The 72,089-nt window shown below is 41.3% G+C and overlaps 2 protein-coding genes across 3 annotated transcripts; one reads left to right on the forward strand and one right to left on the reverse strand.

The window, feature by feature from the left end:
- The first annotated feature begins 15,140 nt into the window (after nucleotides 1-15,140).
- Nucleotides 15,141-46,908, forward strand: LOC147883769 (transcription regulator/ zinc ion binding protein). 2 transcript variants are annotated; one of them, XM_087398647.1, is made up of 6 exons: nucleotides 15,141-15,210; nucleotides 22,227-22,877; nucleotides 22,978-23,076; nucleotides 37,537-38,094; nucleotides 45,645-45,998; nucleotides 46,271-46,908. In XM_087398647.1, the coding sequence occupies exons 2-6, from the start codon at nucleotides 22,230-22,232 to the stop codon at nucleotides 46,544-46,546; spliced, it is 1,935 nt and encodes a 644-aa protein (XP_087254773.1). In that variant the 5' UTR covers nucleotides 15,141-15,210; nucleotides 22,227-22,229; the 3' UTR covers nucleotides 46,547-46,908. The 2 variants fall into 2 exon arrangements, with proteins under 2 accessions (XP_087254773.1, XP_087254772.1); XM_087398646.1 differs by lacking the exon at nucleotides 15,141-15,210 and adding an exon at nucleotides 15,279-15,639.
- A 15,425-nt stretch (nucleotides 46,909-62,333) lies between these two features.
- Nucleotides 62,334-65,407, reverse strand: LOC147883770 (pentatricopeptide repeat-containing protein At1g11290, chloroplastic-like). Its single transcript, XM_087398063.1, has one exon. It carries the CDS (start codon nucleotides 65,267-65,269, stop codon nucleotides 63,062-63,064), a length of 2,208 nt encoding a protein of 735 aa, XP_087254189.1. The 5' UTR covers nucleotides 65,270-65,407; the 3' UTR covers nucleotides 62,334-63,061.
- Nucleotides 65,408-72,089: the final 6,682 nt, after the last annotated feature.

A 72,089-nucleotide genomic window follows, 5' to 3' on the forward strand; every position in this document is an offset into this window, starting at 1 on the left:
TCTAATGCTATCGGTGCGAAGGATGGTGAGTAATATCTAGCTCCCTGTGTCTTCATGGACATGTTGAGAGGTCTGAAGGCTCATCGTTTGTACTCGCAGCTGGACTTGTCTCTTGTTTCGCTAATTGTCTGCTGGACGTATTTGTGTGCCTGTGGACCCTTCTTGGGTGAAGAGGACTCAGAGGGAGGGGCCAAGCATCTACAAAGTGCCCATGAAAAGTTTGAAGTCAGGTTTCGAAGCAGTGACTTCCCAAGCTTGCTCCAAGGGTGAGTCAGTGATTGGATATCTTTTTTGTTGTGTTGTGGTTTCGTTCGATTTGTATCAGTGCTCACAAGCTCTGCTCATGTCTTGTGGCGGCACATGCTTGATGGCATGAAAATCTTGCAAATGTTAGTGCGAAAGATCTTGCGGCACAGAGAAACGCCTACGCATTTAAAATGCAAGATAACGTTTTACATAGGGCCTCCCCTATGAAGAAATCCAGTGTAGGATCGACTATGTTGGGCTGCAAGGGCAACGATGACAACCATGAATTGTTCCCATATTCTATCAAGGATGCAAATCTTCTTGATAATTGGAGTACTTGTCGTGGACAAATACGATGATTCGTAACTAGTATAGTTCATTTTTGTCGTGAGTGTCGAGGGAGCAGTCGGGATTGTATCACGAAAGTCCTCCTGGGAAGAATTTTGGTTGGTGATGAATGTTATATGCAGCAAATATTGTTTCTATACACCGAGCACATCCGTTCTGTCTTGAATTGGATCACGTTCTGAGAGAGAGCATGCATTGCATTGGCAAAAATGCATTTGTAGTCCACTGCTACTACCGGGTGACTCTAGCAACACCCAACCAAAAACCAAAATGCACTAAACACTCGTAAACCAACATCCAACCGTTCACATCAGTTTCTTTGGTTTTTAATTAATTGCATACACACACCAAGGAAAAAACCCATGCACTTCATCTTGCTATAACATAGAATGCATAATTACTGGCTCCATGATCTGCACCATGTAATGCCCCTCACATATTCATAAATGTTTGTTGTTATATCCAGCACCTGGAAGCCCATTGCCAGAAAACGAGAGCATGCTAGAGAACGACAACAAGGCGGCAAAGAATACTCTGCAAGAGATTCCCAGTAACTCAAGGGCATTGGTACCATCGAATCATAGAGTGGGTCATTCCAATGCACTCCCAATCTTAAAATAGCCGAGCTATCGGAGTATATGAACCATTGGTTTGCATTTAAGGGACATGTAGTGGCCAAATATGGAACTTACAAAGCAAGGGATGCGACGTACGCCACGTAAATGCATGTGGACCTCCCCGATTCAGATTGTTATGAGACAGTGACCCTTCCTATTCCTCACAACTACGTTTTCCATTTGAAGGACATTCAGGAGAAACCCCCAACATCAAGACCAAAGCCAGAAATGTGCCAATGGTTGGCCCTACCTTCTAGTCATAGCCTAGATTAGAAACCTGCCATCCGAATCCAGAGAGAAGCCTTTCGTGAAGCCTACCCTCAGATACTACTGTAAGGACAAAAATAGTGAGCGAATAGCATATATGAGATGTTTTCTGTGACGTACATCACAATCCCTCCATCAACAAACTCTTGGATCAAACGTGATAAAATGGGTAGACGATCTACTAAGCGAGACAACTACGATCACATAGACATTATTAGGTGCAACACATCTCTTTCTTAACAAAAAACAAGAGCATGGAAGGGCATTACTATCGTGTGATCCTCATGATTTGGATCATTTGCTACTATATTTTGTTCAGATGCAGAAATATCTAGGTCAATCTTTACCCAAGTTTGGAGTAGCAAGACTGATAGATTATATGCCATGAAAAATCCACAGAGCATTGGCTTATAACTTCAATGAAACTTATTGCAATATTACCATTAGTAGGAGAGGAATGGGGAGAGTAATTTGGGATACATTAATAAGAAAAGATCAAATATTTATCATTGAATATGGGAAAAAGAAGGCTCAAAAGCATGTTGAGATGAATACATTTCTTGAATCCTAAAGTTCTGTTTTTAAATTTGTTACAAAGTGATTCAAATAATGAGGTTCTATCTCAACTATTATTAGATATTAATGAGGCATTAAGTATAGAAGAATTAGAGAGAGCAAGAATAGCATGAATAGAATGCAAACACAAGTGGACTTTAGAGGGGGAGACACTATATATTTCCTCAAGTTTATGAAGGAAAGGAAACTACACTATTCTCAATAGATAGACTTCAAATTGAGAGTGGGCAGCTAATACAAATAGATGGGATATCGCAAAATTGGTTTATTAGACATTTGAGGAATGATTACAATAGATATCATTGAGAGGATTGCAAATTGGGAGGATGTATGTAAATGAATGTTGGAGCATTTGGATGCTATGCTTTTATGATGGAATGTCAATAAATTTTCATAGCCTTTCACTAATGGCCTAAGGTCGAATGGCTTGACTTGGATAGCTAGCCATGATAAAGGTATTTGTGTTCAATGAAGTTGGATAAAGAACAAATCCACATCATCACAAATGGCATAACCTTGTATAGTACAAAAAATCCAATCAAAGGAACTATTAAAATAGTCAATGCCTCTTGTGAACTCCTCATATACCATGTCAACACAACATCTTAAAAGCCTATGCCAAATGTTTGCAACTCTCTTCTTTTGTTACGTCTATGATTGGAATTTGTAAGGTTTTGAGGTATTCCAAGGATGAGTTGAGGGTATTTGAATAAATTTGTAATGGAACGAAGGGGTGGAAAAGGATGCAAGGATTAGGAGAGTGAACCCTACAACCCTCGGGTCTATATTTTTTTTCTAAGTAGAGCATGCTTTTTTTTTTGCTCCAATCCAAAAAGTTCAATTTGTCTTTTCTCACTCGTTTTTCTCACAAAGGTAACAAAGCCTTCCCATACACATACCGTACTTACGTGATCCATGGACGAAGCCGATGTACTTAGAGGAGCAAATGGGCAAGTGAGCATCTTGGATGTAAGGCTCTTAAGGTAGAGAAGGAATGGAATCCTACAAAGAATTGAGCTTGGCATGTGCCCAACAAGGTGTATTGTCAATCCATAGACTATCTACAGTTGTGGCATAGCTACAGGTGGTACAAAATGCTTAGCGAAGGGGAGTGAGGGTGGAGGGCATCGCCATTGCAAGCACATGAAGTAGCATGAAGTTGGGAGGGCAGAACCATTCTTGAGTACTACAAATGGAATTCCCTTAGCATGCTCACGATTCTATCTTGGTCGCCTGAACCTTTTATTTTCGTACAACCTAAACAAGCTGAACAAAGTTCCAGTGGCCTGCCTTGGAGATCTAAAATGAAAAATACGGCATAGCAAGGAAAAGAGAGTAGGAGAGAAAGAGAGAGAGACTCACCAGAACAAAAAAGAAATGATACTAACTAAAAGTGACAACAAATTATCTAGAATTTAGAAAAATACACAAATCCCAATTTTCATTTCTATTGAAAAGCCTTTAGTAAGACCTCCACCTACAGCGGCAGGCCAAAAACAAAAAAGAAAAAAAAGGATTTTGTTTTTGGTGAAATTTGTTATTGGCATGCCAAAGGCAAGTCTCTAAGCATTACTTTTGTGGTCTTCTATCTATGAGGATTACAAAAATTCAAGCGATTGTGTTCGAGCAAGCCTACATAGTCAAATTTAGCACTGGAGTTCATTTATCAATGTTGCAAAAGTAGTTGTAAATGAGAATAGCTTAGGAGATGGTTGGAGGCAATTGGTAAGGATAGTATGGAGCTTATAGGAAGGATTGACTCTCCAAAAATTTGGGAATCCCAAAAGGTTAAAGCTTGAGGAACCTTACTCATATTGCATTAAGGCTCAAGTGTATATCTACCAAAAACTCTCTTGAGTGGTGATAGCATGCTAAAAAGAGGTTTTGAGAAGAAGAGAGTCTCACTAGAGGAGCTAGACTCACTAATCAAAAGATCTTTAAAAAATGGTAATTAATGCTTGTTGACTATCATTTTGGTGGTGTTGTCCAAAATTAATATCTTTTCTTTTCTTTGCTTATCAAGTTTTGGCATTAATCTACAATTTAAAAGTGTTGAGTGTAAAGAAAAATGAAGAAAGATTCAACAAAAACAACAAAAAAGAATGAATGAAAGAAAAGGAACCAAGAAGAGAAAGAGAACACTAACTAAGTCCTAAGTTCTCTTCACTTGGGAGAAGGAGAGAAGACCTTGGAGCAAAGAACTTGTCCCTTTTTCAGAAAAGCCTAAGAAAGGGATCTCAAAATTCTTATGTGTCTAAATGGCAACTCAAGGGGAGAGAGAGTTACTCCTTAACCATTGATTTAGGAAAATAAGAGGGATTACCACTTGTGAGCCTCCCAACATGGTTTCTAGACAAACTCATAAAGAAATTGGGTATAGGGTTTTGAGGGAACTCTTTGCTAGCCCTAAGCCTTAATCCCTAGATAAGAAAGTGGATGAGGGAGTGACCCATTGTGTTACATTCTAGGCTAGCCATGGGTTGCCAAACAGCTAACCCCAGGGTTAGGGGAGACCCTAAAGGGTGAGTAAATTAGCCTAATATTGAAGCACCTAGGCCTAATGTTAAGAAATGCCATCTAGAATAGAGATCAAAGGGGTAAGAGATATTTGTATGACTGCTTAAACAATAGGCATTCATTAATCAATATCTAGATCATGGATCTTGGCAGTAGACCTCTATGTACTTTCTTATGAGCTAGAAGTGCTCTATGGTAGGTTGTGAAGCTCAAAATGGTGACTTATGTCATTTGATTCTTAGTCTCTAATTTGGTTGAGATGATTGCAGTATAGCTAACATGAGGTAGTAGTCATTTTTGTGGTATTAGACTAGGTCTAAGAGAATAGAGTAGAACAAAGGTAGTTTTTGTTGTGAGTGGTTGTAATTTTCTTGAGTTGTTCCAATTTATTGCATATGAGCTTTGACACACACGATGTGCTCATGGTTAAACACTCACAATGGTACATAGATAAGACACTCTTAATGGTACATGGGTAAGCTTCCACACAAAGCACCAAACAATCTCCAGCATAGAGCTCTTCACAGTCAAATCATTTGGATAATGAGTGGAAAGAGAACCTGCTTCCATCATTTACTGCCAAAGGGTGTGTTTAGTATATAATTATGATTCTCACCTCATTAGTGTTGAGAGAATAGAACCAAATACGTCATGTCCAATATGATTAGACTCTACAATCTAATCATACACATTTGTAGGTAAGACCTTAGCACACGACACTTTTTATCTATATCAATATATATTGATTCTAGTGATTTATATCCATCACATTCATGTGTGAATGCATTGTGGCATGTATCTTTGCATTCTTTTCAAGATACGAGAGCTTCATATTGAGTACTTACCTCTTGCAAATATGCATGATCACTATTACTAAACTTGTGTTGTGTATCTACATCTAATGTGATAGTAGATGGAGTTGCATACCCCTAGATCACTTTTTCCACGATGACTATGCGGTATTATCCCACATTATATGATGGATATTACTCTATTGTAGCGGGGGATATTTTTTTGCGAGATTTGCATGCAAGCTTTTTCATTTTTTTGCGAGCTTTTAAAGTTGTGAATGGAAAAGACATGAAAAGGAACACTAAAAACATACACCTTTGTGAGCTTAAGGGTACTCTCGCTATCTTTATTTGAGCCTAAAAAGTAAGAATTTTGTGTAGTGGAAAAAAAAGAAATGAAATTGGGGGACCCATAAAGCTCGTTCTATCCAATTCCCTCTAAAACAACATTTTGTAGCTCACTGAATTTTTTCTATCCAAATGATTGATCCATTTTGTACACAAAATGATCAAGAAATGACTATTGGCAAAGCCCTTGCCGAAGCTCTGGGGCTCCTTTTTTTTGTCTTTGTTTAGGACAATCTTCCCCTTCACGTGAAGCTAATAAGGATGCCTTTTTAGTATAATTTATTATGCCCTTGTTGAAATTATTGATTATTAATAATCACTAAGTATATATGTTCAAACTATTGATATACAATGATGGTTGGTAAAACATTATGTTCATTTGTAGCATGATAAGTTCAAATTCTTATGAAACAAAGAAATTTCAACAAAAACTTTTTAAAATATTTAGAACTTTGGCACTATAACATAAGAAATGGCTTTATTCATATCACACTAATCGTTTTGACTACAAACATGACCATGTTTGGAGTCATATTGACCAAGTTATGCCCAAAATGAGGTTTGCTAACCAAGCTCCCCAAGCACGGCCAGAGGTTGTGCTAGCGTAACCCCTCAAGTGATTGGGGGGCTTGGACAACAAATCTTATTTTGGCCATAACTTGGACAATATGACTCCAAACATGGTCATATTTCTAGTCAAAATGATCGGAGTGATATAAAACAAAGCCATTTCTTATGATAGAGTGTCAAAATTATATATAATTAAACATTTTTTGTTTAACTTTCTATTGAACACTTACAATTGGCAGCTTAGCTTTGAAGATGTGCAAGCTTCCAATTAGTCAAATGCTTTTAGTAACTACATTGCTTCAAAGATTAATGCATGTTTAGAATACTCTGAACATGCAACTACACAAGAATCTACCATCTGAAACCCTTACCCTCTTTTCTTGAGCTCTCACACTCCTCTAAATCATGTCCTAGAACCTTGCCAACTGACCTTACTTCTCAAATGATCATGAATCAAGGCTTGTGTTATAAGTGTTGCTCAAGATATGTGACCCTTATATCATGTGAAGTCCCCCACGAGCTGTGTTATATAATGTTCTAAAAAATGTCCCAAAAAATCAAGTCCCCCAAGCTCAACCCAAGAAAAGCTCGCAAAAAATAAACACCCTATTGTAGCATACCGTAGACAATTTTCTTAGTTCTTTTGGGTTGGTGACACCCTTGTTTGTCACAAACTTTTGTATTATTTCTTCACGCTACACTTACTAGCTACACATCTGGATGTATCTTTAATAGAGCAACTTCATAGTTCATAGTCACTTATGACATGAAGCTTTCCTAACTCAAACTTTTGATAGAGCATTTGTTTATGAAAGCAGATACTGGTCATAGTCCAAAAAGTAAAAGCAAAAGCTATGGGGATATCACATGTGCATTTTGGAATATGGGAAAACTAGACTATGGATAGCAGAGGACATTGCATGTGATCCCGTATGATCAGGAGACTGTAGGAGCTGCAGATTCCAAAGACATTGATCTGGGGTGTGATGAACTTATATGAGTCAGTCTAAGGTAGGGTCCATGCTCCTAGTGGTCTATTGGACTTGGTCGAGAGCACAATTAGGGTGAAGCAGGGCTGCCCTCTCTCACCGACTCTTTTTGGACTCTACATCAATGAGATCGCATCTTTCATAGATCGCCTAGGGGGAGAAGGTTCATTACTGGTTGATCTCCTCATGCAGATATTGGTATACGTTGATGATATAGTCCTTATATCCTCTTTAGCGGAGGGCATTAGAGGTATTTTGCACAAAGAGAGACCTGATGGTCAACCTTGGGAAAACTAAGGTTATCTTCGACACCTCACAAGCAGTGATTTGCCAACTTAGTTTCACTTATCGTGGTGAGCCAGTGGAGATAGTGCAGTTGTACACATATTTGTGAGCAATCTTCATAGGACCTATCTTCAAGATGCCCCATACAACCTAGGCACGGTTCACACGAGGGCATAGTGCTTTGGCTAGACTAGAGCGACAGTGCTTCCAAGCACACTTTCAAGATCCACTGATGAAGGGCTAGCCTTTTGACACACTGGTGCGACTGACTGCCATCTATGTAGCACCCTTCTGCGGATGCAATCTCCCGAGGACAAGGATGGAGGAGCTTAGAGTGGCTACAGGTGACGATGGGGTCCAAGATGATCCGATGTAAGCCCTCAGTCCCACATGAGATAGGACATGCAGAGTTCACCATGACACCTCTCCAGGTTAATACCATCTTTCAGATAGTGACATTCATCCACAAAGTTTGGGACTTACCCCACTGGAGACTTTCAAGGTTGGCCCTAGAGTCATCCAAATGGCTAGTAGAGAGCAAGGCAGACAGATGGTATGCATGCATATCTACAAGCATGGTATCTAGATGGACAAGCTTCCCCCCTTTCAGTACAGCATGGATGCACCTCCCGAGTCGATCCCAGGAGATAAGATCAATTGTATCATATAGTTAGACCTCCTCTAGCTTCATACATCCTGAACTTGGGGGGGGGGACCAAGAGCTCCCCACCAAGACCCAGTTCTACTGCGACCACTTCTCAAGAGTGTCAGAGGAGGGATTCATCATCAGACCTGAGTATCTCGAGGACAAAGGAGTCTCCCATGCAGTAAGGATTGCCATTGGTCAAATGCGGGTTTCATCCCATCAGCTGAGGATCGAGGTAGTGAGAGCAACAGGGATAGCGAGCCAAGGAACTCAGCTTCTACTAAGAGAGCAAGGGCAAAGGCTGAGCCGCAGAGTCGCAAACAGTAATGAAGGCAGCAGGCGGGAAGACCAACATGCAGGAGGTTGACTGTGGCTGGGGAGTCTCATTAAATAGGCAAGCCTAGTTGGGAGTTCAAAGTTCAGTAGATCGTCGAGGATTAAAAGGCCATAAAAAGGAGTATAGTTATAGCCTTTACTGATCCTACAACTGCGTGCCAACAGAAGATTTGGTACCTCAGTAAGAGTGTATTCAAAGGCAACCAAAGTCGAGGCTGACCAAGTTTTACATGATTCCTCTAGTGCAGGTTAAGGGATACATAGGAAATAATTAGAGTTGTATCTAGGAAAGTTTGCAATCAGAGTTGTATCTAGGAAAGTTTGCAACTAGAGGTTTGCAATTAGAGTTGTATCTAGGAAGGTATATGGGATACATAGGAAATAATTAGAGCTATGTCTAGGAAAGTTTGCAATTTTAGAAAAGTCTAGGATACATAGAAAATAATTAGGGAAAAATATATATTAGGAAATAATTAGGGAAATAATTAGGAAGAGTTTAGAAGAAAATAGGAAATCTAGGGAGAACTACGAAATAAATAGGAAAATAGGCTAAAATATATATATAAATTAGGAGATAATTTTAGGAAGAAAATTAGAAAAATGGAGAAAATTAGGGGAAAAGGGGGGAGGGGGAAATGTTAAGAAGGGAAATGCAAGGGAAATGAATGGAGAGTGGGTAAAAAGAGGGAAATACTAGGGAGAGAAATTGAAAGAGGGGTTTGGGGGAGGAGGGGGGGTGGGTTGTCGGGGGGAGAAGTAATGAGCAAATGTCCAAACCAATGGAGGAAGGGATAGTAAGTGTGTGTGTGTGTGTGTGTGTGTGTGTGTGTGTATAACCACCTTTGCCCTAGTAGGATACACTACACTAGGTGAGACAGTAGGTCATCACCTAGTGTAATGACCTACTGTCTACCCGAAGAGAATAAGAAGTATTGAGAAGTGCAATTTAAAGTAATGGAAAAGGAATGGAAGAGAAGTACTTGAGTGAGGTAGGTAAACAGTATAGAAGCAAAATGGTTGAACAAATATATGGGTGAGTTGTGGTTATAGTAATATTAGGCAAGTAAAGGAAGTGGACAATTTGGACAATAATCTAGTTTAGAAGAGTTTTATATAAAAAGGGAAAAAACCAACAAGGTAAGTGTAATAAAATAGTGTTGCTCAAGAGAGACATGAAAGGAGTCAAAGCCCAAAAAAGCCATGATGACTTAAATGTATTGTTTGGAAGGTGGGAGCCAAAATCAGGGGAGGGTTGTAGAGAGTTTTGGATTCGGAGTGTGACATCCGATGAATAATTCTGCAAGGACAAGAGAGAGATTAGATAGATGTTTTTTAGAAAAAAATAAAACAAATAAAGAACGAGTTAAAGAAGGGAGTCAAGAAGGCAAAACGGCCTTAATGACTTAAGTGTACTATGTGCAACCGTCCAGAGTTGCAGGGGAAACGACTTGTGTGTGGAAGATTTTACAGCACCCCTTTGCATAGTGAAAAGACAAAAGAGCGAAGCTAGACAATGAAATAGGACAAATTAACAGAAAAGTTTGTACAAGTCAATGAATCCTTGTTTGCAAAGGAAACTAGTAGTGGGCCCTTTTGTAGACATGTCTTTGTGGCAACTATATAGAAGTTGAGCTTGGATAAGTCCTGGCAAGCATCACTTTTATTGAAGAGGGGAGTCTGCTTACCTACCACCATCCAACAAGAAAACATGATGAGAACTAGGTTAACTGAAGTTGGGAAGAGAGGTGTCATAAACCCTCCTCCCTTGTTATCAGGGTCATAATAGAATAGAAGCTTAGCCATGAACTTAACCAGTATGATATGTAAAAAATTCAAATGTGGATTAAGCAGGGTGTATAAGGTAAAAGGTTAGTTAGGTAGAAGGTTAGGTGTGGAATTGTAGTTACCAATAACGAGATTTTGGAGGGTAAGAAAGAATTACTTGGGGGGATTAGTATAGGAAACCTTAAATGGGGATAAATAGCTTAGGGAGACCCAAAGGAATAGATATTTAGAAAATCGAGGGGAATTAGAGGGGGGAAGTTAGATATTGATTTTGAGAAGAGGGGAACTAGATGTAACCATATAGGAGGGGGGAATATTAAGAAGAGGAAAAAAGGTTGTAAAAATATATAGAAAAAAGGTCAAAAGACTGCTTTTATAAAAAAAATTTAAGACTAGGGGGAAAAATTACCTATTAGCTAAAGTAACAAAAAAAAGAAAAGGGATTGACAATTAACTTCTATGAGGGCGTAAAATTAAAAAGCACTTTGGAACAAGTAATAAAACAAGAATTAACTAAGGTGCAAGTTCATGTTAGAGAAAGACCAATAATACATTAAAAAAGTTAAGGATTTAAAGAGGGAGGGGATGGGGGTACAGAAATAAATAAGGGAAATACTAACAATATGAAAAAAAAGGGGGGAGGGGGTGGGGTGAGTCCATAGCGCAAAGTAAGCTAAAACTAAGGGTTAAGGTCCTAATATATAGAAAAGAACATTATAAAAGGACATATGTTATGAAAAAAAGGGGGGCTTAGAGTTTAATGAAATTTATATGAAAGCAAAGCAAGGCAAAAAAGGTTTACATAAAGTAAGGAAAAGGGAGGATTGTAAAAAAAGAAGGGGACGGGGTTTTTCTAGAACTAAGAGAGGGGGAGGGGGGGTAGTTAATAAGAATTGCTAGGTAAAAAGTAACCTATGAATCCTCAATTCCAAGGAGAGAAGAAGGCGGCATGTTGCTGGACTGAGTGGTGATGTGCGGGGGACGAGGCGCGGTCTGATCATTGATTTAGTGAGCGAAAAAAAGGCAGTCATCAGCACAATATTATGGCACCATTGAGTCAAAGCTGCTGGAGGCTCGTGCCGGAGGAAAGGAACTCCAACCTAGGATTGGGTCGTGATGTCCAGGTCCACAAGACACATTACCCAAAAAAAAATTACATGAAGGACAAAATGGATAAGCAAAATGCACTTCCCAACTATGTATTCTATTTCAATGTTGATAAACCATGCACTATAACTATTCCCAAAGAGAACTAGTCAAAAGTAAATTATACTAGATAGTACTTCTATACATATGGATGTGTTGATAGTTAAGCCAAGCATTCCTATGCAAATATTAATCAAATCATTATGAGGATGTATGGCACTTTGAAAGACATTATCTTTCTAGGTGAAGTCGAAATCTAGCATTGACATGGCCATATTAAGAAAAAAACTTAATAAAGTTTCATGCCTACATCTACACTAGTCAACAGTTCTAGTGAGTGGAGTCTCCAACTCATGAGCCATTCATGAACTTGCCCGTGCAACATTCTTGTATTATAATCAAGTGGCATGAATGTCCAAAGTTCATGCTCTAAAGTCATGCACTCTTTGTACAAATAATATAGTCAAATGGCACGAATGTCCAAAGTACAAGCTCTATAGTTCAACACTTTTTGTATAGATAATATAGTTTAACCAAAAGATTATCTTCATCCCAAGCTGTGGGAATTGCTTTCTACATATGGTGTTGAGGTGGCTTACGCCTATTTGAAACTCTTTCGTAATTTGCAATCTTGGGTTCTATGATGTTGGCACAATGTTGTTTTTGTATAGGTATTTGAATTTGCATGTGTGCATGCTCCTACTTTGTTATTGTTGAATTGTATCCAGACAATTGGTGGGCTATTGTGTATGTCTGATCCTTTAAATATTCCATTTGCACGATTGACAATACCATCAGCGATGTGTAGATTATTGGAGCAAATATCAACAATCCTTCCTTTCTTTAAGTGTATTTCCTTGTGCAACCTAGCAGTGTGCTTGGGGTTGTTTGGGATGGCGATGCTTTTCCTACATGTTTATTGCTTACAATCATGTGCCTTTAAGATATGTGGATTGGTCTCAAGTGAGTAGAATACATATTCATTATTCTTGTCTTTTAAAGCATTTGTGTAGAATAGGTCAGGTGTAGTGTGTTTAACGACTAGATTACGAATGTACTTTTCATTAAGAATGTCGAGGTCTATGGTTGTTTGATTCCTCGTGTAGATTTTGTTAAGTATTTGCAAGTATAATCCATTGTCTTATCACACTGGTTTATGTTGTTTGTAGTATCAGACTTCAATCTTTGAGAAAGAAGCTAGCATTGTTATTGATGATGATTGTTCGAGTAAAACCTAGGAGTCTTTTGTAGGGTTTACTTGGCAAAGGTCACCACACAAGAGGACATCAACACCGCTAAACGGGTTGGTAAAGTTATGCTTGATTTCGTGCATATGCATGTCTATTGCAATGAAGGTGTTTATTTCAACAAGTGAGAGTTTGTTAATTACTATGAGTTCAACATTCTTGTGTCATGTCGATAAAGCTTGGAGCTTTTCTGCGGAGAGACTGATGTAGTTGCTTGTTACTGGAGGAAGATGCAAGGCTGAGTGAATTGTTGTTCCTCTTATATTGTGTGCTACGTGCTAGTGTATGCCAATAACAGTATCCTCGGCAGGTCTATGTCATTTGTGTCTTTGTGCAAAGTAGACTCGTAGTAGTTGCTTGTTACTGGAGGAAGATGCAAGGCTGAGTGAATTGTTGTTCCTCTTATATTATGTGCCACTCTGCCAGTGTATGCCAACAACAGTATCCTCGGTAGGTCTATGTCATTTGTGTCTTTGTGCAAAATAGACTCGTAGTAGTGCTTGGACAAGAGCCATTAGAGTGAAGGTTTTCTGTGTTCCTGCATTCCTAAGCAAGAACAAGTGTATTGGTTTTTCTGGCTTGAATCTTTTGAAAATGATGCCTTTGCTGCTTGAGGTTGAGGTCACGTATTCTAGTGTAGTATGCATAATTAGGCATGGCAAACATTTTGATTGTTGTCTGTATTGTGTTTGTGGATGTTTTTCTTGTGTACTCATCTCGACATCGAACTCATTACCTATTTCTTTTAAGCAAGTGTCTGAAGACACTGTAGTTATGTGTGGCTCACTATTTGCTGACAGGGTTGGGCAAGGTAGTAGCTTGTTGAAACATTATCTGTTGCTATCTATGATTTGTTTATTAAGGGTGTATGCATCATGCCACATGGGAGTTTCATAAGTTAATATGTGCTCTGATGTAGTAAAACGCAAGTATAGCACGCAGAGTTCTCTGTATTAGTTTTCAGGATCCTTTGTTTTGTTATAGGTGTGGAATTGGATTACTTTTGCTTTCTTTCTAGGGCATTCTCATTGTGTGCCATTGTAAATTCGCTCGTGAATGCTACAAGGTAAGTTGTTGCGATGCCATTCACATGCTTTGTATATTTAGTAATGATGTCATCGAAGAAGATGTCAATACTTCTTGTGTTCATCTTCTCTAATTGTGCTCTACTATTTAGTAAGAGAGTTTGTTCTTCTGGTACACATGATGGTGTAGGCAAAATCCCTTGTTGCGCTTGTTAGTGAGAGTGAAAGTGTAAGATACACTACCTACTGCGAGCTGATGTGCTGTGTGTTCAAGATAGCATTTTTTATTCTCTTGGTACATTCATTGGCTAGTGCATTTGTTTCCAAGCTGTGTACATACCATGTACTAACGTGTATGTCGGCATTTCTTCTTCTTTAAAGGGTCATCCGCGCACCTCTTATTAAATTGTTTGATTGCAAAGTGCGTATATGATCTTACCATAAGGATTTAATTGCGCATTATTTTCTTTGTAGAGAAGGGTTTGTAACAATTCATGCATGCACATTGTCAATGTTAGTCGGACTAAACCGCTTGCATAATTCTGCATCTACTACATTTTCCTTTGTATTGCAACCATTACTGTCATGTTGTTAGTTAGAAAGCGAGGCAGCACACATTGCACTCTGTACGCATCAGCGAACGCATTTACCACATTCCCATGTAAGCCATATTGTCCCTCATAAGTTACTCATGTTATTTGTGCAAAGGGAATTCTTATCAATACTAATCGTTTCTCTATTTTATTAAGAGATGATGTATATGTTGTTGCTGCTAATATCTGCATGTTTTTGGTTGAGAATGTTGGAAGTTTATGAGCTTTAAGCTTAATGCAGCAAGTGGTACAAACGCAATGTTGTTTGAGCATCGTATTTCTACGATCCACTCCATGCTCGAGCAAGAGCAGCTTGGATGTAGGTCTTAGTATTCTAAGGTGTGACTAGAAACATTATGTGCCACAACATGTGCATGGGAATCTTGGAGTGTCAAAGATTTCTTTAAGGTATGTATCAATAGTGTGTATGTATGCCCTTTTCCTTGTTCGAGTTTTGTTTGGGTGTTCTTGATTCATGGGTTCGTTAGGTGCACAATACTATAGAATATCGGACGATCAGAAAGACGAAAGAATCACACACATTTATGGAAATTGCTATTCCCACTCTCCATCGAGTCACCACACGGCTGTAATTCTGCCATCTTGACTTCTTTCTAGCTACAACTCGCCACAGCACAAGACTATGCTCAAGAACCAACTTATGCACGTATTTGTAACACTCATCCCCATCTGTCCGTTTGCGTCAAAAACCAGACCAATCCTCAATGCACCATCGCACCCATGTCTCATGCAAATCTAGCCCAAAAATGCAGCATGCTCACAATCGCCTTCCAGCCCCCTTGTGGGCATTACAAGGAACAACATGCTCGTGAACAAAGATCCATGAAATTGAAGCGTCTCCAAAGTGTTGTTGGAAGGTTTGTAGGGAAAACAGCTAGAATTCACCGCGTGCACGGTGAAAGTCTAGAGCCACGTGGCCGTAATAGACTCTAGCTTCTACAAAGACGTCTCTAGATGTTTAGCTTCTCTTTCACAAAGACGTAGCCTCCGAATAGTCCTACCTTAGGGCAGGCCAAAAAGATATGCAAGTCGGACGTCGAGATTTTGATTCCCACACCTTTTACAGAGACGGAACATGCAACGCTGTAGAAAGGGGTGAGCAACCGAGTGAATTGACACGTGACCGCCCTGGGATGGGCGCGGACGCAGGAACATGGCTGAACCAGTCTTTACTCCGCCTTTGCTCCGATCCGCACTCTGGCGTTCAGCTCGATCCCGATGTTATCGCTAGCCTTGTTTCCTATTGTGAGCTTGCACCTCCTTCAGATGCCAAGGAGTATCTCAGCGTAAGTCCTTTTGGACCAGTTGGTCGCGTATCACGTAACAGGTGCAGAAAGACATGAGGGCATACACCGGTGATAAGTGTTCTAATTTTAGGGACAATACCACCAGGAGGAATTGTTTTCCAAGCTTCCACTCAATTGAGAGAATGTGTCTCCCGAGGAGTGTCTAACATGGCACTCAATCTGGGACCATTTTCTGGCCGCTGTGGGCTTTTTTGTGTCCTCCCAGGGTCAGATGTTGCGACTATAGCGGATATAGTGCATGACAGTGATGCTGAAGGGAAGCTAGTAGTATTTGAGTTGAAGTAATTTGGAGTGCAGGGTAACTTTAGGATCAGGTATCTTGTAAGATGCATAGTATTATAGTATTATAACATACTACAGGGCCTTACTGGGGCCTGATCTGGCTGATAAGCCCCCAGCCAACCAACAGACTGCTGTCTGGCAATCAACCCATCTCTGCCTATGCCTATATAGACATGGCCCTACATTGCAGGCACCTTGTGCTGGCTGTATTCCAGCCTAATCTGGGCGTGTACTAGGACCTATGCAGGCCTATAGAGAAGCCCGCATGGCTGCAGCTCTGCCAGCCCTGCGTGTTTGTTGCGTCTGCTTGCTGCCCACGTGGCAGCTCTATTCTGTCCGGCACCAATATCATTTGCCCACATGGCAACCTATATCCATTATGCTGTAAGTGTCAAGCCCCTTTGTACTCTGCATATGGGGGCTCACAGGTGGGTCATTGTACCTTATTTTCCCAACACCCCCCTCTCAATGACATACCATGGTCCAATACCCACTCTTCGAAAAGTAGCTCCTTTAGTACCCATGCATAAGCTTTTAGGAACACGTCAAAGATGTCATCATCATCGTCAGGTCCACGAACTTGCAAATGATACCTCTTGGAGAATACTCCTTGTTATTTGCATTTGTCAGTATCTCAATCTCCATAGAGTTGGAGACATTAACAGCTTTAGAAGACATGTGGACAGCTTCGAAGGCCTCTGCTCTGAGAACATCCGGTATGTTTGGAAGAGTTTCACCCTCCACCTTGACAAATATTGTGACCATAGCATGCATTAGAAATCCATATGAATGCAAAGAAGAGAGAAAGTATACCTTGATCCATTGTTTTTCGTGCCATTTGAGTAAGTAAGGTACCTCCTCGAACTAACTGTCATAATAGCTTTGAATCTTTCGGCATTCACTAGCGGCTTTGAATGTTTCAGCATTCACTGTTCCATTGCTCCATATTTCGTCAGACTCTGGTCCACGAGAGCCTTGTTCTCAATGTGATTTCAACAACATGTACTATCCATCAACTTCACAAAAGGCTTTGGATCCTTTGACCATTGTTCTATCGGACATGCATACAATTATACATAGATCAATGACACTGGCTTGGGGCTACATGGTGTTACAATTCACCATTTACCAAATTGGCTGAAGCTGTTTCAAACTCTTCCTTCTTGGGCTCCTCCTCTTTTTTTTTGATCCATCGTCTCGCTCCTGTAGAGTATTTCCTCTTTTTCTTACTCTCATTGTCCGGAGAGCTGCCATCCCTTGAAGAGTCTTTTTGTTCTGGCTTAGAGCCTTATCGGGTTTGCCTCCACCTTGCCCTACAGAAGCAACAAGTGTCTTCTCGTTACCATCATCGTCTTGCATCTTCTACGTAGCTTCTTCATGGACTAATAGGAGACAAACCTCCTCGAATGTGAGATGCCTTGATTTTCTGTAGTCATCAGGGCAAACTGTGTAGAAGCTTGCAGAGGAACATCATGGCAAGCTGATTGTTGTCAACCTTTTGGCCCACTTCCGCTCGTTGATCCTTGAGAACGTTCACTTTGGCCAAATGGTCGTTGACTAGTTTCCCTTCTCCTAGTGTCATCATGAAGACTGATTTTGGAGAGTAACTTTTCAAACCATATTGTTGTCTTGTACAGGATCTTCCAAGCCTTGCTTACAATCTCTGCCAATTTGAATGTGCAGAAAAATTGAATTTGTAGTGGTTCTGATGATCATTGGCAGTGCCTCAGCATGCCTAAGCACCCAATCTTTGACCTCATTTGAATCTGCTTTCATCACTACCTTGCCCGTCTCATGGTTAAGGTCCTTAGGCTTTGGTCTTGACACCTCCAGTAATCTCCTTTTATCTTTAGACTGGGTAATCGCTCCCATCCAACATCCCCTTCCGTCCAAATTTGGGCATAGGCAAACGAGACGCCTTGGATGCCTCTGTGGATTTCGTGAAAACGTTGTCAAACATTTACCTTTGCACTCACTGCAAGCCTTCACGGATTTACAGTGCTTTTTAGGGTGCCTACCTCAGCCAGCATATGTTGCAAGAGTTGGTACACATTTTAGATAAGGTCTTATACTTTGTTTCTACATCGAAGTATGAGATCTTTTCATTGTACATCTCAGTGTTCTCTCTCTTAGTACTGATGTGTGTTCTATCTACTTGTGTGCACGTGTTAAAGTTGTCACGACAAGAGAATTGACTATTTTGTAATTAATAGACATAAAACGTTAGTACATTATGCGCCAATTTGATGGTGCAACATGTGTGTATTTATGATGGACACCAAGTGATATTGTCATGGTGGTGGATCATCTATCATCTAAGTAGATAGGGCACGTTGATCTGGAGTTACTGCTTTAGACGGCACCAAATTTGGACATGCAACATGTATTTTATCAATGAAGATGTGCACACATGTGTCTAGGTCGTAGGGGTAATAGGAAAGGGAAGGGTGTATTAGAAGGTGCATGGGTCATATGCTAAGGGGCAGGTCTAAATGGAAAGATGTGTTAGAAACATGGTGGGAAGAGAGAGAGAGGGAGAGAGAGAGAGAGAAGGTTAGGGTGTGAGGAAATAATGCTCAAATGAAGACATGACAAAGGCTTTCATTCATCCAACAAGTATGACAAGACAAGTGAAGTATAAGCCTTATGTAGGCTAATCACTCACACTCTAGCACCTAGTGCATATGGGATAAGTCCCATGATGACACGTGGCACTCACACAAGACACACACATAAACTAGTACTAGATCACCTAGTACTACACACTAACACACTCTTTGACTATGATATCTCCAACAAGATGGACCTTGAGTGATCTCAAGGGGCATTAATGAAAGGGTATTCCCCTTTATTGTGATCTCACATATCATTTGCTGTACCACCTTGCATGCATGCACAATCTCTCTCTCTCTCTCTCACACCTTGCATATATAGGTTGAACAGAAACAAGTACTGCATACATTGCTTCCATTTGCATGCTCAAGTTTCTGGTTCTTCACAAAAGTGTGAGTCGTGACTAAGCGGTTGTAGTATCCTTGCATATCCTTTGCTTTAGGATGACTTGTGTTCTGAGTTGGTGGTGCAAGGTGATTGGTCGTCTACATGGTGTCTTGTCTAGAACAGATGCTTAGAGGCGTATTTTTCAACATGGCATCATAGCCAAGGGTGGAGAAGTCCTTGGTAAAGATTAGGTAGTCTACTTGATAGATCTATCTGTTTGCAGTCGAAGGCGAAGGCTCTTGCTCTCATTTTTTATCAGTAATTCGTCAAAAGAGTCTAGAATTATTTATGTATGACTACACACTAGAATACTCAAAAGAAGAAGCAACGACTATGCGAAATCCGCATCATCTAATGCATTAGATATTTTCGAAACATCCATAATATTCGAAGAAGGTTGAACAAAATTACAAATATACATACATTTATTTTGAACAAAATGAATGCATGTCTTTTCCAATCGATCTACAAGTATGACTCTTGTTAGATCTGCCTTATCTAGATTAATTACAGGGAATGCTAACTCTTCCATGTGGTTTTGAATTTGCAAAGAACGATTTGGAATCTTCCATCTCAAATTTGTCATTTATCCGACACCATTTGCACCCTATATAAATAATCGCTAGGTGTTGTTGGGATTTGGAGTCTCTGCACCACTGTATGATACATGAAATTATGAGTAGATCCTTGGGTCAAATAGGGTACATACTTCATGACCTAAAATTGTTTCTTACATCTTAGTCAAATCATTAGGTCTAAACAAAAATTGACTTAAGTTTACAGCACAACATTGGGAAGATTCTAAATGAAAAATTTCGATTAAGAAAATCAACAACTCACTTGTAACTTCCATCATTTGGAAGGTCTTATTGGTCTTCTTGGGGCAATGTTTACTCAAGTGGCCACATTGAACGTAATCCTTCTTTGCATGCGATCAGTTCTTCTCTTCAAATCCATAGTGTTTGAATTGTCTTTCCTAAAGATAGAGAAAAACTTTTATTTTTTCTTAAAACCTCAATTCTTTTTCTCTATTGAGAGAGAGAAGATTTGTAAGTGGCCTTCCTATGAATGGTGGATATATTGCAATGCAATACAAAGTGGAATACTCCATGTATTTTTGCACGACATTTGTAGATAAAGCTATCAAATGGTTTGACTATATCTAGACCATCATTTCTACATGTGGAATTGATTGAGGAAAGCCTTTCTAAAAAGGTTTTAGCACAAGTTCAACATAGAAGATATGATGCTAAAGCTCAACTACATCAAGCAAAAAATTAGGAAAGATGGTGTAGACTTTGCAACTTGAATATAAGGGTGCTTACTAATTAGCTCATCACTACTCCAGATGAAACGACACTTTGTCAAGGTGGTTGAGTGGCCTCACCACGGATGCGTCAATTTTACGAGCAAAAACCTATGAGCAGGTTTATCTGAGCGTGTTTTTCAAGAGATTTAAAAAATTGTATTTCTTTAGGAAACATGAGAAACATGAGAAGGATAGGATACAATATCCCACTAGAACTATCTAGATCCCTTTATCATAAAAATATACAAACTAGTCACTCATTCATTTTTACATAACATAAATTTTCTTATTCATAGATATCCCTTTGTACCTCTGCTATTACCTTAAAAAAGTGTTGACAAATAATTCCTTTAAGAAACATCCCTCATAATCACTCTCAATGTAATAATATTATACATATATATTTACTTGTTAAACATGTTTTATATCATATGACAATATCTTTCTAATATATTTATAGCATAAATAACAAGATATTTATGGACATGTTTCTAAAGATGTTTAAATTACTATAAATAAGTATTAACTTGGGCTTATATATCACTCTCATAAAATACATGTAATATTTAATACGATATATGCAAGATTTTCCAAAATATAATCCCATAGATGCGCTCAAATGGGGTTTTTTGATCAATTTGAGTGGTTGAATGACTATATTTGAACATTGGATGTGAGAGTTATGTCACTTTTAAAAGTGCTGTCCAAGGTAGTTTCGCTGGCGAAACTACCTTGGAAAACCTACTTCAAAGGAGTTTCGCCGGCGAAACTACTTTGATGGCTTGCTTCAATGAGTTTTCTTTGGAGAAACCCTTTCATGAAGATAGGTTGAGAGAGGTTTTTCAATGTCACCTCCTATTAAGTAAAAATTGTAAGAAGGATCATAAGGGAGTTTTCATAGAGAGGTCTACTCTATATGTGGGTTTCTTCAAAAGCCATCCCATTATGTTACTCACCATTCCCAAAGATTCACGTAAAGATGTGTGTATAAAATAGGCATTTCTATAATACTTTGCATATTTCTAAGTGAAACTATGTTTTCTCCCGATCCATTCTCACCATATTTTTACATAGTTGAAAGCTTTTTTTTTCCTTCGCTCGGATGCTCGGAACATTTCGCTCAGAAAATGCTCGTCCCCCCTCACCAATGGTGCAGAGTTGAGGAATATACCAATTGTATCTTCATATATCTTTGCAAACGGTTTTGCATCTTCTAATGATGAAATCTTATTTCTTTGGATTTCATTTTCATGATCCGATTGAGGCCTTGTTATACGCATGTTATCAATTGTATCCGTATTTTGAGCCTCAGCACTCACATCTCGGAACTTTTCTTTCCAAACCTGGAAAAACTATGCTTTTGGTCCCTCACCTGGTTGTTGATGGATATCTAGCTCCTAACATCAGTCCCTATAAACTCCCTCTTTGCCTCTATTTGACAATAATGCTCTGCTTGTGCCTGGTTTCCCTGGTATTTTAAGGCCAGGATTATCAACGGGGAACTCATTTATTTCCAAGGAAAGGATAGTTAGGGTCGAGAGATGATGATCTTGTTTGACTGAGATGTTGATAGGCCAAGCAACTGCAGGGTGTGTAGGCTATTTTGTTTCCCGCCAGCTGGATTAGGACTCAGATTCCCTGATTCTGTATATATGTAAAATCCGAGGAGCCTTGCTGCAGCCTCTCTAGATTCGTTAGCAGTTGAAGAGAAACAGAGGATGGAATGCCCGACGGATGGCCACAAATAATATCTACCTGATTTGTGTAACATGACATTTAGATCTGCGAGCCTTAGATCAATAGATGTCCCAGTAAGTAAGCTCGGAGGAAAAAGCAATTATGTTTCCACTTTGTGAGTACATGTCATTTGTCTGATTTGATTCTGATTTGTATTGCTTGTTTGATGTGATTCTCAACACATCGATTGTGCAGCCTTCTTCACCTTTTCAGTGGTTTGGCTTGACTTAAATTGTAGAACATGGTTGGGGTCCAGAATTGCAAAGATATTTTGACAGAATATCTCTGCAAACGTGGAGTTACAGAGGCTGCAGAACAGGGGAATGCTCAAGGTGAACTCATGCATGTATATGTAAAACCTCAAACGGATGAAAGTTGGTCTACTGGGAACAAGAAGACGACTAAAATCTCCAAATCAAGGAGTGTAGCCTCGGAACACAAAATCAGCTCCTTAGCTGTTGATAGCTTTAATGGCAGTGGATTGGGGCTTCAAGGTAAAAATGGAGGCAGCAAAGTCAAGAAGGGAGGAAAGGGAATATCACTTGCAGAGGCTGCAGAAGGCAGGATGCTGATGCCCAGGGGAGCGCCCTGTGCTTGCCAGGCTAGTAGGCACAAACTCGTGAACAATTGCCTTTCATGTGGCAAGATTGTGTGTGAACAGGAGGGTGAAGGGCCGTGCAATTATTGTGGAGCTCTTGTCCTTCAAGAAGGTAGTACATATGCAGGTCTTAAAGGTGACAGTATGCCAATTTCTGAAGCTGAGGTTGCTGCACAGGCATTCAAAGACAGGCTTGTTGAATATGGGCGCATGTCATCACAGCGTACAACTGTCATTGATGATCAAAGTGACTACTTTCAGATAGATGGAAATACATGGATGTCTGAGGAGGTAGCTCATAATGATTGTGTTCCTCAACATCATGATCTTTGCAGCAATTGCTTTTTGGGTATTGTATTCTGGTAGTTTACTAAGAGATTTCTTTGGGCAGGAAAAGCAGGCTCTCCAGAGGAGGCAGCAGGAGCTTGAGCTTGCAGAAGAGGCTCGCAAGAAAAAAGTAGTTGTCACCATAGACTTACTTGGTCGGAAGGTATTTATGGTGACAAAATACTTAAATATTCATATTGTGTGTGATGTTTCCCTGTCATGCATAGGAATCATACGATGAGTGCTGTTAGTGTACTTTACATATGTGATGCGTGCTTCATGAAGTATACAAGTGCCTGAGGTGCTGTGCTTATAATTTGCTTTTCATACATGATATGTAGTGAGGAACTGAGTAGCATGCTTTTAGTATGAATATGGGCCAAAGCTATATGAAGTAATGACACCAAAGGACCAATTGATTCGATTCCAAAAAGAATGGAATCTGCTCTCCAATTAATACGCTTAACAGAAATGGAAAATGAAACCACGGGAAATATGAAAGAATAAGAGTCATATCTTCCATCATTATGAAGGAAAACAAGGGAGAGAGGAAATAGTGAGGAAGTGGAAGGCGCATATCCTGTCATTCTGAGTTTTTTTGAACATGATGCATCTAGCATAATTCCTAGAATTTGGCTACATGCCTAGCTTGTCTGCTTTTGTCCAGGGGATTGTCTGATACACCTGGCTCAATGTAAATGTAGTCCATAACTTTCAGCAAGTCAAACATAACCTTCACTAAGGATACTTTCTTTCCTCTTTATTACTAGGTTCTATAAGAGTGAAGGTCTCATGAGTGGCTTGCCTTCATACTCCATTTTCCTCTTTTGTACATGTGATTGTGTCTTCATTTTCAGGAATAAGTTAATGTCCTTGGAAGGCACAATAGATGTATGGGACAAATGAAAACCTCCTTAGCCACACAACTCTCGTGTTTGCTGCTTTAATTTGCTGCTGTACTTATCTAAGGGTATGAAGGCCAGGGGTCACCTTCTGTTTTCCTTGCTCTATCCATGGATGTCTTTTTAATTTTTTTTTTCTTGCAAAGAAAAGAATTCTATTAAGTATGAAAGAAACTCCAAGAGCAAAGCTCAAGGGAGGAGTACTTCATCTATGGCATGAGAAAACAAACACCCTAATAGGGCTGAATCAAGCTTCTGTAAGAGAGCTAGAAAATTCCAAGGTTGAGGGTGAAAGTCCCCTGAGGAAGACAGTGGTAGGGAAGACCCCTGCATGCTCCCCCAAATGGCCACCAAGGTGTGTACAATATCTATCCAAATATTGGCCAATGTGTGTGCAGGGTGGACCTGAGTACCATCTTTTTATTCCAAAGAAAAGACTTTTATTAAGTATGAAAGAAACTCGGACAGCAAAGCTCAAGGAAGAAGTACATCATGCGAGGCATGAAAAACCAACTACCTAACGGGGCAAAATCAAACTCTGCTCCACACAACCTTGAGAGGCGGCAATGGAATATGCATAATTTATACCGTCTGTAGACTTGGACAACCTGCCCCTAGAATGAACGTCAAAGATCAAGGCATCCTTGTGTGATCATCGTAATCCTATGACCTGAAGTGGGATCCTTGTTCTCGTAAAGGTCCTTAACAAAGTAGACCGAGAATGAGGCCTGTCAACTGGAAGAACCCAATCCAAGGGTATGGCTGCATCAATCTGTTTGATTCTCCCTGCACTTCCTTTGAGGTGACTTAGCAACTGGAGTTTGCGATTAGAGGAAGCAGGTTCTCTCTCTCATCTAGACCACTATATATAATGAGAAGTACCAAGTGGTCTGCCATGATCATCGAGTATAGTATCATTCCATATGACAGGCTGCCTATCAATCTCTTCCTGAGAGGAGGGGGGAACTCTTCGAAGAGTACTCCTGAAGCCCAAGCTTTCAAGATAGCAGCCATAAACAGGTAGATGGAGCCCTGAGATGGGCTGAGGTAAATATCCACGTGGTACTATCCATCCAATCTCCACCTGTGGAAGGAGAGCTGGACTGTATGCTTCTAATGAAAACATCCTTCCAATTCTATTGAGGCCTCCTCCACATGTGGGTAGAATCAAAGTCTCCCAAGCCACCCTGGCTCTGGTGTCTATTGAACCATCTAGACCACTCGTGATGCAGTCCCTAGAATGGAACTAGCAAGAGCAAACAAACCATGCCTTGGCTAGTGGTACTTGGTTGACCACCACCACCCTGGAAGCAAGATCGAGTTTGCGTGAGCTATAAAAAAGGAGTTTCCTCGTGATACTCTCTGACATCGGCGCAAATTGCTGTGAAGGAGAGATGCCCATACCGCCTTGGAAGCCGAAGTATTTGACAAAAACACCCCTTTGAATCCAAGTAAAACAGAAATCAGCCCCCCAAACTGGAGTGTCCTGGTTCATAATCCAAAAGCCATTGGTTTTATTCCAATTAATATGTGCATCTTCTGCTGAACAAAAATAGATCCAAGGCTGTCGTGAAAGAAGTGAGGTTCTGTGGAGTAGTATCCCAAAAAACAACAATTCTGTCAGCCAACTCACCATCCAAGAGCTCCTCATCCTGATTCCTGTCTCAGGCAAGAGAGCATCCTTGGCGAACTAATCTAGAACTCTGAAACCTCTCTCCCCTTTCTCGTCCGATAAGCACCTGGCTGTGGGCGGATGTGTACAAAGAGGAAGCCCCTCTAATCCAAGCATGTGGGAATCCAAAGCATAGAAGAGTACCCTACAAAAAACCCATTCTATTTTGTCATAAGCTTTCTTGAAATCTTGGAGTAGAATGGCAAGGCACTGGACGCTCTGCATAGCCTAATGTGAAGCTTTCCAAAAAGAGAAGATATTTCTCTCCAGTGGCCGATCTTGGAGAGATGGAGTTTGTACCTTCCACTTTTTGTAACGCATTTATTGGTATTTCTATAGACAGGGCGTCTCCTTCCATACGTGTGGGGACTCTTTCCCTTGTGGATTTCCCTCCTCTCCATTACTCCAAGAGATCCTCTATTCAGGAGGAAGTTATTTCTGCCACTAGGTTGGGTAAGGTGTTCCACCCTTCCTCTTGCCAATGAGGATTGTTAGTTGGAACATTCAGGGCCTTTGTGGTGTGCTTCATCGCTAGCGAAGGCAGCGGATATGCAATCAACTTCATTTAGGTGTTACTAGGGGATCTCTCGACATTCTGTTTATCTAGGAACACAAATTGGATGCTACAGATTACTCAATGGTTATGCCTTTTGGTCATCGCCTTTGAACACTAGGGGAGGAACTTGCATTTCAATTTCATTCTTTTCCTGCCCCAGTGGTGGGACATGATATCATTACTCCCTCTAGAGCACAAGGTTCATTCTTTTGATTGGGGGGCGTAAGGTTGGTCTTCTCAACCTTTATGCCCAAAATAATAGAGGGGATCGGGTCCTTTTATGGAAACAACGTCTTTCTTGGGCCCCATTGCAAAGTCATGGATTATTATAGGTGACTTCAACATGTGGAGTTGCCTTCTGATAAAAAGCAAGGAGAGAAGGGAGCATTCATTCACTAGAGAGAGCAGCTTGGGATGCCTTCATTCTTCAGTTCACTGGCAAGATTCTAGATGCCTTGTGGGTAGAGGAGGGCCTCACAGAGAATGCTTTACAGATTTGGCTATCTCACTTGCAGGTTATGGCATGAGCCCTCTCTGGCATTAGTGATTTTTATCATACAATCGCCAATACTAGAAGAGCTAAGATTCTTAGACGAGAGATTAGCCTTAGACAGCGATTAGCAGCCCTACAAAGGGAAGAGCAGAAACGGCCTACTAATGCTTGGACTCAGGAACGCCTTGCTTCAGCAAGGGCTCACCAACAGTTTTTGCTAGATCAAAGAGGGAGTGTGTCTTACATCCATGCGAATCCTTTTGGATAGAGATGGGGGGGAGGGCCAATAAACATTTCTTCTCTAATCTTGGCCTAAGACATGGTAGAGAGGAGTTTCCCAATGTATTGACTCTAGTGGGGTTTTGCAGACAGATCTCGATGCGGTCTTGCCTATAGCTACAACTTGTATGCCTCCCTTCTGCCAGCAGATCTTGACACACCTACCAAAGATGACAGAGTTTGGCAGTGTATCCAGAGTTGGTGAAACCACACATGAGAGTCTTACTTGATGCACCTTTCACCAACTTGGAATTCAGGACTGCACTCTTTGCCCTTCACAAGGCCAATGCTCGGGCTCACATGGATTGACACCTACTTTTTTCTTGCTTTTTGGAACATGATGGAGGACCATGTTACCTCAGCCCTGGAGGGCATTTGGGACTTTAGTACTATGCTTGATTCACTTACAGAGGGTCTCATTCATCTTATCCTAAAGGAAAATTGCAAAAATTTCATTTCCCAAATGGAGGTCCATCAATCTTATGGGAACCACAAGATTTTGGCCAAAGCCATCAATATGCATTTGCAACTCATTCTTCTAGACCTTATTCATACCGGAGTGCCAAGGAACCCTACCTGCAAGGGTGAAGAAAAAGTAGCGGCCATACCCATCTCTCGATGACTGAAAGGAGACTGAGGAGCCGAAGAGGAAGGGTGTTGCTTGGACAAAGGACCAGGATCTGGAAGAGAATATGAAGGAATCGCATGAATATGTTCATCCAAGGCTGGGTTTGGGGCAATATTGGCCGCAACTTGAGCATATCCATCGGTAGCCACGACCAAAACTAGGATATCACTAGTCTTGACCGGAGTCCAAGGCAAGAGAACTGACCTCCTGATCTGCAAGCGGAGGAGGAGCAGCAACTCTAATTGCCACCCAACGTGGGTTGAAGGTGTGGGACGAGCAGCTGGTGTGGCAAGACGGGGATGTGTAGCTGATACCGGACGTTTGGATGAGGCTTTCCTCACTTGGGTTAAGAAATCCTCTGTGTAGGAAGCCATCTTGGTCATATGTGGCTGCAGGGGCATACCCATGTCCTATGGATGTTTTCATTCCATAGATCCTCGTGGATGATCATGAGCCTACTTCTGTGTCAGTGGGGACATCTAATGAATGCTGGTATGATGGTAGACGATGTTAGATTTGAAGGGACTCCTGAACAGTAACCCTACACAGTGAAATGATCTCAAACTCTCACTGATACCTCACACAAGATAGGTGCAAACACACACAGAAATGTCACTCAGAAAATACAGCAGATAAGAGAGATGAAGAATTCAGACTTTATTCATTCACAAGCATGGGAAAGCCTGCTGAGTATCGGAAGGGTCAGTCGGCATTTTCCTCAAAAGGATCAATGTTTGTATTATATTTGTTTGGGCTTCATGTAATTGATCAAAAAAAGGAATAAAGGTCAAGGTCCTTGGTGCGGGTGACATGGCACTAGACTAGGTGGATCTAAGGCTAAGGGACCTAAATGCATGAAATGTGCCTAGGGGCAAATGTTTCAAAGTTATCCCAAGAGAGGGGTAAACGATGCATTAAGGAGGGACCCTAAATTGAGGACATGTGGCATACTAGATCCATCTAGGGAGTTTTTTGGCTCGTTGGAATCAAGCAAGCAGAAAGCTTTCACGAAATGAATCCTATTAGATTTTCAGAGAGAAGCTTGCTACCACCGAGGTTGGCTGGGAGGATAAACTATGCTTGTGCCCGTGATTCAACGTAAAGCTAGAAGAAATCAGTTGGATGTTTCAGTAAAGAGCAGAACACGTCCAGGAAAAGGGTCCTGGGTAAAACTGCAATCAAGAAAGATTGCTATTGTTGAGAACTACAGAATGGTTTCCGTCCTATCACTCCTTCAGTCTGCCGGCCCTTGAGGGGCTTCAGTGGCTGGGACGACTGATAGATCCTTTTACATAGGGAAGAAGGGGGGGCTAGAACCCCTACAAAATCAGCCGACTCAGTCTGCAGACAGACCAACCAACATGCTGTTGCTGACATGTTTGAGGCTTCTTACTGCCTTTAGTCTGTGGCTACTGCTGCTCTACTTCCAGGCTTATAAATAGGCCTTGACAGTGCCTTTCCAGGCCCATCTCCATGCTGCCACACAGCCCTGTTTGCTGTTCCTGCAGCCCTTCTGCCACGCAGCTATGCTGCCTTTACAACAGATCAGATGCCTCTGCAGACAGCTCTGGAGATTTCGCAACAACTCTCTACAGGTACTCCTACCTACCCAGGTCGCTCATAGTTTGGTTTGTGACCAACCTCTTAACACCCCCTGTCAATGACTCAACTGTAGACCAATACCCATACGTCGAATGAGATGCTCCAATTGCTCTCTGGGAAGTGCCTTTTTGAAGATGTTATTATTCTGTCAGATACTAAAGCAGCTCCATGATCTGGTCCAAAATCAACTCTCGAATGAAGTGGCACCTGAACCTTGATATGCTTTGTATGGGCATGAAATACTGGATTCTTTGCAATTGCTATGCAACTCCTATTGTTGCACATGATGATCCTCCTAAAGAACTCTCATGTCCTCCAGTATTTATCTGAGCCAAATGGACTTGCATGTGCCGCTCTTGTGTTCGCCTTTGTGGTAGAGAGTGTGGCTGTCAGTTGCTTCTTGCTCAGCCTTGATATGGCACCTGATGCAAGCATGAAGCAGTAGCCTGATGTCGAGCACCATGTATCCCAACCAATCCGAATCACAGCATCCTCCAAGCTCGCTATCAGGGTGATACGTGATCCCATACTTGTATGCACTTCCATCTGATTCTCCCTTGTCTTTGATGAGAACGGAAAGAGAAATCACACTACAAAAGCTATTTCTGGTTGAGTATTGGCCAGATACAAGCCCCGAACCATTCTATGGTATACTTTTGCATCAACCAGCTGAGATGTTTCCTTGTTGCTCAGAAATGTCCCGACCTCCATTGGGGTTGTTGCTTCTTTGCATTCCTCGTTGCTCAACTTTGTCTTGATCTCTGTTGGGATTTGTGCTTCTTTTCAGCACCTCTTGACGGTACTTCTCTTGACAGATAAAGATGTTGTCATTTTTTGGCCAGACTTCTATTCCAAGAAACTAGTGTAGAAGTCCTACATCTATCGTCTCGATCTTCCTTGTTTGATCACATGTGACAATTAAGTCGTCAACGTAAATAATAATAATCATGGTAGAGGTGAGCATCAAATGGACGGCGAGATATGCCTATTTCATACAACTAGTCATCTATCCTTTGGTACCATGCTCTTGGGGCATGTTTCAGCCGTAAATTTCCCTACGAAGCATGCATTTCTTATTTCCTTCTCTTGGTTGTTGGAAGCCTTTTGGTTGCTCAACATAAACTGCCTTCTGAAGCGGACCATTTAGAAAAGAAGACCTCACGTCCATTTGAAAGACTTGACCATTGATGTTGGGCAGCCAAAGCTATGTCCGTGTGTATCGTAGTCATCTGGGCTATAGGAGCAAATGTTTCTTCGTACTCAACTCCCTCTTCGTGTCCTATGGTCTTCCTCTTTTGGGGTCTATCAACCAAATTCCAAGTATGGTTCTTCAGAATGGCCTTCATTTTGCTTGCACAGTTGCCCGCCCTTTACTTCTTTAAAGGTCCTTTGTTGACAATCTTTTGGATCTGAAGCATAGGCCGCGGCTGAATTGGTGAAGCGCCAGAGATGGCAGGAAAGGGGGAAGAAGAGAGGGGAGAGGAAAGAGGAGAGAGAGAGATAGGAGGGAAACACGTAGAGGGAGAGGAAGAGAGAGAGAAGGAGAGAGATTGGGAGAGACAGAGTGTAGGCAGCACGCAGGAGGAAGGAGGTGGGAGTAGATAGGATTAGATGTCACATCAAAAGGTGTACAAACAGGGGTGGATTGGGACTTATATAGTCCCTCCACATTTCCTACCTAAGAGGCCTCTAAAGGTCCTCTAAATTGCCCCTTTTTCCCCTTCATTACATGAATCCTCTAGGTCATCAAGTACCATCTTGGTAGCTTTCTCGCCTTTGCTGGGGTCAGTCTTGTTGGCTGATCAAGCCTTGGTCTTTGGGGAACAACTGGAACTTCTGGTGCAATTGCTTATGGCTCGAACTTTGTCTCTTGGAAAACATATCTACTCACCATTGCATCATTGTCTTTTGGGTAATATAGCCGATAAGCTTTTGAATCGAACAAAGATGCACCTGGGATCCAACTTTGTTCACTTCTTGCTCTTGGGATCCAACTTTGTTCTATCTGCCTTGTTCATATGTACATAAGCATCAGAACCGAAAATCCTCAAATGAGAAATGATGGATTTCTTACCATAGTATATACGCCTAGTATGGAAATTTCTCTCCAACCATCTTCGTCTTTGTCCTATTCAGGATTTGCCACGTGGACTACTTCACCCAAAAAGACATTTTGAAGCTTCTTTATCCTGAGCATACATAGCCATCTATGTAATTACTCAGTTCTTTCTGTCTACTATCCCATTTGGCCGGGATTTGTGTGTAGTAGTCAGCTATCTCTTGATCTCTTCTTTCTTACAATAGGCGTCGAAAGCCTCTGAAGTGAACTCTCCCCCATCGTCAGGTTTGGAAAGCATTGACTTTCTTTCACCACTCTTTCTTAACACCAGCCTTCCATTCCTTAAACTCGATGAAGGTGTGAGACTTCTTTGCAATGTAACAGATCCATATCATTCCACCAAAATTATCAATAAAAGTGAGATAATTCCTGATGCCGGAGAATGATGGTGTGGACATCTTGTCGGAATGAGCCAACTCCAACGGAATTTTGGCTCTTTGCGTAGTCTCCTTCGGCAATGCCTCCTAGTGTTGCTTGCCCTCCATGCAAGCCTGGCAAACGTCTGCATTTGTTTGCAATGTGTGGAAGTCCATCCATCAACCTAGCTCTTTGCATCCCTGAGAGAGTCCCATAGTTAACATGCCCAAACCTTTCATGCCACAACTTCGAACTGCCTTTTATCCTCATGGGCCAATAATGCCTTGAGTTTGTACAGTCCTTGCTCTTACGTTCCTCTTGCCACAACTTGTCCCATGTCCTTCGATCAGATTAGGACTGTTTCACCATCAAATTCAGCCTTCATCTTGTTCTTTGTGATCCAGATAAGAGATAGAAGATTCTTGCAAAGATTAGGAACACAGAGAACATTTGTAAGTGCCTTTTTCTTCATCTGAATGTGTGGTGAATGAAGTGCTCCTGATCGCTTCTATTGAGCACTTCCTGTTGTCTCCAACAGTCACTGATGAATTCGGGTGCACAGATTGCAGTACCTGGACCAGTTCTTGATGTTGGACACTTATCTTGTGCAACATTTGTTGACTCTGACTTCTACTCTTCTTTGGATTTATCGCCTTCCTTTGGCTTTATGTCTGCCTTCTTCTTTTTGCTGTATTGAGCTATGTGGCCTGGCTTGTCGCAACAGCAAAAACACTTTCAGTCTATTCTTTCCTGTCTACATTGTCTTCTGTCTTGAAGCACTGCTGTTAGCATACTAGCCATCACTATCCTCGCTCTCTGCAAGAGCTGAGCAGTGCTCTAGGACTAGAAAGACCTCTTTTACAACATTTGTTGACTCTTCCTTCGACTCTTCTTTGGATTTATTGCCTTACTTTGGCTTTTGGTCTGCCTTCTTGTTGCTGCTGTATTGAGCTTGTCGCAACAACAGAACACTTTCGGTCCCGATTCTTCCTGTCTACATTGTCTTCTGACTTGTTTCCTTTAGAGTTGTTGTCATCCTAGGGATTTCCTTTTCAAGGCCTACCCCTTCTGCCTTTCCTTGAGGTCCATGTTGCCACCATCTTTGTCGTACTACCTTCTCGGGCTTCTTCTTGGAGTAGTTGAGGACGGAGGTCCTCAAACGTCATCGAAGTAGTCTGTTGTTTGCTGTCACTGTTGTTGACGAATCCTTTGAAGCCTCTGGGAGAGAGCCAAGAACAAGCATGGCCAACTGGCTTGTGCCCACCTTCTAACCAATTGCAGCAAACAGGTTTCTCACAACCTTCACCTTAGTGAGAAATCATGGATCTAGTCCTTATCCTCCACCCCCATGGTGAACAGTTGATTTTGGAGGGAAAGGATGCATGATGCATTTTTGCAGATGCTTTAGGATCTTCCAGGCCTCTGCTGCCATATCCGTTAAGTTGCATGTGGGATATGACCGACTCTGCAATGGTGCTGATTATTATAGAGAGTGCCTCTGTCCCTCTATGTCGAATCTTGCTTTGCCTCCAGATCTGTTAGTGTTACAACTTTTGTTGCTGGATTTGTTGTTTCCTTGGGCTTCACCTCCGTCCCTTTGGTGATCTCCCAGATTAGTCTTGCAACCAATTAACTACGTAGCTTTACCTTCCACATGGGATCGTTGCTCCCATCCATTTCCCAGTCTCTCCAAGCCATGCATGAAGCCATTTGTAAGCACCTGTAAGAGACTTGACAATCTCAGAACTAAGTGCAACATTGAAATAGAAAACTGATTTTTACAGCACCTTACTGAAACGTACTCCTTGCTAGATCAAGAGCAGATCAAGAGGGTACCACCTTTGGCTGTGATACCATGTTAGATTTGAAGGACGTGTTGGATAGTAACCCTACGCGGCAGAATGATCTCACTAATCTCTCACAGAGATAGATGTGCGCGCGCACACACACACACACACACTCTCTCTCTCTTTCTCTCTCTGCCTCTCTCTCTGAAATCTCACTCATTATTACAGCAGAGAAGAGAGAAGAACTCATACTTTATTGATCGACAAGCGTGCTCAGAAAAGAGCTGAACACATCCAGCAAAGGGTGTTGGGTAAAACTGCAATCAAAGAGATTGCTACTGCTGAGAATTACAAAAAGGTTTCTATCCTATCACTTCTTCAGTCTGCGGGGCCTTGAGGGGCTTCAACGGCTAGGAGGACGTGCAAAATAGATCCCTTTATATGGTCTTTTTTTTGCGTGTGTCCCCCCGGGTTGGGGGCTAGACCCCCTACACATCAGCCAACTCAGTCTGTGGACAGGCCGACCCTGTCTGCAAACTGACCTACCTGTTGTTGCCAACCTGTTTGAGGCTTCTTACTGACTTCAGTCTGTGGCCATGCTGCTCTACAGCCAGGCCTATAAATAGGCTGTGGGAGGGCCTTTCCAGGCCCATCTCCATACTGCCACACAGCGTGGTTCTGCTGCACCTGTAGCCCTGTTCTGCTGCACCTGCAGCCCTTCTGCTATGCAACCATGCTGCCTTTACACCAGATCTAGATGCCTCCAAGCATTTTGCAACAACTCCCTACAAGTACTCCTATCTGCTTAAGTCCATAAACCCTTTGTCCTCCTCATATGGTGCTCACAGTTGGGTCAGTAACCAATTCTCTAACCAGGTGCTCGATAGACATGCCTTGCGAGTGGAACCATCTGGATACTTGTGCGTATCAATACTGCTTGTCCCCCTTAGCTATGAGCTGCACGAATGATGAAAGGGCCATCCATGGTATGGTAGTCTTTGCTAACCCACGCCCATCCAACCAAACTGTCTGACTCAGTCCAGATATACAATGACCTGAAATGATGCATTTGTTGGAGGGGTTCTTATTGCAAACTTTGCTAAGACAATATAGTGCGTTGTACATCACTTATGCATATCATGCGAGTGAACATCATGACGTGCAGTCTCTTAAAGCCAGTCCACCCAGCACACATTGGATATTATCTGGAGGGACACAGTATACAGTTTGGTATCCATTTGGGGGACTATGCAGGGATCTTCACGAGCAGCCTCTACCAGGAGGAGTGTTTTCTTGAGGGAGTGAAGCAACTCTCCATTATTCTTGGAAGCCCCCACAAGGTTGAGGTGGCACTATCTATTTTCTCGTTCTATTACAGGAGCTTGCTCTTCATTTGGATTTATTTCTTGTGCCTCGCATGATGTACTTCTCTACTGAGCTTCTTTCATACTCAATAGAAGTGTCTCTCTGCGCCCCCGCTCCCCCAAAAAAAGAAAAGTAAAGAAAAGAGAAGGCCCAGTGCACTCATCTTCTTTGAGGCCTACTGCCCAAAAAACCCTTGCATAGAGGGATGTTAGTCGAACTAGAGAATCAAAGAGAAATAATTTCATGTTCAGATGATGGAAGTGTGTCTAGAAACACTCTCTCTAGTATCAACAAAGAAGCACACCCTGTGGTCAATCGTGGACTTTGTTCTGCTACTTTCATCGTAAACTTGGGGTGTGAAAATGCATCGTAGTATACATAAAGATCTAACTATCTCAACTAGATCTTTTGTAAGTGTGAAGGCCTTGCATTGGAGGCGGCCTTCATTAGTGTTGAAGATCATAACCTTGGTTTTACCCAAGTTGACCTTAATATCTCGTTTCTCACAAAAAGACTACAAGGTCATCTTTAATCCCTCTGTTGTGTGTCTAATATCAGCACTACATCATCCTCATATGGTAGGATGGGTATGACATACTGTGCCAAAGTCGATCCTCAAGCTCGTAGTATAGGCCAACTCATCTATTTCTATGCCAAAGAGGGTGCTTCACTCCAATGATGCTGCTCACCTCCTCAGGCATTCCATTTGGGGTGCGTACTTTGTTTGCAACCCTCATAGAAAGCCATGATTGTCCATATACCGTTGTGGGCCATGTCTGAGGCACAAAGTCGTACGGTGAGCCGAGCCCGTGGTACCGAGATGAAGGCCTTGTATCCCCATTTCCTTCAGAAGCTGTTTCAGCTCCTCTTTGTCGAACTTTGCCTCCTTTTTTACTTACCAGATCATCTTCCTTTGCTGTCCACCTCAGAAGAGAACCTTTTTCCTTCTTTTGCGTCGCTAACGACCCCCTTTTCAATCGCAATGCTTTGTAGAGTAATTCGTTGTATGTCTTCATTGGATAGGTGATCTCCATGTTGCACAACCCCGCGTTGTTGGTGAGACTGCAAAAAGCAGCAATATACTTTCTGTTTCCGGAATGGAGCCTCTTATACGAGAGTTCTCAAGGTGAGGATGTGATGTAGTGTGGAGCAGTTCCGATTGAAACATGCCTGCCCAGTCGCTCGCATGTCCGTGCTGCGGCATGCTTGTTGATGTGTACCTCAAGAGCTGATCCATATACCTTGGACAGCATAAAGCTTTGTTAAACAGCTTGGCTAGGATTGGAGCAAGCGTTACCCATGTGGGTTAAGAGTGTTGCTTGTAGGCCCTCATGATCCAATCTTGGCTTTGCCATTTTGTAGCTTCTCGATGAACTCTTTGAGGTATGCTATGGTGAAGAGTATGGAATATCCTCCAGGTTGAGCATGTGCTGGTTAGGAACATCATAGAGTGTGTCCACGTACACTTTCCAAAGACTTGGATTCTTGATAGGGCATGGTGATCTTCTTTCTAGCTGCTGCATCCAAAATTCTTTGGAGTCACTGCTATATAAGACAATTAAGAGTAGGGAGTCCTTGATTGGTCTCAGAGTGCCAGCATTACCTTGCACTCGTCATCATGCCAACGGATTTAAGGTACAGACCCTTCGGTGGCTTTCCTGTATTTTGATTGTGTAAGGAGTGATGTGCAGCAATGTGGATGGAGTTAATGAGGAGAAGAGCTTTGGTGCCTACATCAAGTTGCTTGTCTATGTGCTCAAGGAGAGTGGCAAGATAACTACCATAGATCTTGTCTGGTGAATGACCAAAGTCGTATGGGTAGTATGTGGTCTAGTGAATCACCAAAGTCGTATTGGTACTATGTGGAAGAGGCAAGCTATGGGTGTCCTCTATGGGTTGGGAGAGGGTCAGATCAAAAGATAAGTGTAAGTGGTCTGCTCCTGGCATGAGGGGGTGCACTATGAGATCAGAAATCCGTGGCATGAAGGCAAGGGATCCCATGATGTAGTCCAGTACACAATGACCATCTCCATGTGGGCAACATGGATAATTCCTTTAGCCCAGCCACCTCCGTAGTCCATTGTAGATGAACAGCTCATGACAGTGCACATATCTGGAAGTATCTCCCAGACTGCGTGACAGAAAATCCAATACATGTGTCCTTTGACCTGCAGCTGAACTCTTCAAGCTGAAGGTTTGGGAGTGCTAAGGCATCCCCTTGGAAAGCCAAGATCTTTGCCTATGTGTCCCTGGTCCTGGCTTTGGAGTCCATAACGAGCAAGATCTCTCCCAACTGCTTGTATCTTTGAATATCCTCATAAAGTATGAGGAAAAGTGATATCTGCCCTCTCCTTGATGGAGGGAAGTAGTATGCTACAATGTTCACGTCTGTGATTTGGGTCTCCTAAGTTGGATCCACATATAGGGGCCTGCTCATTGGTGTCAGTGATTGTGATTAGTGCTTGTAGATGTGTGTGTGTGTGTGTGTGTGCGCGCTATACTCCATTAAAGGTAATAGTCACTGTATCAGTCCCATCTTATAGATCTTTGTAGCTGGCCTCTGGTATAATAGTATGTCCTTGAAAACAAGAATAACTTCATATATGTTCACACTGATTCAGCTATTCGAGGATGATTCTAGGAGATTTTTATGGGCGAACATGTAGAAGCTGCTACTACCAAAAGAAGAACACCTGGCCATAAAGATTGGTATAGTGATAATAAATTTACCAGGAATTCGCTGCATATAAATAGCATGTGTTGGAGTAGCCTTTCTCTCAGTTTTCATCCTTGGAATTTTGTCCCTCAGTGGAAATTCTTTATTTTTTTGGCTGTTGAGCCAGGCGACACTGTTGAATTGCAGGTAGTAACAGCAGAGGATTCAGAAAGTGATATCAACATCAAGACCAGTATACTGGAACACAAACCTCTGGATAAGAGATCCAATAATGGACGGATGATACCAAATCCATATGTTTTGCAGAAGCCTGTATATTTGGATGTTAAACAGTCAAACGATATGAGATCTGGGATTATTGGTACTTCTTCAAATAGAAAGGCTAGTGATTTGCATCATGCTGAGAAATTTGCCAAAAGTGGTAGAGTACAGCATGATGGTCTTCTTGCTTCTGCAATTAGCTCTAGCATCCTTCAAGAAGGGCATAGTAAAAGCAGTGATGTATTGTGGAAAGACAGCACAGAGCATAAGTCTGTGGAACAACAGCTGTCATCTGTGTTGGATATTTGCAAGCCATATACAGATGGCATGACTGAAACAGAGAATTGCTTTTCGCTGTCTCCTTCCGTTTTGGTATGGAAACAAGAAGAGAGAAAGAAACTCGCAAACAATGTGTCGAAAGCTGTCAGCATTTTAATGCCTGGAATGGTTTTATTGAAGAATGCACTAAGTCAAAGCGAGCAGGTACGTCTCTGTCCATGGTACATAGAGCTCGAATTTACACTACAGATTCATTTTTACAAGTGGTTTTAAAGCTTTATCTGAGCTCGAATTTACATTACAGATTCATTTTTACAAGTAGTTATCTGACATGGCTTCACACAGGTATTCAAACTTTCACTAAGATGTCTGGGTTTTTCTGGCTTGAGCATAGAACCTTTTGTGGAATACAGTCATTGTTTAACTTATATATTTCTGAATTCATGTATTCTTTGCACAGCTTCTATCTACAAGGTGCATCTTTAGTAAGTTGTATACAATAGACCAGAAGCGTGAGGTATTCCCATCTGTTCTCTGAATGACTCATATAAGCTCATGACACCCCCAAATCAACGCCTCTGGGATCTACATCTCCTGTAGTCTCTTGATCATGCGGGATCTCAAGATAGTGAAACCGGCCTCTAATCACTCAGAGGGCAGTGGAACTAAACCTTTAATCACTTCAGCACTTATTTACAGCCCACAAAGCATATATCACAGCCATTAACCATTGCATGATCCATTTGTTCACAAACAAAACCACTGAAAAAGGAATGGAAGCTAGAATGCCCCTGCTCAACAAACATAGACAAGTGCACCCGATTGGCCCCTACACCGTGGCGCCCCTTTCGGTATTTCTTTATATTTCATAGTGAAATGATTACAAGTTGCATCTGGGAGACCTTCTCTGCAACTGAGCACGCAGCCCCAATTCACTAAGCCTTCGCAAGGCTTTCAAGCATAGAACACCATCACATAAGTGCACTTAACCCATAGGCTCAACCCAAAGGCATTCTCTTTTCCGAGTGCAATTCCATTGGCTGTCCAGATGCAATCACACTGCACCCCAGCTGCACTCTCTTTGAGTGGTTTCCAGATGGCATTCACAAAGCTTTTCAAAGCTCCAAAATTACCCAACCAAAGAATGACTCATGTAGCACTGCCTGGGCACCTGTGAGCCAAGAAAGAGGCGGCACACGAGGCAAACCAATAGCTTATGGCAAAAAGAAATTGCAGCAAAATCACAACTCACCAAGCTCTGAAAACTCGAACCAAGTCCTCAATCGCCAAGAGGACATAGTAGCCAATGCCTAATTGCATTCTTAGCCAAAGAGGAGTGCAAAGGCATGAAGAAAGAGCATTTACAAGGGCCGACTAGCAAGAATTCCACTGAAAAATGCGAAAAGAAGCACTTCTATCATGAAGAAATTGGAGTTCTTGGGCTCAAAAGAAGCGTGCTTTAGAGAGGAATGCATTGAGAAGGTTTGGAGAAGTTTCATCGCCGGAAAGTCCTCCAAAACTGAGAAAAACCAGTCAACCAGTGCATGGGACCACTCGAAATTCAACAGAAAGCTGTAGCTTTGCAAGAGGAGTGGCCTAGGAGGCGGTAGAAGCAAAAAGGTCTAGAAAAAGCCACTTTTGCAAATTCGACCAGCAAAAGAAGTACTCAGCTCTGCCCGTTCGACCAAACACACGGAGGGAAAAGTATATCACTACGAAGGGGAGGCAGAGGGGAAGCCATCAGGCCAAACGGAAGTCGAGGAATCCAAACAGGTGAGGAGTTATGAAGAAAAATGGAATTCAATTGAAGGAGGCTAGAAAACCAGTCCAAAATCTCAACAAAGGGAGAAGATGAGAGAGAAAACCACACATGTGAAGTTTAGAAGGCCCAAGAAGGTCCAGGAATGGAAAAGGAGCATGTAGAAGGCACTAGAGCCACCTGGAACTCTAGGGGGGGCCACTGAAGGTACATGGCCCTCTAGGGGGCCCATAAAAAATGCCACATCATCATTTTCCAACAACCACTCTTTTAATTCGTTGGAATGCCTTTGGGCCTAGGGATTAATTACGCTTATGTGCTAGGCACCATCCTGCGTTTAATGACACATTATTAAGCCCATGCTTGGACTTTTAAAACCAAAGTTGTCACGGTCTTGTAGTACATTAAAGTACTAAGAATTTCACGCCCCCGTGACATACCCCTCTCTTGAAACAGCAAACGACAATTTGCTGTCCCAAAACACAGGAGTGAGCATGAAATATAGCATAAAAGAGTATACAAGAAAGCCGCAGCTATAGTATACAGAGACAGTGAAAATATGGCTAGGAGAGGCATGCATCCATCCATATACACTGTTCAAAATCTATGTGATCCTCGGTGATCAATAGTCAAGATGCATCAATATCATGAAGTCTCACAGCAGAAATACTGTCAGCTCAGTATCTCGGATGAAACATACAGTGTCATCAAGCGACCTCATGAAATCACGGTGAGCCCGTCTGTACTGAGGGAGTGGAGGTGCTATCCCCCTCTCGAACACCAGGTAATGCTCCAGACGCTCGCTCTGCTGAACTACCTGTAGGAGCCCGGACTGCAGTCGGCTCCAATTGGAAAGCATCAAGGTAAAGCTGCAATGTCCGAGGTGAATCTGCGAGTTCACCTTCCTCCATCCATTTCGCATCAAGTGATGGGTAATTTTGAAATTTTACTAAGTAGCGACGGATAACTTTACCCTTGAGCTTTCTATCTCTGTGTGCTAGAATCTGCTCTGGGACCAGAAGTTCATCCTGTTCTTCCACTTTAGGCTGCACCTCATCAGGTAAATCCTCGGGAATATCTCCATGATATTGCTTTAATAAGCTCACATGAAAGGCATTATGTATCTTCCAATGCGGAGGCAACTTCAGCCTGTAAGCTACCTCGTTTATCTTTTCAGAAACTTGGAAAGGACCATAGTAACGCATGTTCAGCTTTGTGTACAACCTTTCCTTGCCTTTCTTATTTTTCAGCCTTGCCTTCTGAAAACGCAGCAAAAACAAATCACCTTCTGTGAATACCAATTCCCTGCGGTGCTTATCTGTTGCTCTTTTCTGCTTGTCCTGACTTCTTTGCACGGCATATTTGATCTTCTTGTAAGCCTCTTCAAGGCTTTCCACGAAACGATCAGCTTGGAAGATTTTCTCTTTTGTATGCAAAATGGGAGGTATCTTCCTGGCACCTTCCACTATTTCAAAAGGTGCTTTACCTGTGGATGTGTGTACCGTATTATTGTAAGCATATTCCAGCAAAGGCAAATAATGCTCCCATTTGCTTTTGTGGTCTGAGACATAGCATTTAAACATATCCAAGATGGTAGAGTTTTACTGCTCCGATTGTCCATCAGACTGAGGGTGAAAAGATGACGAAAAATTCAGCGTAGTGCCCATATTTTCAAACAGCCCTCTCCAAAAGAGGCTGTTCATCGCTCTATCATTGATTATGGATTCAGGCATCCCATGATACTTGAAGACATGCTGCAGAAACAATTTGGCCATTTGATCTGCTGTAATTTTCTTTCTTACTGGCACAAAGTGGGCTTGTTTGCTAAACTTGCAAATTATTGTCCACAATCCATCATGTCCAGTAGGAGTACGTGGAAGATCAAACACAAAATCCATAGCTATGCTTTGCCATGGTCTATCCGGAATTGGCAAAGGGTGTAACAACCCAGGTGCCTTCTGCCTGTCAAACTTTACTTTCTAACAAACCATGCATGTTCTCACATATTCTTCCACATCTTTCCTCAAAGATGTCCAATAAAAGTATTGCTCCACTGCTGTAATTGTTGCTGTAATTCCCCTATGTCCTACATATGGAGGAGCATGACTTTCCATTATGACTTTCTGTCGCATCTGATCAATGACACAGAGTCGTCCATGCATCAAAATGAAACCCTCTTTCAACATATAGTGATCATGCCTTTGACCATGAGATGTCCGAGGTGAAACTGAGTTGGAAGGTAGCTTAGTTGTAGTCCCCTAGGGGCCCAAGGACTCCTTCATCATGCGAAATAGCTGCCATTGCATCATCAAGTCAAACAACTTGGGGGTCCATTGCTCCTCTTCCATGGAGGCAAAGTGAAAGCCCCAAAAACGGCAAGTACGGGAACCAACCACTCCAATGGATCTCCCTTGCTAGGGGCTACTCCATCAACACGGTCATCTCTAAAGCGAGGGGATACACTCTCTTGGTGGGTCCATGGTCCAAGTCTCCAAAACTCCCTTGGCAAGGGTTGCCCAGGTTGGGGCTTTGGACCTGGAAGATGTATGAAAGGATCACCTGACCTTGGCTGCTTTGCAGACGCTATATCTTGTGAAGGGGAGGGGGGTGGGCTGCATCTGAGAAGAGGAAGCCACAACCTGGGGGGTGGGGGGGAGGGACTAAGCCTCGCCTATGCTTGAGGGCTGGGAGTCAGGACGGGGCTGAGTAGGAGGGTGGGAGGTGGACTGAGTTGCTTCAAAAGGAAGTGGAGAGGAGGGGAGTGGGGAGGGGTGAGGGCGAGTATTGAGAATGACTGCAGCAGAGGGGAGCGGACGAATGGCAGGGGGAAGAAGGCGGTGTGGGGGGGAGGGCAGGCGGAAGGTTGAAGACGAAGTGTCGAGAACTTCATCGTCCTACTTTGGTGAGCAGGAGACTAGGTGCTCTAGACTCCTATCATCGGGTGTTCTGTCAAAAGATCAACGAAGGCCTCATCCTTTGGACTTTGGGGACGACCTGTGCTAGGGTGCCTCCAACTGCTTCCCTTGAGACATGGAAGCTGACTCCTGCTCTACCCTCCCATGCTCTTAGAGCTTGGCACGCTGCTTGCGTTTCTTCTAAGCCTTGTTGCTAGGCTTCTTGCAATCCACCGTGGTCCAAGCCCCCTCAAAAGGCTCTACCCAAGGCATTTGGAACTCTGGCTGTTGTTTGTCCGTACGTTGCACTCTATTTGGGCGCGTTGCCTCTGCTCGTGTTGAGTTTGAGGAGGCGGCCTACCCATACCCCTTTGGCAATCATGTGCCAAATGGCCCACCTGTGTGCATCGTACACATTGACCTGGCAAACCCAAGATCTCGACTCACTTTCGAACTCTGCACCATTGAGAGTGTTAAGAAGGATCTCCTCTGACAGGGCACTTACATTGTTGACTCAGGCGGAGACTTGAGTACCGGTTCCCAATGGAGTGGAGGATAGATCGGTACTCCTCGAGAGCCTTGGGAAGCAAAGCGTCACCGGAAAGTGTGGCACATAATAAGTGTCCACTGCCCAAGCCAATACTTGGCATCAGAATGCATCTATGTCCCAGGTGTCATTAGAACCCAATTGTCAAGGCATAGCTAAGGCATTCCACACTAACTGTGTGCCCTGAAAGTGGCAATGCATTCCTCAAGTCCCAGAAAGTACTCAAACAGCCTCAAGGCATAAGAACTGCAATACACTGTCCCTCTAGTCCCTCTAGCACCTTTCTAGGCACACCCTCTGTGGCTGGGTGTTTGTTTACAACCTGTATGGCCTAGAGAGAGCCCCGAAGCAAACAGAAGCAATAACAACTTCAAAAAGGACAAATGAAATCCAAGAGAGAGAAAATGTGAGAGAAACAGAATTCTGGGAGCTGAGAACAGAAAGAAGGGCAAGGCTCACGGGTGCAGAGGCCAAAAACGGGAGAAAGAGGCGGGGACATCAGAAGTAGGGCCTCGGAAGGTGCACCAACAGCCCGTACAGCTTCGAGAAACAACCTCGGGATGCTTGCCAGCTTCAAAAATCATCGTACAGCAGCAGAAATGAGCCTGGGACTGGGTGCCAAGGGTTCTAGAGCAGAGAAGCAGCAAAATCAGGTCCGTACAGCAGCTACACACTCCGTACTGCATTAAAAGCATCCGTACAGCCATCTATTGCAGCCCGTACAATCATTAAATGCGTCTATACTGTCCGCACAACATTAATTAAAGGTGCCTAGGGAAGCATGCCATATAGAGAGAGAGAGAGAGAGAGAGAGAGAGAAAGAAAGAGACCTCGGGATGTGTGAAGAGAGAGGAAGAAGAGGCGTCAAATCCATACCAAAATGAAAGAATAAAGCCCAATGTTGGATGTAGGGGGATTTGGAGAGAAGGGTGCATGGGCAATTGCCACATGGCACATTTGCCCCCCCTTCATTAAAGTCCTAACCCCTATAACCAATGACACACTTAAAAACTCTAACCCACTTTACCAATAACATTGGTTTCCTTGGGCCCAACTTTTAGACCCCTCTTTTCTAGCCTTAGCCTAACACTTTGTCCTAGTGGTTGCACCTAGGCATTGGATGCATTCCTAGGGACTTCTGGGAAGTATCACTTCCCCTAGGCTAGTCCACCAAGCCAAAGGTAGTCACTGTTACCAAATTCACGTCCCCGTGATAGGTAAGCCACGAATTGACATAATTCTTCCCCCTCTAGAGGTAGCATACTTGTTTTGGCCAGTAGGATGGGGTAGGGTGTAACCCCTAACTCCCCTATCACAAAGCGTACCCCGCAATCTGAACCCCTTCCTTGCTGCGCTTTCTCATCCACTCTTGCAACTCATCGATAAAAAGACCGAAGAGTGGGGGCAGCCTTGTTTAACCTATGTCACTCCTTACCACATCTTTCCCCTTGGAGCACGACCCATCCACTAGTGGCTGTGCCAACTCAGCTACCTATAGAGTTGGTATGTGGCTTCTCTAAGTTCTTGAGGAACTTTGAGCTTTTCCAATCTTTCCCATAACATCTTACGCGGCACTGTGTCAAAGGATTTCTTGAAATCTATGAAACAACAGTAGGCAACCTGTTTCTTTCCTTTGACTCCTTTAGTTGCAGCCCTTATGGCAACCATATGATCAACCGTTGAGTGCTTGGGGCGAAACCTTACCTGGGATGGCGCCCTTGATAATTCTTTGCCATCTTGCTATCTTCCCCCGTTATGAATTGGTACAATCCTGCTTATCTGCCAATCTAATGGAAACCCTTTCTCTAGAGCCATATTCATAAGCCTGGTAAGCATCTTCTTTGTTTTCTCACCTCCCCATGTTAACATTTCTGCTACTAGCCCTTGTGTGTCTGGAGCTTTCCCATTAGCTAGCTTTTTCAGGCACTTTCCCATTAGCTAGCTTTTTCAGGCCGTTGTCCATGTCTTCCTTTGTTATGATTCCATTTGTTGCTTTGATATATATATATATATATATATATATACATATATATAGATAGATAGATAGATAGATAGATAGAGAGAGAGAGAGAGAGAGAGAGAGAGAGAGAGAGGATATGATTGTATTAAAGTCCGTGTGAGACCCTTAAGGATATATGGGACTGGTTCACACTATTAACTAAAAGTGCTCTCAAACATGGTTTGTAATGAGTACTTGTTGAGCTAGCTTGTGTGCTAGTCCAAGTACTTTGTTGCTGTGTTCCAAGACTTCTTGTAAGTAGCTTCCTAGCTTTTTGGTTGGCTGCATAGTTTTCTCTTGATGTGTGCATAAGCTCGACATCTTAGAAGTACATGCTGCTCATTTTCTACCTATCCTGTGGGGGGCAGATTTTGCAGCATCTTTCCTCTCTTGAGACCCTGGGTCTTGCCCACGTGCCCCTCTCTACCTCTCGATCATGTGACCTGGTTCTCATTTTGCAGATTAGACGCCTTTTAAACAATGGGATGTCTTCTCCAATGTATTTTCGCATTCCATAACTGTCCATCGTATTAAACCAGGGGCCTTACGATGCAGGTGCAAATTGTGAAGGAATGTAGAGACTTGGGTGTTGGACCAGGTGGATTTTATCGGCCTAATTATGGAACAGAGAAGAAGATGCATTTATGGATGATGTGTCTTGGTATGCATTGGGAGCCAGCTACCAAGTCCTATGAATCAAAACGTGTTTGTGATAATGCAACTCCCCCAGAAATTCCTCCTTTCTTCCTAAAGTTGGTAGATAGATGTCTTAGTGTTGCCCAACATTCTTCCCAAGATGAAAGCGGGAGCTGTGGCATCAGAGGAAATATGCATACGATACCCGACATGCATCCAGACATTTGTCTAGTTAATTTTTATGAACACAATGGCAGGCTAGGATTGCATCAGGTATGTACATAATTTCTGAGTAAACTCAATGTTACATGATACCGCAATGTATATATTCAGAAAGATTCTGGTATTTCAAGTGAACTCTAACAACGCATTTCAATTGGATCACTACCAGCACATATAAGATTAGGTTAGATTGTTTGAGAAAGGCCAAATGTGCACAAATGGATAGATATTAAGCAACCTGAAATCCTGTGTCTTGCTACGTCTGTGGTGTAGTCTCTTATTTCTGACTTTGCTCTGCATTAACAATATTTTTCATTCTTCAGGATAGAGATGAAAGTGAGGAGAGCCTTCGAAATGGCATTCCTGTGGTTTCCTTTTCTCTTGGTGACTCGGCTGACTTTGTGTATGGGGTTCATAGAGACGTGGATTTTAAGGAAAGAGTTCTTCTAGAGTCTGGAGATGTTCTTGTATTTGGTGGTCCCTCACGCATGATATTTCATGGAGTTTTGCATATACATCGACGAACTGCTCCATCCTGGTTAATTAACAAAACCAATATGCATTCCGGACGCATCAATCTTACATTCCGACAGTTATGATGCTTCTGGTAAAAAGCTTTTGGTGATGCATGCTACCCTGCATGGAGGTGTGAAAGGTAAATGGCTATGTGGTATCCTTTCACCACAACAGCAGCATTGAGCTGCACAATGGATGAAGGGTCTCTGGTTATGTATGTTGAGTTACCGATGTAATCATTGAAGACGTAAAATAAGATCACCTGAAAGAGGGATGCTCTATGAAATCTTTTTCACGACAGCAGCAGCTTTGGATTGCACTGTGGGTTCATACCACACAGTTTCCGCTTTTGTTAAATGAGCAAGCTTTTTGGTACTTTCAGGTCGCCAATCAGGACAGGGCACATTATTACTTGCTATCTGTAGAAGAAATTTCCAGCTTTTGAATTGAGACCCTTGTTTTCAACGCAAAATGGTAATAGGACTGTAGTAGGATAGAGATAGTCTCATGTGCAAACAAGAGGTCATAGATCTTTATGTTGTAGGACCACTTTTCACAAGTATGCTTTGGCGTCAATAATTAATGAATTAGAATAACCAAGAAAGGTAAGCTTAACATTTTAGCCTTGAGGTTCAGTAAATCTAAAGTAGTTTGTGTTGTGTGAAATCTTAAGAACTTTGATGATATACCTCCAAGCATGAGATACAAGCAATGTATCTCATGCTAATCAACTCAAGGCTGTGTTTGAAGTTTTATAGTTGGAAGTCCTTGACATTTGGCCAGCACTTTTGATCTGAAAATTGAGGGTCCCCATAAGATACATTGGGAACTAAAGCAAGATCCATATGCAAAGATAATATGCATGTAAACACTTGAGAAGAGTGATTTTTATGTACACTTGCGTTATCTTTAGCGTATTTGTGTCTACTATTAGATATACTTCTGTACGAGCATATGAGAAGAGGTATAAACACTGACTCAAAAATTGATGACCATGCCTTCTCAGCCACCAGAGGAAGAGGATTCCATAGAGGCGAAGGGAAAAATACTAGTAGATTCAATAATGAATGATTCTTAGAGCCCTGGCAAACACTCTCCATCCTCATCAAGACATCAACATCAACACCATGGTCCTTTTGTTCAAAGGGAAACATGGAATCTCGGGGGTAGAAGAAACCTTGGAAGATAAGGACATCAATCTAGTACCCTAAGAGAACAAACAACTATCTTATTATAGTATCTCAAGGCATTGGAAAGTGGAATGCACAAAGAAGCAGAGAGACTTAGCTAGTGGTGGTCAGACCAACAAGTCTAGTAATCCTCATCAATATCAGGGTTATCAATATAGAGTGTTTGCGCATTATGTGTATAATTAGTATATAACTCTGAATGTTCCTATCAGCACAAGGCCCTTATTTCTCAATATGCTCTTTTAGAGAAGCTGGCTTCTCACAGTCACAAAGATGGGGGACACATGGTGGTTTGACTTAGGTGGGAGGATTGACATGACACAAAAAAGGAAATAGTTCTTAGAATTCCATCCTAACAAAATTCCTCAAGAGAACATTGTGATGAGTGATTACACACCACAAAATAGAAATCTTCAAAAGAATGTTATGGGTCACAATGGCACAAATATTCTTTCTATGGGACAGATGATAGAACTTGACATGAAGGTTATCTCTAACAAATATGAATATGCATAGTTAGGGAACTTGAGAATCCTATCTCGATCATAGCTCTATGTTCTCTACAAAAATCCCAATCTATAGAGAGCCCTAGTAGCTCATCATTAGAATCAAGATCACATTGTGGCATAAGAATTTTGAACACCTCGACTTTGAAATTTTGGAATTCTTGAACAAGTCATATATGGTATCGAGACTTTCACATGTATACTCTTAAAGAGATGTTGGGAGTTTTGTTGCATGGGAAAGTGACATTGATAGCCATTTCCAACCTCTTGGCCTCAAAGTATAGGTGTCCTTTAGATCAAACATCCTTATATATGGGGCTATGCTTCCACTTGAACTTAGATCCCTAATGTGAGGTCTTATTGCTAGCTCATTAGTATTAATCTCATTTACTTAACAATTATGAGAAACCTTATAGTGTATAAAATAGGTAGCATTGTGCACAAGCGAGAGCTAAATGGAATATCTTTTTCAAAGGTAAAAATTTGAGACTTTCTTAAATCATACATAAAAATACCATTACACAGTATCACAATGGAAAAAAAAGCATGCAAAAAAGACGCCCAAATTTAAGAGTACTTTTCATGGCAATTTTGAAAATGATCAATTTTGCATAGTTCTAGAAAACACATTACATAGTCTTTATGGTTTGTCTTTTAGTCAAACGAATTGAAAAGTTGGGGAATTTTTGGTATAAGGATATTCCAAAAAGGATGAACTTTGTTATAACTACAGAACCAAAAAATGTACATGCATTTTCTCAGTCTATGTGCATCCTCTTTGGTATCAACACTAATAGTTTCATCATGATAAAGGTGGTTGTCATCATTGGATGACAAAGTGGATGATCCATCCTCCTCAACACTATTAACAAAAACATTCTCTTCATCCTTGTGAAGACCTAGTGATCCTTCCATTTGCAACCATGTGAGTCTATAGGTGGAGACAACAAGATGTGTAGCATTGGTTAGAACCTTCTCAAAGAGGATGTCTAGCATCTTCTTCCTTAGTCATTAATCATTTGTATTAGACTTCCTCAAGACAATATCACCCGATCATGGCTAGTTTTTGGTACCCCTTCTTTTCCTTTTCTTTTTTGAACATGAAACTAATTCAAGAACATATTTCCCTTAATGGATTAGCATGTGTAGTCCTAAACCATTGCATAACATTGGAAGTCACTTGCCCTTGCACATACTTTTGAATTTCTATGAATTTTGCAATCCAAAATGGAGGTTTGAGAGGGCCCTCTTGAGATAGAGGTGCAATCATGGATCTAACCTTCAAAAGTTGTGTGGACCCTACCCACATTTCAATAGCTTTAGCAAGATCATCATGCACCAAGGTACATCTATCATGTAGGACTTTGGTTAATATTTCAACCTCAAGCGGTAGAGGCTGTATAGGCTATCCTGAAGAAGTAGGAGATGTTGACTAAACAAAAGGATTGTACAAAGTAGTAGGGTTATCTTGAATTAATCAAGGTTTAGGCTTGGTATTTAAAGAGATTATTCCACCACACTCTAATGTCTCCACTTCTAGAGTATTTTGTTTCCTTAATCAAACTTCTCTTCTCATACATGTTGAATAAATATGAAGAGGGAGAGGAGAAGAGTGGAGATGAGGAGAGAGTGCACATCACAAATAACTAATCGTACACTATAATAGTTGAAAAAATTGAATATACGCCTTAGGGTAAGGGTTAAGGTTATGGTTTCTAACCCTTGTGCCATTTATCACTCTTTGTGTTAGTGCTGTGCATAATAATATGAACACATGATGCTAAGATGAATCCTCAATACATTCCCCTCAAGATCAATAGTAGGACTTCCCTCAACACTTTTCCATCAATATCAATAGTAGGACTTCCCTCAAGATGATTATTCAGGGAATGGAAGAAGGATTGAATATTACATTCCATCACAACCCTTTAATAGGAATGTCCTTCATCTGAGTCAACAAACCAAGAGCACGTCAGTGCTTCTTGAAAAGCTCTTTTCCAAGTGGTTTGGTAAAGATATCTACAACATTCCCTTTTCCATCACCAGGTAACACTCTTTCCATGATGAAGTGCTCTCTGACATCAATATGTTTTGTCCTTGAGTGATATACTATATTCTTGGCTAATGCTTGAGCTGGTTGATTACATTAGTATATTGTCATTGGTTTTGTCTCATTAAAATACTGACAATAGCTTTTGGAGCCATATACCCTCACATGCACCCATTGTGATTTCCCTATACCTTGCTTCTATTAAAAGATAAAGAAACAATTGGATGTTTGTTTGAAAACCATGATATAGCACCTTGACCAAGAAAAAATGCATATCCTTGAGTGGATCTCCTGGTCTCATGATCTCAGGCATAGTCAATGTCATAATATCCATGTAGCTATGGATGAATTCCTTTGTGTTCTATTCCAAATTGTCTTGTACTTTTGATGTATCTTAAGATTCTCTTGGTTATATTCAAGTTAGACTACTTTGGATTTTCCATAAACTGTGTAAGTGAACTTACGGCATAACAAATACCTAGCCTTGTGATAGTCAGATATATCAAAGATCCAATGAGTTGTTGATTGTACTTGTTATTGGCTGTAGGGTTTTTTGGATCTTTGGTATTCAAGTTTTGTTCCATGGGAATGGCTGCAATCTAGCAATCTGTCATATGAAACTTCTTTAGCGACTATCCACATATTTTTGCTAGCTCATGAAAGTGTTGTCTGAGTCTCTCCAATACTCAACAGCAAGACAATAATATAAAAGTTCAAAAATTTTCATGTCAAACTCTGCATAAAAGTCTTGTTTTAGCTTGATGATGAAGCTTTCATTGTTTCCTATCATAATTAGATCATCTACATACTAAAAAGCAATGGTAATGTCTTTCTCTTGACCTTTGGAGTATAGTGTATGATCTTGATGTATCCCAAATCAAAAAATACTTATCAATTCTGTTGTACCAGCTTCTAGATGCTTGCTATAAGCTGTAGATACTTTTCTTGAGATCACTATCTTGATGCCGTTTTCCTTGTTACCCTTATGGTGGTTGCATGTATAGACTTTCTCATTTAGATATCCATTCAAAAAAGCATTTTTGACTTCTAGTTGGTACACATTCCATCTATTGAGTGTGTTCAGTCATACCAAAATATTATGGAATCCATCTTTGTGACTGGAGCATAAGTCCATCATAATCTTGATCACATTCCTATGCAAAACCTCTTGCAATTCATTATGCTTTATAAGTTTCATTGCTACCATCTAGATTGTTCTTGACTTTGTAAGCCCACTTGTCTACAATTGCCTTATTTTTTAGTAAAAGGGTCACATAAATCCCAAGCTTGTTTTTGTACAAAGCATCCATCTAATCATTTAGAGTATTTGCCATTCGAGCCTGCCAATTGCATCCTTAAAGTACACTAGCTCTCCTGTAGCCATGATGGTAGTCATTAGAGCATAATTGGTGCTTTTGTCCTCAATTGCTTTTCCTTTTTAAACATATGTCAACTTGGTTGATGGTTTGCCTTCTCTTGATGATTGTGTGAGGAGTTGCTCTTTTGAGGGATCCTCTAGCAATTCTTGCTTCCAATTCTTCATCAAACACTACATGTGACCTTTTGGTTGATGGGATCATACAACTTGTATCCTTTTCTCTCTTTAGTATAGCCAACCATGATGCATTTATGTGAATTAATATCCAACTCTCTATGATGATCGTCAAGTATGTGGGCACATGCTATGCATTTGGATGTGGAGATGCCCAATGCATGGCTTATATCTAATGAATGTATCATAACGTTCAAGAACTTGAATTGAATTTTTTGAAACCCAATTAAGGAAGTAGTTTGTAGTGTGGATTGCTTCTATCCAATACTGATTTGGAAGATTCTTCTCGTTAAGCATTGCTCTCGCACTATTTGCTAAAGTCATATTCTTCCTTTCAGCTAACTGCATTTTGTTGAGGAGTATCTGCACAAGTGAATCACATTTGAATCCATTACTTTTGAAAAATTTCATGAATGCCAAAGACATGTATCCACCTCCTTTGTCTAATATGAGCATATGTATCAAATTAAGAGTATCTCTTGCTCAAGAGGTGCTTCTTCCAAAGCCGTCTCTTGACTGTTTACTAAAGCAATATGCTTTGCAAACTTTTCCAAGAAATCCAAGTTTAGGAATGCCAAGTGCCATATTTTGATGGCAACAACTTGGTTATCCCTCTAAAACCTAGACATGTGAAGCCAAATTTGAAATCGGGCATTCGACATGGTTTGCAAATTGCAATGCAATTGCACTTTGATTATGTTTGTTCACGCGTCTAATTTTTGCACAACACTCTTCTAATTGTCCATCTTAACTCTTAATGGCAGAGCAACATTATGTTGAGTTGGATGTTGCTGATAACAAAAATACATGGAGCATGCAACATATATATCCTCTTTTGGGGTCAATCAACTAGTTATTAATCATTTGAACTTTCTTGTTTCTAAGAATAATTTGCAGCTTACTAACTTGAATATGCAATTGCAATTGACAATGTACCAATAACAACGGTCTCAAGCAACCATGCACCAATGACAACGTACCAATAGCAATGGTCTCAAGAAACCATGCACCAATGATGCTGAGAAAAGTGACCTGGTTTGGTAAGAGTAGTTGGAAAACTTCCGCTAGCTATCCATGTTGACCATACTTTGCAAGCAATCATAGAATTCCATGAAACTATGTCCCGCTCATGTATTCTGTTAAACAACATACATGCATCCTCCAGGCCTCCACATTTGCCATACACGCTCAGAAGGGCATTTCCCACCATGACCTTTGATGCAAATCCACACTCTCGGACGTGGACATTCATCTCCTTGCCTTCACCTATAGCTTCCTTGTTACAAAATGAAGCAAGAATGTTGATAAAGGTATGCTGGTTCAGCCTAACTCCTTCATCTTTCATTCGATCAAGAAGTTGTATAGCTTCCTTCCCCTATCCATGTTGAGCATATGCAACAATCATGGCAATCCAAGAAACCACATTCCACTATGGGATTATGTCAGATGTTCCACGAGCACTCTCCAGGCTACCACACTTGCTATACATGTTGAGTAGGGCAGTCCCAATGACAATACCTGACTCAAATCCACTAAATATGGGCACAAAGTCTCTTGCCTTCAGCAAGGGCCAAGGGGTTGTTGCACGCATCAAGAATGTTGACAAAGGTGACAACTTTGGCAACATTACTCCTTGCCACATCTCATTGAATAGTTGAAGAGCCTCCTTACCCTAGCCTTGACAATCGCACACTGCAATCATTACATTTCAGGAAATCAAATCATGTTTTAGCATTGTATAAAAGATATTCTGGGCATCTGTTATGCTCCCACACTTGGCATACATGTTGATGAGGCTATTCCCAATTATGACATCTCCGTCATTTCCATTGTGAATGATGTATGAATGTATCCGCTTGCCCTTAACAAGGCTCCCCTAACTAGCACATGCATCACGAACATTGATGAAGGTAACCTGATTTGGTTGTGGTTGAAAAAAGTAAAAGCCTGAATACCATGCTTGTTTTGATCATATATTGCAATAATGGATGTAACCACATTTTGCTCAGGCATTGTATCAAATGTCCTATAGCCCCCCCCCCCCGATCATTGCACTTTCTATACATGTTGACAAGAGCATTCCCCAAAATGACTTTTGATTCCAATCCATAACTCAATGTGCAGGTATGCACCTACTCACCTTCGCTTAATGTTGGCCGGCTGGTGCATGCAGCAAGGACACTGACAAAGGTTAGACTATCTGGCAAGACTCCTTATGCATTTCTTTGAAAGTTGGAGGGCATGCTAGGCATATATAGAAATCATGGCATTCCAAGATTCCGTGTTTTGCTCTGGCATTGTTACAAAGGTCCTCCATCTCTTAAAGTTGACCAAGCAAGGACAAACACGAGAAATCTTTTAGAGGAGGATGAATGCAAGATATGTAGTTGATGTGAAATCAAGTGGCAATGACAATCATTTGGTGTAAATTCAAGTGGCAATGACAACCATTGATCATGCACTTTCAATGTTTAGACTAAATTTCATTATTGTAGAAGGATAACTTTACATGTCACGTTGATTTTTCATTGCAAAGAACAAAGTTTTATTTTTGGTTGAAAACTTCACAATTTGTTGATGCAAAATTGAAAATCTTGAAATCAAACATGATTCCAAAGAAACTCTCAATTTCTAGCCCTAACAGGGAGAATGGCACAAGGCCAATTCTCCACAATCCATTGGAGAGAATGGCACTAGTGCAGCTCCTTTAAAATCCATTATGAATTAGTTATGAACTTGTTCATATATTATTCACACACAACTATTACGCACCAAGTTACACAGTAACAATTCCCATTAGTATAATGAATGCATAAAGAATAAAATGTCTTTAATCAAAACTCATAGTTTGCAAATAGCTACTCTCCTGCATGTATATCATCTATGGATTCAATACCAATGTGCCCATATTCTACAATATCTATGTTTATCATGGAGTCAGACCACGTCGGGGGAAAATACATAACATTGGCTTTGCATTGGTATTTCTACTGTTGTAGTATATGTGAGAGGAATTGAGATGGCCACATGGTATATAATGAGGGAGATATAATTGATTTAATATCACAGTGACTACTTGTTTAAATCTAGGACAAGCCTTGTGCATGAGTTGTATACCCAGACTATACACAGGAAAATGAGGACTTATATAGCTTTGATATTTTATCATATGTTATTTTTGTGTTCACATATATATGTATTATGTTTAATTGCAAGTCTACAAAATATATTCCTTAGGGAACAAGGTGATATTATCCATTTACTGTCCAAAAACGCATGTTTTTACCTTTAAATAGTCTGGAAACCAATCTAGGCAGAACAATCTTAGTTGGCAACCACCCATGGATTGTCACTAAATGTTGACACGTTTCAAGGGGGGGTTTGAAAAAAAAAACATGGTCCCATTCATTTATAGTATAATCTATGGTTGTATATATTCAAGGGGGGCTTGGAAAAACTATGGTCATATTAGTATAGTTTAAACTAAGAGAAAAAGAATGTTGGGAAATACATAAAGAACTATCATCTACGGTGTCATACATGGGAATATAGAGGTTTATATCAATGGAAATACTAGAGAGTTATTAAAGGTGTTTCTGAACATCACTATGGCTCACAAGATGACTTTCACTGAAATGGGTTTGGAATTTTATCATTTCATTGGCCATAATGTAGTTTAAGCATTGGTATTCTATTTATTGATTGAGAATGTAGTTTATATTTCATACTTTATGATTGACAATTTAGTCTATTTTGCCTATTTCTCCTTTTTTTTCATGGAGAAAGTGTACAATTTCTTCTAAAACTGCCATTATGGGAATTGGGATTTTCCCAAATTATCTAATATGGTCTTATAAGGGGGAGTGCCAAAATTAGGCACAAACTCCCAAAAAAGTACATCCTTAATTGGTCAAGATATCAAGTGGGAAGGCCTAATAATAGGGAGGAGAGGTGATGAGGGTGATGTGAATTGAGAGTTAATAGGCCGTCAAAGGTCAAGCCCTAGAATCATGCATATATAATGCCATTGAGGCAAGGTATTTCACTATCTACATTGAAAAGCCAAGTGACGGCTCAAACTCCATGTCCACTCTCTACCCCAAGCCAACCATTATGGTGACTAGCTACCATTGAAGGAGAAGAATGTGAATGCTAAAGGGGTCGTAGTGAAGAAGGCAAAGCCAAAGAAGCTGAAGGACCCTAATCTAAACCCACTAGTAGTCGACAAATGGCCCATAGTCTCTCTAAATTAGTTGCACCTCATTAGATTGAGCTAGTTCCACGAATTTCCTTAGAGTGCGGCCTATGACCAAAGCCTTGACATCAAGTTCATTGATCCCTACAACACTTAGATGAAGAAATTCCATGCTAAGGGAACAAAGTGAGCATATAAGAAGACAAAGTAGCCCGAGTACTCAATCTCTCAAAGACAGATGATGACACACTTGACCTAGTAGCAGCCCATTGCAATTCATTGTTCAATGATGATGGCTAGTTATAAGACCAAGGATACATCATAAGCAAAGTGAAGGATGCCAAATCCAACATGTTCTTTGACTTCTTGTTGAAGAGAGTACTATTAAAGACTCTCGATACATGTGCATCCCAACCCCTTGAATAGAAATCTTTGAAAGTTGCAAGGAGTACACACGAATTGGGTGAAGCTAGTCAACTCACAAATCAACGATCAAGTTTTGTGAATCCAATCTAAGAAGTAGAATGATGAGTGAGTTAGAGCCCACCTTTGCTTACTAGCACAAAGTGGTGAATAATTGAAGACCTAATTAACACCATCAACATCAAATGTGTTGGACAAATTGTTTGGTGAGTCACCAAAGAAGGAAGAGGAGTGAGCTACAAATCTAGCTGTGTCGACCCCACCAAAGATCGACCAGTAGTAGCAACAAGTACCATAGATGTAGTAGTAGCAATAACAACAATAAGGAGACCCATGCAACTACCATAGAACAACATTTTATTAAGCCAATCCAAGAAGATAAGCGTAAAAGGCCCTATAAATCCTAAAATAAACAAGAAAATAAAGGAATGAGGACCCACTGTGCCACATCAAGAGCCCAAATCTAGATCAATGACACTAATGGCCAAGCACAAATGGTTCCCCTACAAATTTCCTACTTTAGCTCCCCCCAAAAGTCAACATTGCCAGTTGCAACAAAGTTACCTTAACCACTATGCATTGAAGGTTTGATAGGCTTGCAAATACATTGTGCTATGTGGCCAAAAATTTTCTAGCCCGAGGTGTGGATGACTACCGATTATGGAGGTTGGAGGAGAAGAACAAAGTCTGCAAACCACATTCATGTCCTTTGAGGAGGACCAAAAGAAATGCAAGCCAAAATGGCCAAGGCCATTGTAGCCATTCAAGAGGCTAATGAGGCAAAAAGTGAAGTGGCATCATTGTGACGGGAAGTGAAGAAATTGAAGAACCAAAATTGCTAAAGGAAGAAATACGCAAAGGATGCACAAACATAATTGAGTCAAATGATAAAGCAAGGGAAGCCAAGCATGCAGGGAAAAGAAGAAGACCAAAGAGCACCATGCTACCAAGGGAGAAAAGACAGATGGCCAAATAAGGGAGCAAGCTACTGGCCAACAAACAAGCAACTCAAAGGCCAAGAAATTAAGAAGGGAGCAAGCATGTGGCCAACAGACAAGAAACTAACAACATAAGCAGCTAGCAAATTCGAAGAGCAAAGGGCCAAAGTAGCAAAGGAATAGACTATAAGCAAAGTTGAGCAAGGAACAAGGAGGTATGTTGAGGAGGAATCCAAAGCACACTGGTAGCAAGAGACAAAGGAACACATGATGGAAGAGGCCAGATATGTGGCTTGGCTCAAACAATGCAAGGAGGTCTTTGAAACCAAGCAGAAGAGTGATCATGTAGCTAAGAGAGAAATAACAAGCAAGGATAATTCCAAAGAAGGAGTGAATCAACTTAGATGATGAAGATTAGGAGTGAATAGACCTAGATGATGAGGATCACTAGATGTCAATGATCCCACAAGAACCCACTAACATGCAATGCATGAAACAACTCATGGAGGAAGGGGTAGATATTCATCGTCTTTTTTTCTCGACACAAAGTAAATGTGGAGATGACCCACCAAGTTGATGCGCAATTGAGCAAAGAAGATCCAAGAGGTGGTAGCAAGCCACAAATCCTCATTACTCACCTTGATTTCCACACTCCAATCACTCTAGGGTTTGAAGAGCAGGAAAGACCTTAACTGTCAGAAGTTCATGGTGTGGGCATAACAAAGCTGAGGAGCTAGGACTCAATGGCTAGTCAACCGGCTGGATTAAGGACACCATCAATAGCTCTACATGAAGCATTTTCCAAGACAAGGCCTATGACCCACAATAGATTCAAAGTAATGGCATCTACCCTTCTCACAAGGAGCTTCAAACCATTGTAAAGGTGGTGGGTAGAAACTACCGCAAATGTTAAAAGGAGGTCATGTATATGGGGTTCTAGAGACTTGCAGTTGTGCTATTAGCCATCATACCACATGTTGTAATAGACCAGGATATCCTATTAGGATGAACCTAATAGATAGTCTCATATGTTCCAAATCCAATATTTCCACTAAGCCATATCTCTTTCTCTGTGATAAATGTCACAAAAGTAACATTTCTTATGTGACTAACTCACTCTTATAGCTTTTGCACATCACCTCCTTGCAACTTCCCTTTTGAAACAGCACTGCCTCCTTCCTCCTTGCTGCTTTTCCATCCCAAACATTAATGTTGACTTCTTCTCCCACCTATAATCATGAGGGTCTTCTTGTTAAATTATAGGGCTTTAACTTTTATGCAAAGCTCAAGCATCTCCTCTACCCCTCAATCCTTTCCGCTTCATTTTTGCAAGCCCCAATCTTTTTGAATCTCTCAACTCACTCCTTCACCTCATTTTTTGTCCATATCAACTCCACCACCCCTTTTTTTGTTCATCCTCTCTCCTCCACCACCCATTCCTCCCCTCCATTTTCCATCCACTTCACATCACCTGCACCTTTTTGTCAAGCACCCAAGGTATACCCCTTTTATGCAAAGCCCAAGCATCTCCTCTACCCCTCAATCATTTTCCCTTTACTTTTGCAACCCTCAATCTTTTTGAATCCCTCAACTCACTCCTCCACCTCCATTTTTTGTCCACATCACCTCCACCACCCCTTTTTTTGTTCATCCCCTCTCCTCCACCACCTGTTCCTCCCCTTCAAATTCCATACACTTCACTTCACTTGCACTTATTTCTCCTCATCCCCCTTCTCTCTTCCATTTTTTGTCATCCTCGCCCTTACTTTCTATCAACTCATCCTTCTCCTTTTGCCCCTTTCTCTTTCTCTTTTCCTTCACCCTCCCTTCCCTTTTCCAATATCCACCACCCCTTTTCATCCATTGCAACCCCCCTTTTTTGTCCATTCCCCCTTCCACCACTCTCTCCTAGAGGACCACAGTTTGAACAAGCATTGTGTATAGGAACTCTCTTATTCCCCAACACCTTTGATGTTCTTTCTTGCATTTTCCTTGGATGCTATATGAGGCTTTCAAACCTCCCATAGTGCTTCTTTCCATGCATGCAACAGTTATTCTCAAACTCCACCCTAAGTATTTATAGGTTGTGGTTTCTTTTAGGGGTTCTCGTTTGAATGTAAAGAGCATTTCTCATTTCTTGTTCCAATTACCATGACCTTTATCTTTGTAATATTGACTTTTATCCTTGAGTGTTTGCAGTATTTACCTAATGCATATAGTTGTGTTTGTATGTCCATTTTTTCTTTTGTAAAGAGAAACTACATCAATTGCATTAGTGAGTAGGAGTAAGTTATGCCTGACAATTTATACTCCCTCTCCACTATGTACTTATTCGATCTTCTAATTCATTTATGAAAAAATAGCAGAGAGATTTTGAAAGGTGATAGCCTTGTTTTGACCCTTATGTCAAACAAGACTCTCACCTTAGATTATCTTCTCCTTAGGGTTTGGTCCATCTACTAGTGGCTTTCCCAATTCTACCAAGACCTTCTCATAGAGTCTGTGCATGGCTTCCCTAAGCTCTTGAGATATTTGTAGCAACTATTTAATCTTTTCCCATAGTTTTTTGCAAGGTACTATGTCAAAGGATTTCTCGAAGTCTGTAAAATAGTAGTTACTTGCTTTCCTCTTGTTCCTCAATCCCTCTATTGGAGCTTACACTGTGACTTTGGGGTTTATTGTTGAATGCTTGGGCCCAAAAGCTTTGAGATGATACTCTTTTCCCTTGCTATTCTATCCATTTCTTGATTTTTAACTGAAGTATAATACCGTATAGTTTTGTCATTAAACCATTTATCATGATCATTCTATTGCTATTTTCTCATTTGTGAATTTAGGATCATGATTTTTTTAAGAGAACACTTTGGCTATCCTTTTCCTATTAGATCCCATCATCTCTCTTTTGAACCTTTTAGCGAAAATCTCTTTCTTAAGATATTACAAGCAAAACTTTGCTGCTACTCAACACACACATATTGGATGCTCTCATGATCCTTGTTCCCCATGAGGTTAACAACTCCCCCGGGCCAATTTGATTACTCATCCTCAGGTATCCATTGCTTTGAGTGGAAAGTTGTTAAACTACATTTCTTTCCCTAGAGTTTTGTGGTTGTTAAGGTTGGATTTGTCTGTAGTTATAAATAATTATTCTTGTTTTTCAAGAGGTTATTATTAGTTTCCAATATATCAATCTCCATTATCTCCTTTTTCATTGCTAAAACCTTGTTTAGTAACCATTTGCCCACATTCCATACTCTTTGTGTGTGTGCGCACGTGCACGCACGTACGTGTATGTGCGTGCGTGTGTGTGTGTGTGTGTGTGTGTGTGTGTGTGTGTGTGTATGTGTGTGTGTGTGTGTGTGTGTGTGTGTGTGTGTGTGTGAGAGAGAGAGAGAGAGAGAGAGAGAGAGAGAGTAGGATGAACAAAGATGGAAAGTGAGAGTGATCTTCACAACCCAAAGGTCCAAGAAGAAGACCATGGGTTGCTAATACAAAACTAGGGTAGAGGGGCCAATATTAGGTCACCTAACTATTTGAGTTGGATGGCAAAATGTCTCAAAATATGATGAATTCCAAAGTTGAATGGTTCGTGCATAGAAATTCCCAAAGTATGAGATGAGCTAAATTTTGTGAGTACCTTTAACTTGACAATGCCGCTGAGCTTTTGGTGGCATGGGGAGAATAAGCAAACTCAAGAGGGACATTTCAACGACTTTCCAACAAACAGAGCATGCCACGTCTTATTGACATGCTAGATTTCTCAAGTCAAAGCAACATTAAAAAGCAGGCTTGCATTCTTTTTTTAATTGCTAAGTGCTTGTTGATTGGCCCCTCTACCCATCAATGGAGGGGGTGGCAAACAATGATGGTCAAAACCCACAAAATTTGTCCCTATAGTAAAACGAGAGAGAGAGAGAGAGAGAGAGAGAGAGAGAGAGAGAGAGAGAGAGAGAGAGAGAGAGAGAGAGAGAGAGAGAGAGGATTCATAATGTTTCTAATTGTTTGTTTGTATGTTGTGAAGGCCACGAGGGGGCGCCTCAGGGACGCGGGGATACTGGCTACATGTTTTGTTCATGTTTTTGAGTTTCATCGTTTGGCCGTATTGCTGCTATAGGCCATAGTGTGTGTGCATGTGTTATGGGATGTGAGGTTTTGTTTAGTGACATCAAATTAAGTTTGGTCCACTTAGGCACACCCCTTGTTGTTTGTCCTTGGGTGCTTCAGGCCACATGTGAAATATAGTCCTCGTTAAAGGACAGAGGAAAAAATCCAAGTGAATGATCCCTCAGCAATCCTTATCTTTTCCAATAGCATCACACCATCATTCCACACCTAGACAACAACAATTCATTCACTTATGTCATCAAGCCATCATTCCACACCTAGACAACAATGATTCATTCACTTATGTCTTAACTATTAATAGATAACTGTACAGGAATAACACACATATCTTTGAAATGTTTTATGTTCCCAATCACAGTTTCCCAGTTACTATATTGGAGACAATTTTGCTTTGACCACCTCTATAAAACCAAGTATCTCTGCTGCCTCCTTAGCATGTATTCTATCCATTTGTGGTCCCAATGGACACAGAAGGGACAACTTATGATATCATGTGAGTGTACAATAGGGGTTTTTTTTAAGATGAGGCATAAGCTTATACATTAGGGGTAGGGGGACTTTTTATGTTTCCTAGGGAGCCATGCCATATTGGAGAGGTGGGGATTTAGGACACTACTAATCTTTACACAACAAGTAAAAAGAGCATACATACACATTTGACTAGTTATAATTGGTCATGTGCCAAGTCTATGCATGAGCTAAAACTGCACTCTGGCTTGTTTTAGGTCATGGGAGGAAAAAATAAGCCTAACATTATTAGCCCATTGAAAAATATCTAATCTCTATCAAGCAAATGATAGCTAAATTTGTTCATGGTTTAGCCTAAATGGATGAGAAAGAACATAGATTTAAGGAAAAGGGGGGACAAAGTAGAACTTTGGTGTTATCTTTATAAGCTTAAATAGGGATGTTTTATCATCCTACATGGACCGTATATAGGAGTTTTCTTGAAGTTCATGCACTCAAGTGACGTCTCCCTTTTATTAAGAGTGAATCCGTGGGGTTTGTGGTACAGAAAAACCATGTAGTTTATGATGGGCCTCAATCACTGCAGCCCATATGGTAGTAGCAAGGCAATAAAGTCAACAGACCCTCTCGCCCAAGCTTAGCACTCAAGATTGGACCCACCCATCACCATTCTTCAACACAACGGCAAATCCGTAGTCAGACAGCCATGCTTCAGGCACATCTCTCAGCCTACCAACAGGAATCCACACGGGCACATTGCCTGGTTTATATTTTTAAATGGATTAGCTTCTCAAATTACAACTTCCACGTGAAGCATATTGAAGACACACCTGAGCTTGCCTTTGTGATGACTGAGACCATGCACTTTCCTTCTTTGTCCACCTCACAGAGGAACAACTGTCTCCACCAAATAACATGCCTCACCTGCCTCAAATTTTTCAGCTGCTAGTATCCACCTTGTTCTTGAGTGGCTAAAGCCACCATTTTCTTTTATGTAACAAGGACAAATCCCAAGAAGATCCAAAGCCATTAGATCCTCTGCCCACAGCTCAACACTGCATCTTTTATGTAACAAGGACAAATCCCACAAAGATCCAAAGCCATTAGATCCTCTGCCCACAGCCAACACTGCAGATTGATGTTTATTCTTTTTAACCATCCCACATCTTCCACTCCATGGCATCAAGGCCATTCTCAAGCATGTGGCCCCTATGATCAGGCTCAATCAAACTGAACCCCATTGTTTCTTCCCCTGCTTGTCTATTATCCCAACTAACAAAAATGTTTGCAAGGATGACATATGGTGCAGCATTATCTGAATCCAATTCCAAAAAATATCTTGCAGCATATATTGCATGCTTGGCATCAAAATGCATTTTGCAGGCACCAAGAAACGCTGTCCATGTGGTGGAAGCAGGTTGAAATGGCATGCCCTTGATCAGTGCTTTCCCCTGATCTAAAAGTCCTGCCCGTCCAAAAAGATCAATCATGCAGTCATAATGCTGTATTGTTGGGGTGATAGTATGGTCTCGCTCCATGGATACAAAGCAGCGCCAGCCCTCTTCTACCAGGCCGGCATGGCTGCATGCAGAAAGAATGCTAACAAAAGTAACTTCATTTGGCATCATTGCTTCCATGTTCATTCGCTCAAAGTATTGAAGGGCCTTCTTGCCTTCCCCTTGCTGGCCATATGCTGCGATAACCGCAGTCCAGGTGACAACATTTCGATCAGGCATTTTCTCAAACAGCTTTTGAGAATCCGCAAGACTGCCACATTTTCCATACATATTAACGAGGGCATTGGCCACAACAATATCTGACTCAAATCCAGAGCACAAAATGCAGGTATGCATCCGCTTGCCTTCACCAAGGGCTACCTGGTTGGCACACGTGTCAAGTATGCTAATAAAAGTAGCTGTGCTTGGAACCACATGTTCCAATTTCATCTCTCCAAACAGTTCAAGGGCCTCCTTTCCCTGTCCATGCTGAGTGTATGCCGTGATCATTGCATTCCAACAGACCACGTCCCGCTGGGACAGTTTTTCAAAGACCTTGCGAGCATTTTCCAAACTACCACATTTGGCATACATATTGACAAGGGCCGTCCCCACAACTATGTCTGACTCGAATCCACAGTCCGAGATGCAAGAATGTATCCATGTGCCTTCTGACAAACTTTCATGGTCGGTACATGCTGAAAGACTGCTGCTCAAAGTAACTTTATCAGGCATCACACCTTCCTGTTGCATTTGCCCCAAAAGTTGAATAACCACCTTGCTCTGCCTATACTGTGCAAAAGCAGCAATCAAAGCAGTCCAAGAAACGACATTGCGCTCACTCATTTTGTCAAAAATCTGGCGAGCATCCTGGACACTGCCACACTTGCCATACATACTGACGAGGGCATTGCCCAAAACAATATCTGACTGGAGTCCACTGCCTACAATATGTGCATGGATCCTCTTACCTTTGGCAAGAGCTAGCTGGCTGGTGCATGCATCAAGAACGCTAAGAAGTGTAACCTTACTTGGCATCACACTTTCAAGCTGCATCTGTTGAAATAATTGGAGCGCCAGCTTGTCACGGCCATTCTCAGTCGATGCTGAAATGATGGCATTCCAAGAGACTCCATCCCTCTCATGCAATTTGGCAAACACAGTCCATGCATCACTCAGACTGCCACATTTGCTGTACATACAGACAAGGGCTGTGCTCACAACTGCATCGTCCTCAAATCTGCTGTTTGAAATGTAGGCGTGCACCTGTTTGCCTTCGGTTAAGGTCTCCTTGTTAGTACATGCAGATAGCATATAGATAAAAGTACATTTGTTAGGCGTCACTCCATCTAGCTGCATTTGATGGAAAATCTGTAAGGCATCTTTGCATCGCCCAACCTGGGCATATGCTCCTATCATGAAAGTCCAAGAGAAGACATCTCTCTGCTGCATGATAGCAATGAGCTCTCGAGATTTCTCCACAGATCCACATTTACCATACATTTGTACAAGGAGGTTTGCTAGATATGCATTTCGCTGTTGCCCCGTTCTGATAATGCGGGCATGGACGCATCTGCCCTGCAGCAGCGCTTTCGAATTTCCACATTGCCGCAGAAGGCAAGCGAACTCCTCAGGTTGCTCTATGTGTTCCAGCGAGGATGACATTATTATTGGCTTCTTTTCCTTTTCTCCTACCCAATCTTTTTGCCTGCACATACCTTGGGATAGAGTGCATGCACTCCGCAAGTTCCAATCACCCACAGAACAAACTGCATCCTCCAGTCGGGAAGCATAATACCACAAAATTGTCCGGCAGGGGAAACAAGAGCGTAACTCTGCCCCTTGACCGGGCATAATGAACATATACGCGAATGCATCATCGAGTGCCTAAAGACTTGGTGGGCGTGCGGTGCTTGGTGATCACGAATCACTACCATCTTGTACACGGCGCGCACAACTCAAAAGTGAATGCCCAAGTCCTCTTTTCTACCCTAGGGAAGTGAGCTGTACATACTACATAACTAGCTCTACTTCTACGTTCATAACTTTCATAATATTAATGCTTTCACAATGATACAAACACCAAGATTTTTTATCTTTTGCAAAAAAAACAAATGTAAGTGTAACTTTAACATTCACATTAAATCAAATTGTTGTCATCTTAGTAATAGCAATACTTGATTAACTTCACCTAACCTAAAGCCTCCACTCATCTACATTATCGCCCAAATCTTTGTTTTTCTTTGTCTTCTTTCACAATCTTCTCGTGGTAAAAGTGGCCTACTTGCTCTACTTTTTCATCCGTGTTTCAACGTCGTAAGTGTCAAGCGCTTCAAACCCAAAAAAGTACTGCTAGTCTTGCGATGACAACACTGCACCATGACCACCATGAATCCAACCACATGGCAACCAACTTGGAGGGGGTAATTGGTAGCAACTAGCAAAGAAGGAGAAGAAGGGGAGGGAGAAAAAGAAATCGAGAGGACCAGTTAAAGAGGCATGAAAAATCAGAAGCAGTGAGGGAGGTCGGTAGATGATTAGCGTTGAAGCACAAGTATTGTTCGCCAAGGCTTGCGAATGTTTCACTCTTGAGTTGACTCAACTCTGCAATAGAATCAATGCGCCGGTGCAATCAGTAGGGGACATAACATACTTGAAAAAGGGAGGGATGAATGTATAAGAGAGCAGAGCTCTGTGTGGACATAACATACTTAAAAAAGGGAGGTATGAATGCATAAGAGAGGCAAGAATGCCATGGGAGAAGCCAACAGAGCCAAAGAGAGGGCAACCAAGGCAAAGGCAGGAAGAGGGGGAGAAGAAAGGGGTGATGGAAGCTACCAAGATTGAGGAATATGAGGTAGAGGGGAGAGAAGGGTGAAGGGGAGTGTGTGATATCGAGTAAGTAGCCATGCTACCTTATGTTAATTCTAGCCAAGACATCAAAAGGAGGTGAACTAATTAATGAATTTTCCATTTTTCAATGTGAGGGGGGACATACTGGTCTCCTAATCCCAAAAAAAGACAAGTATACAAGAAGGCTAGCTAAAAGGGACCAACCTTCTATGCCAATGCTATAGAGCAAATAACAACACGTGGCCAACGAATGGTTCATGCCCATATGATCATAGCACTCCCAAGGGAGTCTCTCTCTCTCTCTCTCTCTCTCTCTCTCTATGTGTCTCTGTGTCTCTCTCTCTTTGGATTTATTTGTGTACATCCTCATGGGGTTGGTCTCTTATTGAGATGAGAGGATACTAGCCAGTGATTGGCCCATGCAAGGAGGTAAGTGAGGATTGGCTCATGAGCATAGTTTGTTGGTGGATCATTTGTAATAAGGGCACGTGGTGATAGGCATGGGTTATTGTCTCCTCTTGTAATCGACTACACGCTTCTTCAAGGGACACACGACCTTCAGGCGGTTTTTAGCTTCAACGATGTGCATTGTGGTGATTAGTAGGCGGCAATATAAGCGATGATTTTGAAGGGTCTCCTGCTCCTTGTTGAGGCTTCATGCATGTAGGTGTTGCAACTGTTCATAGCATAGGTGTAGGAAATCTTTCGTAGTTTTGAAGGACAACAAACTGAATACGGTTGAGGCCAATAGGTATTTCAATTGTCAGTCATCCGAGTTGAGCTCAAGATATTGATCAATAAATGTTATGTGATCCATTGTGTCCAGAAGTTCTCCTTGTCATTCATTTCGTACCCTTAGTCGTGCAGATTTTTTTCCCATATTGATACGTAGTTCATGCACACAATATTTTAAGTGAGTGTTCTTTAATCATTCCTTGAGTACAACATGTCACTTGCAATATAGGATCAGAGGTCCTAACAGTGGTGTCAAAGCTGCATTAGCAGATCCTATGGAAGGTGGTGTAGTGCGGATCTGCATGCTGAGTCTCCATGTTCAAAGAAATCTCTCAGAGGAGCACTTTTGGAGCATGAATTTGGTTTCTCTCCTCAAGCTTGCTCATGACTACGTAGTCAAATTCACTAGAGAAGAGGATCACCAATTGATTTGTCGGCCAAAGCTTGCTTCAGAGCAATTTTAGATGGTTCGTGATTATCAGAATCGATGTTCACAAGATAGAAAAAATGTCAAAGAGTGCCCTCATAAAATTTACGAGACACAATTTCTCTTCTTGGCAATTATTGACTCGCTTGTATTTGATGCAGAAAGGTCTTTGGAATCTTGTAGATGGTTTAGAAAAGAAGCCAGAAAGCAAATGGCAATTAGTGGCATGGACACACAAAAACGACAAGGCGATAGGATGATTGGAAGAGCAATTAGAGCAGACTATTTTCATCACATCAATGTGAAGAAAACAACAGCAAAGAATTGGAGGATCTTGGAAATGTTGTTCGAATTAGGATGAAACATTCCAAATAAATTTTAAATAGGAGCTGTTTTCGATTTGAAGATGGGAGAAAGCGAGAATCCTGGCACCTTCCTTAACTGGATACAGTCTCTTTTAAGGCAACTTCATGATCTCGGCTCGGGTGTAGAAGCAGAAGATAAGAAAGCTATCCTTTTGAAAGCACTACCTTCACGATATGGAGAAACTGAACGGATTATAAGGCTAGATGATAGTGCAGATTTTCTAGATTGTGTGGGCTTGCTGTTAAGTAAGGAAAAACATGACGATTTGCTCCACTCTTATGGTGTAGCATATACAATCAAAGATAAGAAGAAAATGTATAAGGAGGAGGATCCACGAGTCTATCATTACCGTGGACGAGAAGCTGCGTAGGCTTTTCGTAAGCACGCAATTGTGATCTTGGCTTTTCATAAGTAGATCATGTTTCAGTATGCTCAAAAGACTTTGTTGTTTCTCTTTGGTCGATGGTTGATAGATTCTCTATTGAGTTTTGGCATTTCTTTGTGTTTCTTCCCCCATTCAGTTGTATGGGGGATTGTTGGATTCCTTTATGTACATCCTCATGGAGTTAGTCTCTTGTTGAGACGAGAGGATACTAGCTAGTGATTGGCCCATGCAAGCAGGTGATTGATGATTGGCTCATGAGCATAGTTTATTGGTGGATCATTTGCAATAAGGGCACGTGGTGATAGACATGGGTTATTGTCTCCTCGTGTAATCAACGAGATGCTTCTTCAAGGGACACACGGCCTTCAAGTGATTCTTAGCTCAAACGATGTGCATGACAGTGTGATCAGCAACCGGCAATATAAGCAATGATTTTGAAGAGTCTCCTGCTCTTTGTCGAGGCTTCATGCCTGTAGGTGTCACAACTACTCATAGCACAGGTGTAAGATTGTGTCGAGAAGTTCTCCTTGTTATTCATTTCGTAGCCTTAGTCATCATAGATTATTTTCCCATATTGATATGTAGTTCATGCACAAAAAATTATATTGTGAGCTGTCTTTAATCATTCTATGAGTAGAACACATCACTTGCAATATAGGATCACAAGACCTAACATTGATATGAGAGCTGCCTTAGCAGATCTTGTGGAAAGTGGTGTAGTGCGAATCTACATGCTGAGTTTGCATGTCAAAGAAAAAGAGCACTTTTGGCGAATGAAGTTGGTTCCTTTCCTCAAGCTTGCAAATGAGTGTGTAGTAAAATTCACTGGAGAAGATGATCACCAATTGATTTGTTGGCCGAAGCTTGCTTCCGAGCAATTTCAGAAGGTCCTTGATTATCAGAATGTATGTTCACAAGATAGAAAAAATGTCAGAGAGTGCCCTCATAAAATTTAAGAGAGACAATTTCTCTTCTTGGCAATTATTGACTCGCTTGTATTTGATGCCAAATGGTCTCTGGAATCTCGTAGATGGTTGTGAAAAGAAGCCAAAAAGCGAACGTGAATTAGTGGCACGGACATAGAAAAATGACAAGGTGATAGGAATGATTGGAAGAGCAATCAAATTAGACTATTACATTGTCGTCGAGGTATACTTCTTTTAGCACATTGCATGGTCTATTAATATTTTCAATTGTTGTTGGGATAGGGGAATTCCCCATTTGCTTGATACATATTTTGGGAATCCATGCTCACGTTAATCTTCTATCCAAGTGATGATGTCTATTGGGGACATAGTGGTGCACATTTTCTTTTGTATCCAGATAGATTTTTTCCTTGGTTGTTTGGATTCGACATGATTGTGAGAATACTCATTGTTGCTGAAGGACCAATGCCTTTTCTATTTATGTTTACATGTTGACATTGTGTTGGGTATCCATTTGATTGAGTGACTTGATTTGGAGTCCTCTTTGGTCTTGATTGTTGAACAAATCCTATTTGGAGAGTCTTCATGTCATCTTGATATTGTTGACTCTTCCTTTTTGAAAGGGGCCGATCTCAATTGCCAGCATTTGTTTGAGTTGAGTGAGCTCCTCTTTCAAGTCTTGGATCTATTTGTTTTGATTTGCATGACATGAAACGAGTTTGTTCTTTTCATCTTGTTCGTCTTGCAGTTGTTGCTTGCAGTTGTTGCCTGAGCTATGTCAACTATTGTTGCCAAGTATTCTGAAATTCTTGCATTAGTTAAACATGCTCTTAGAAAACAATCTTGATTATTGCAGATCTTGTGCTGGGCCTATTCTCTCTTATTCTCCCCTCTTGAATGTGTCAAGAATAGGTCTTCGAGAGTTTGATAAGCGAGTGGATCCAATTGTTGTACCTTAGTTGTTGTCTTTGGGTGATTCACTTGTGTATGGCCCTCATGTAATTCTTCTTCCATGGTTGGCAACCATATTTGAGATTTATCACAGAGGATGCTTTGTGCATCCTTTTCATGCAAAAGTGTTATACTAGCCCTGATGATGACTGAGATGTCCTTGAACACCACACTTTGGGTTTGCATCACTAAAGAGACATGTGTTACAACCTTCTAGTGCAAAGCTTTGGATGTCTTCCCCCTTTGGGCAATCTGCTTTTGTGAGGGTTAGTTCTGAGTCATCATTTGATTGCACATTCACATTACTTTTCTTAGCTCCTTTCTTCTTTTTTTCTTTTTGCTTGTTGGCTGACTTTCCATTGTGCACATGTTCATGATAGCAGTTTCTCTTGAAACCATTGCCAAATTGCCCTCATTACTGTCCACTGTGTTTGATGATTCTATAAGCTTTGCACTATGTGCATCAACGAAGTTAGAGTCGACTTTATTTGCGTCATTGTTCGATTTGGAAACGTGTCTTTCTAATATTGCTTCAATGCTTTCCTGATCCTTCTCAATTTAATCTTCAATCATTATTGCGGCATCATATACCTCTATTACAATTTTGCAGTTATAGTGATCCAATTGCTCTTTAATTTCTTCATGCAAGCCCTTGCCAAACATTTGAATAGTTGGTGCTCTATTTGTGATAGAATGCTTTCTATGATAGTGTTTTTTAGCTTGTAGAAATAATATGTCACTCACAGTATCCTGATTCTTTTGAACTACCCTTGCCAATGTTGATTTTTGAATCTCTTTGTCTGATCTTTCCTGATTGCCAAAATTTGGGGATGACACACTTTGATGAAGATCCATCATTGCTCCTTGAGTGACTGCAAATTTTTGTATAAAAGTTTGTCATAGCATGGGCCATGAGCTTTGTATTTTTGCATCCATTTTGTAGTACCAATAAAATGGTTCTCCTCTTAGGGCTTATGGGAATATGTTCAAATAATCTTCCTCCTACCTTGAGGTATATCCTAACCATTTGCACTCAAACAAAGCAGTGGATTCTTTGGGATTACCTCTGCTTGAGAACATAGGTAGATATACCAGTGGATCTTATTGTGTGTCAAGTTCTTGTGGAATTGACTCCAATTGGTCCATTATATTGTTGGTACACAGGTATTTGGGGTAGCCCTATGGAAGTTGATCCCATATGGGTTCCATTGGGGGATGTTGATGTCCTTTTTAAACAATGCCAATGTGTCCCTATTGGAATAATGCTATGAAAAGGTTTCCTAATAGTCCTCAAAATTTTTGCTGATATATTTCTTACAAATGGCTAATCATGTCCATGAAGATTGCAAGCAATTCTGGTATGTTTTGGTGAAGTTATGATCTTTTTCTATTGAAATGTGCCTCAAAATGGAGCAATGATTGGCCACCAAAATGATGTCAAAAATGAGACTTAAAGTAGTGGAAAACTTCTACAAAACTTGCTCTTTAGTCTATGAAAGGTGGGCTTTGACAGGGTCCAATTTGGGTCCCAAATGGGCATGTTATTGTTGGTTAAAGGAGGGGTAAAAAGTGGCCTTACAGGGGGCCTTGAGTGTTAATTTTAGGTGTGAATGGGCTTAAAGTCTAACTGACCTAGTTAGTTGACCTAACTGAACCACTCTCGCTGGTGTGACTATTAGTTAGAGTAATTATTGGTTAGTTGGAATTGGTTAGAGTAACTAGGGAGTTGATGTAACTATTGGTTAGAGTAAAGCGCAATTAGTTTAATTGTTATAGGTTAGTTAGCCTAACTAGACAATTACTTTGATTAGCAGTTAGTCCAACTAACCTAACTAGTTATTTCAGTTATCCTAACCTAACCTAAACTGATGATAGTTAACCTAATTAAGCTTAGTGGTTAGGGTTAGGGTTAGGTCTTTTTTTTTTAAATTTGGGGGGGGGGGGGGGGGTGGCCACCGCTTGGTGGGAGAGGGGGCAAAGGGGGCTGTGGGGAGTGGAGGCCAAAGGTGGGTGGGAACTGCTGGAACAAGCGAGGCTTGT

Source organism: Dipteris shenzhenensis, chromosome 27 (assembly GCF_047967505.1).
Source record: "Dipteris shenzhenensis isolate YYH24624 ecotype China chromosome 27, Dip_SZ_1.0, whole genome shotgun sequence".
In the NCBI taxonomy this organism is placed as follows: domain Eukaryota; kingdom Viridiplantae; phylum Streptophyta; class Polypodiopsida; order Gleicheniales; family Dipteridaceae; genus Dipteris; species Dipteris shenzhenensis.

Coding starts and splice junctions, on each gene's coding strand:
- LOC147883770 (XM_087398063.1), bottom strand. CDS start 65,269: ATGTTCATTATGCCCGGTCAAGGGGCAGAGTTACGCTCTTGTTTCCCC.
- LOC147883769 (XM_087398646.1), top strand. CDS start 15,376: ATGCAAGTCGGACGTCGAGATTTTGATTCCCACACCTTTTACAGAGAC. Junction 23,077..37,536: donor TAGACTTACTTGGTCGGAAG/GTATTTATGGTG, acceptor GTTGAATTGCAG/GTAGTAACAGCAGAGGATTC. Junction 38,095..45,644: donor CACTAAGTCAAAGCGAGCAG/GTACGTCTCTGT, acceptor CTTACGATGCAG/GTGCAAATTGTGAAGGAATG.